The sequence below is a fragment of the Cricetulus griseus genome, chromosome 9 (assembly GCF_003668045.3).
Source record: "Cricetulus griseus strain 17A/GY chromosome 9, alternate assembly CriGri-PICRH-1.0, whole genome shotgun sequence".
Taxonomy (NCBI): domain Eukaryota; kingdom Metazoa; phylum Chordata; class Mammalia; order Rodentia; family Cricetidae; genus Cricetulus; species Cricetulus griseus.
In genome coordinates, this window is record NC_048602.1 from 27,444,621 (window position 1) to 27,514,457 (window position 69,837).

Here is a 69,837-nt window from a genome sequence, read left to right on the forward strand (position 1 = left end):
ACAGAGTTCAGGGGGCCTCTCCACCTGGAGGTAGATTCCATTTTTTATGGAACTGAGGTTTTAAACAAGAAAAGCCTTGGGGGAAAAAATTCTCCTCCAGTTGTTTGCTCCTGGCACAGGACTTGGGAAGTAGTTCAAATTGGAAAGTGAAAGACTTTTTTTTGTTTGTTTTGGTTTTTGGTTTTTTGAGACAGGGTTTTTCTGTGTAGCCCTGTGTTGTGGGATTTCGATCCATTTAGCCAATGACTTTTGGGTCAGCAAGCCCTAGGCCTTGGTCTTGTCTGCATATGTGACGCTTAAGAGCTAAAAGGGAGAGGGGCTGGAGAGAGATGGCTCTTCAGTTTAAGAGCCCTGACTGCTCTTCCAGAAGTTTGTTCAATTCCCAGCAAGCATGTGGTGGCTCACAATGAGATCTGGTGCCCTCTTCTGGCCTGAAGTATATATGCAGGCAGAGCTCTGTACATAATAAATGAATCTTTATTTAAAGAGCTAAAGGAGAGTCCTCTCTTTCTTTCTCTCTCTCTCTCTCTCTCTCTCTCTCTCTCTCTCTCTCTCTCCCTCCTCCCTCCTCCTCCCTCCCCTCCTCCCTCCCCCCCCCTCTCTCTCTCTCTCTCTCTCTCTCTCTGGACCATCGGAGCCAGAGCAAGGAGCTGTTTGTTGGTCCCTGGGCAGAACCGCAGGTCACAGCAGCTGGGTCGAATCAGCATGTAATCTGTTCTGTATCCGTGAGTATTTATCCCTATCTTATACCTAAATAAATTCTTGAGAACCTTTAACAGACTCTCATGGGTTCATGTAACAGCCCTGGCTGTCCTGTTGTAGACCAGGCTGGAGAGATCCGTCTGCCTCTGCCTCCCGAGTGCTGGGACTAAAGGCGTGCACCACACACGCCCGGCGGAAGGAAAATAATCTTACGGCTGGGGGTCATCACCACCTGAGGAACTGTATTCAAGAGTCACAGCATTAAGAAAGTTGAGAACCGCTGCTCTGGATTTACAATAAAATTGCTACACTGGGGCTGGAGAGATGGCTCAGAGGTTAAGAGCACCGACTGCTGCTCTTCCAGAGGTCCTGAGTTCAATTCCCAGCAACCACATGGTGGCTCACAGCCATCCGTTATGAGATCTGGTGCCCTCTTCTGGTGTGCAGATATACATGGAAGCAGAATGTTGTATATATAATAAATAAATAAAATCTTTAAAAAAAATTGCTACACTGTCTACACCCACTCCAAGGCAGACAGAAACATGGCAGGACCTACAGCAAGAAGGCTGGAGGGGAGGACGCCACCCTGTGGACACCACCGAGAAGCCCTCCAGGTATAGAGAACGGGGGAGGCGCATGGGCGGCGGGCAGGTCCAAATGGAAGATTAAAATCAGTGACTGTGACTGCAGGATGCTGGCTGCTCAGCTATAGCTCCGGCTGCTACTCCAGGCAGGAACAGGAGGGGGCGATGTGGAGTCACATTTCTCAGAGGCGTGCCAGCAGCCAGGTGGGGTAAGCAGAGGTGCTGAGGGCTGCCCCCATGGCCTGGTGGGGTGTGGTGGCTCTCGCCTGTAATCCCGACACAAAAAGCCACAGTTCCCGATTGCCCCCACGCAGAGGGACTGAGCGATGTCGTGCATCACCTCCGGCCGGTCCAGGAGACACACAAGCACACTGCCCCCAAGGGAGAGCGCTCTCTTCCTGCGGGGCCAGAAATTTCCCTGGGGCGGAAACACCTCGTGCCGCCTTCCTCCTGTCTCTAGACCCTGTCTTCTCAATAGAACCTCCTGGAAATGTTGTGTTCCCGGTGTCCAGTGTGGTCGACCTTAGATGCATGTGGCTAGTGAGTGCTAGCAAGTGGCTGGCTCGAGGAACTAAATCTAACTTTTCTCTCTCTCTCTCTCTCTCTCTCTGTGTTGTGTGTGTGTGTGTGTGTGTGTGTGTGTGTGTGTGTGTGTGTGTGTGTGTGTGTGTGTGTGTGTGTAGGGCCTCTCTGGGTAGCCCTGGCTGTCCAGGAACTCCCTCTGTCGACCAGGCTGGCCTGGAACTCACAGAGCTTCTCTTGTCTCTGCCTCTACCCACGGCATGTGTATGGAGGTCAGGGAACAGACAGCTCTGTGTGACTTGGTTTTCTTCTTTCAGGTTGCAGGGACCCGCCGAACCATCTCACTGCTCGCAACATACATTTCGATCACGGTGACCCTCCGTACCATCACGTCAGCCTTCTCGTGCCCTTTAAACGTTGTTAGTTACTTCTCTTTATGTTCTGTCTTTCTATAAGCAGCCAGTGCGGCTTACTATTTCAGTATCAAGACAGCCCCGAAGCTTCCACCCCCCCCCCCCAAGCTCAGTACAAAACTGGGTGGACTGGAGAGCCCGCCTCGCCCTCCCACTGGCCTCACTCCCTCAGACAGCCCTTCCCAGATTTCACAGTCCCCACAATGCACCTGGATGGCCAGCTCAGCCTCCTCCATCCCTCTGATGAGCTGGGCAGCCTGGGGCACCTCGCCCGCCGGCTGGTCATTTCTCTCCTGATTCCAGGTCACCTCCATCACCTCCCAGGGGCTCTGCTAGCCTCTCCCCACTCGGTTTCCATCCCTCCTCTGATTACAGCCTTATCTGGGGATGGATCTGTGGGGGCGGAGGCGGGAGGGCTGAGGACAGGGAGGACCCATCTAAGGCCACATCAAGTCACAGGCTGAGCACAGAAATGGGACGCCGGATTGAGTGGATGAATTCTTTTGAGAAAAACCAAACAAACGAACAAACAAAAACTAAGCATGGGCTGGCAAGATGGCTCAGAGGGTGAAGGTGCTCGCTGCATGCGTGATGATCGGAGTTTGATCCCCGAGACCCACATGGTGGAGAGAGGAACCCACCCCCTACACACACACACACACACACACACACACACACACACGCACGCACGCACGCACGCACGCACGCATACACACACACACACACAGGCACACACACACACACACACACAGGCACACGAACACAATAAGTGTTAAAAGAAAAAGTAAAGACAGGCAGTGGGCCGGGCGTTGGTGGCGCACACCTTTAATCCCAGCACTCGGGAAGCAGAGGCAGGCGGATCTCTGTGAGTTCGAGGCCAGCCTGGTCTCCAGAGCGAGTGCCAGGATAGGCTCCAAAGCCACAGAGAAACCCACCACAGATAAAATATCTCTGCTACTCACTGACTCCCCAGGTTCCCCAAACTTCAGTTTCCCCCATCCTAGTTTCTGGGGGAAGATAGTCGCTGGAGGGATTGCTCAACCAGAGGCCGCCTTGCTGTTTCCGGTAGCCTGCCAGGCTGAGTGGGAAGAGGCTGAAGGGGCTAGGGAGGATGCCTGGGAAGTCGTCTGTCACCCTGGAAGACTGGTCCAACCAGTGTGAGCGCTTCATCTCAGGAATGGGTGGAGACTCGAGGCTGGGAGACTGGAAGGAAATGCTGGGGCTCGGTGGCTTCACAGCCTGGCTGTGTCCTGTGTCCCACTGAACTGCACTCTCCAAAGAGCCAGACCCCACTCTGTGGCTCTCAGTGACTTTGACGTCTGTACAGGAAGCAAAATGGAGATCCGGCCCCGGACCCCAGGCTGCTTCCCAAAGGGCCTCCTGTTCTCAGGTAAGGAGGAAAAAACCTCTGAGGGCTGAAGGGCAAGGAGGGACAGGATAACATCTCCATCTGCACATCATCTATGGAATTTTCTAGAATGTCAGAACTATGGAGGCGGGAATTTGCTTCCCTGCTGTGCTCTGGGGAGGGAGGTGGGAACTAGAGCCCAGAGCCCAGACTGGGGTTGAGTCAGTCACACCTAGAATCCCAGCGTTTGTTAGCTAGAAAGACATCCTGAACTACATAGCCAGTTCAAGGCTAGCCTGGCCTACTTGAGACCTTGTCTCAAATGAAAGTCTAGGGAAGAGCCAGGTATGGTTCATATCTGTAATGGCAGAACTTTGGAGGCTGAGACAGGAGGGTCATAGGTTGGAGCTGGAATACATAGTGAGTTCTGGACTAACCTGGGCTATATAGTGCAACCTTGACTCAAAAAAAAAAAAAAGAAAGAAAGAAAGAAAAAATGAAAAAAAGAACAACAAAACCTAGGGAATTTTAGGCCTAGGATGTAATTGGCATGGTAGCTAATATAATAGATATGCCTTTAGATATTAGTTGAATGAGTGAATGCAGAGGGCCATGTGTTTAGGAACAGACCACATAGCATCTCAGGGCAACAAAGCAAAACAAAACAAAACAAAAAAAACCTTCTGCCAGTGGGGTGGCAGATCTGTGGCATCTGGACCTGTATTCCCATTACCGCACCCAGGGCAGACATCACTAATCAATCTTATCCTTGATTCCAATGGGCAGCCCTCAGAGTCCTTGCTTCCAGTTGAGAGTCTGGAGAGAGGACAGTTTTGTTTTCTCCACCTGAACTCAGGCCTCCTCCATACCTTCCCGCAGCCTTGATGCTGATTCTCTGGCTTCCCCAAGGCTCCCAGGCAGCCCTCCACATCCAGAAGATCCCAGAGCAGCCTCAAAAGAGCCAGGACCTTCTTCTGTCCCTTCATGGTGTCCCCAGCACCATCCAGGACTTTATCTGGTACCTGGGAGAAGAGGCTAACGGGGGCACGAGGCTATTCTCTTACATCCCTGGGCTACCGCGGCCCCAGAGGGATGGCAGCGCCATGGGACAGCGAGACATCGTTGGCTTCCCCAATGGTTCCATGCTGCTCCGAGGTGCCCAAGATTCAGACAGCGGCACCTACCAAGTGGCCGTCACCATCAACCCTTCCTGGACAATGAAGGCCAAGACTGAGGTCCAGGTGGCTGGTGAGTGAGAGCGCTGTGATGGGAGGCAGGCCATGTTCAAACACCATTTTCATTGCCCCCCCTTATTCATATGTACAATGTGTATTGATTGAGCACCTACTGTATACCAGACCATAGATCTCCTGGACCCCGTTTCATTAATTCTCTCCATATATTAATTTTTCCCACCTTTACTGGGCACCTTTTTAAAAAAAAAAAAAAAAAAAAAACCTGACCCTGATGAATTGCTCAATTTCCAAAACAAGACAAATGCTTATTGGTGTTGCTGTTCCAAGTGAAGGGCTAGGTGACAGGGTGGGGGACAATAGTGACATCTAACACCCCTTGGGAACCTTGCTGGCCAAGCATGATACTAAATATTTTCTGTAAATCAGGCTGACCATCAAGACTGGCTGATAGCTTGGGGTAGAAGGCTGTGTGTCTCAGAGAAGTGATACAGCCTCTCTGGTCTCACTAGACATTACTAGTGCTTGCTACTCTAAAGGACCACAGATGGTGCCAGATTTTGCCAAATGCCCCCAGAACCCCCAGAGCCACACCTGCGTGAGGACCATTACAATACACTAACTACTTAAAGAAGTCTCCTGGTGTGGTCACCCTTGTTATCTCCATTTTAGATAGGGCAACTGAGGCACAATGGGGTTATGATTTGCCTGGCTCAGAAAATCAAATAGACTAACAGGACACAGGAAGAGAGGTCTCACTGAAGAAGATGACACTTAGGTGTCACCCAGCACTGGGGAAGCTGAGGCAGGGGGGTGGAGAATTCTGAGCCAGCCTGGGGACAACAAAATGAGCTCCACTGGGACTGGGCAACCTAGCAGGATCTTGTCTCAAAAATGTCAATAAGGGGGTCAGTAAGATGGCTCCAGGGGTAAAAGCACTTGCTGCCGAGCCTGATAAACTGATTTTGTTCCCCGAGACCCCCATGGTAAAAGGAGAGAGCCACCCCCCCAAAAGTTCTCCTTTGAGCTCTACTTGCAAGTGCAATCAGACATATGAATAAATAAATAAACTAATGCAAAAAATAGAAAGATCAGCGTGATTCAGTCTGAGGGTTCACAGAAGGACCATGTGATCTTGGCGCTCTACCACTGAGCCACACCTTCAGCCCCTCACTGGGGGATTCTAGGCAGGGGCTCTACCACTGAGCCACACCCCAGCCCCTCACTGGGGGATTCTAGGCAGGGGCTCTACCACTGAGCCACACCCCCAGCCCCTCACTGGGGGATTCTAGGCAGGGGCTCTACCACTGAGCCACACCCCCCAGCCCCCCAGATACTGCTAATTCTATCCTTGTGTATATGCAGTTGTCACTGATGTGGCATCCTTTTGATTACAAGCCAGTCAGCGTTCCACATTCAAAGAAGAGCAATAAACGGGCCAGTGGTGGCTCACATCTTTAATCCCGCATTGGGAGGCAGAGGCAGGGAGATCTCTGTGAGTTCAAGGCCAGCCTGGTCTATAAAGCCAGCTCCTGGACAATCCAGAAACTGTCTCAGAAACAAAGAAACAAACAGAACTTGGATCCTCCAGCTTCTCAGAATAGCTAGTCTGTCATAGCTCAGAAAAGCGGGAAATGGGAGACAATGTTTCCATCTGGGCTTTGGAAACTAAGATGTTTCACTGTCTGGTTTGATAAACTCACTATGGTCAAGAGAAGTAACTTGTTACCAGAGGGTAACAGTTCAACCGGAGGCCACTGCTCCTGTTTGACCAACAGGAAGAGCTAGGGATTTGGAACACCTCAAACATCAGGCCTTAAGCCACCCCTGGGTTGAGCCAGCCTCAGGACTGAGGCAGGAGGATGGAAAGTCCGAAGCCAGTCTGAGCAATTTATCACAATCCTGCCTCAAAAATGCAGAAAAAGGGGAGAAAAGGAAGGGAAAAGTAGGGAGGAGGAAAAAAATGATGGGCTTTTTTTTTTTTTTTTTTTGAGACAGTGTTTCTCTTTGTAGCCTTGGCTGTCCTAGAACTCACTTTGTAGACCAGGCTGCCCTTGAACTCACAGAGATCTGCCTGCTTCTGGCTCCTGAGAGCTGGGATTAAAGGCGTGCGCCACTAACACGCAGCAAAATGATTGACTTTTTGAAAAATGATTCACAAGGCTCTCAGAGAGCTGGTCCACAGACAAGAGCCCTGACTGCTCTTCCAAAGGACCCACATTTGGTTCCCAGCACCCACATGGAGCCTCACAATCAGCTAGAGCTCCAGCCGCCTCTGCAGGCATGTAGCATGCACATGGTATGCAGACATACATGCAGGCAAAACACTAGTTCGGATACAGTAAAAATTTTAGAAACCAATTCACGTAGCCTGCACATGTGGCTCCAATGGCAGAATGTCCCTAGCACACACAAGGAGGCCTGAGTTAAATCCCCAGCAATATATAAACTGCACATGGTGTTCCACCCCTGTGATCCTGGGAATGGGCAAGTCTTGGAGGCAGAAAGATCCCTGGGATTTGCTGGGAGCCAGTCTAACCAGGGGGTGGACTCCAGGCTGAGTGAGAGACTCCAGGCTGAGTGAGAGACGCCATCCCCCAAAACAAGGTAGAAATCGAGGAAGACAGTTGACATCAACTTCTGGTCTTTAACTGCATGCACCCACATACAAACACATGCACACACACACACACACACACACACACACACACACACACACGCACGCACGCACGCACGCACGCACACATGCACACACACACACACACATACACACACATGCACATGTGTCTAAGAACAAATACAAAGATGGTCAAGGTCCTCCTTAGCTACATAGTAGGGTAGAGGCCAGCCTGGGCTACATGAGACCATATTTCAAAATAGTAACATTTAAGAATGATAATTTACGGGCTGGAGAGATGGTTCAGTGATTAAAAGCACTGCTTACTCTTCCAGAAGTTCTGAGTTCAATTCCCAGCAACCATATGGTGGCTCACAACCATCTGCAATGAGATCTGGTGCCCTCTACTGGCCTGCAGGCATACATGCAAGCAGAACACTGTATACATAGTAAATAAATAAATCTTTTTTTTAAAAAAATTATAATTTACAAAAAATGGGCTGAAAAGATTTAGTTCAGTGGTAGAGTCCCTGCCTAGAATCCCCCAGCGAGGGGCTGGGGGTGTGGCTCAGTGGTAGAGCCCCTGCCTAGAATCCCGCAGTGAGGGGCTGGGGGTGTGGCTCGGTGGTAGAGTGGGTTGCCTAGCATGCATAGCATGGCACTGTAAAGTAAATAATTAGGTGAGGACAGACAAAAGTCATCACCGATACAACCTTTCTCCCAGATACACGTGAATACTCAGTCACAGGACACCTGCCTGCCAATGCTGGGATCATGGCTGCTACCATCATTGGGAGCCTTGCTGTGGGGTCACTGCTTGTAGGTGGCATTGCCTACCTCCTGGTCACTCGAAGGCGGAAGGGCCGGAGCCCCAGGTACAGGTTCCCCACCTCTATGTCCTCCACCCCCTCTCCTTCCTCTCTAGGTGCCCTGTCTTCCCCAGGTGGGGTAAGGGTCAGATCAGATGGGAATCAGGGGGGTAGAGGCTCCAGGTTCTCGGGGTCCCCCACCCCATCATCTCAGGGTTCTTTTATTTCCCACCTCCAGGATTCCAGCTACAGAGCAGCCGGAACTGAGCACCAGTCCTGACTCTGGTAAGCCAGGAGCAAGAGGCTTTTTACCCAGCCTTTCTGTCCCACACGCAGTCAGAGCCCACTGGGACCCGTGGACTCACCCGAGGGGATCGTGGAGGGTTAAAGGCCCCTCCTAAACCTCCAGGGTCCCCGCTTCTAACAGGTGCCCTGCTCATAAACCTTCCATAGCTCCCCCAGTAGCCGGGACAAACCTCTGTCTCCCTAGCATGGCTCGCAGGTCGCTCACTATCTGCAGACAGTGGCCTCTCTTGCAAGGCTCCTGCAAGCATCCCTCTGGCCTCTGCCCGTTTTTCCCTTCTCACTGTCTCAGATGGCCCCCTCCTCCAGGTAGTCCTCACTACCTGGCTGTCCAGGCTGGTCAGGCACCTGCTTCTGTGTTCCCACAGCTTTCCCACCCCCCCCCCACACACACACCCGGTTCCCAGCCCTCTGGCTTGTCACTCTCAGGGGACTTCAAGTAATAGGAGGGCCCTGCCTGGATTGTCTGGGCCACGGCTGTGTGTCCAGCACACAGTTGGCTGGAGGTGGGGTATGCTTTACATGTTGGTTGAGTGACTAAGCCATGTGAACAAGTGGGCAGAACGGACCTACAACAGCCTTCTGTCATCGGGGACCCCTTCCTCTTCTACTTCAGGTGACAGCAACATCTACGAAGTGATGCCATCTCCAGTCTTCCTGGTGTCCCCCATCAGTGACACTGAGCCAGTCAACCTAGCCATGGTGAGTCCTGTCTGCTTAGAGCACCACAACTCTCCTTTTGTCTCTGAAGTCCACTGATTCTTTCTTCCTTTCCTCCCTTTGTGTGTGTGTGTGTGGCATTGAGACATGACAAACACACACGAGGAGGTGTGAGGACAACTTGTGGGTGCCAGTTGTCTCTGTCTACCATGTGGATGCCGGGAATCGAACTCAGATCATCAGGATTAGTGGCAAGCGCTTTGCCCCACTGAGCCATCTTGCCAGCCCCTCTCTCCAATTCTTGTGTGTCTTTTCAATGCAGAAAGAGCCCAACGACAGCCAACACGGGGTTCCATCCAAGCCCAGCCGGTGAAGCAATGAGCTTTCTGGGGTTACATACAGGGTGTGTGTGATTCTGGCAGCCACACCTTAGCACAGACGATGGCTCAAAAACGTCATACAGTTTTCAGGCAGAGACACCAAAGAATCATCCCAACACTTGGGCACTGGAGGCAGGAGAGTCAAGGGTTCAAAGTCAGCCCCCAAGCTTGGGGTCAGCCTGGGATAGACTGAGACGCTGTCTCAAAAAACAACAAAAGTTGGGGAGAGTTGACTGGAGAGATGGCTCAGCACTTGCTTGCTACTTTTGAAGACCCAAGTTTGGTTCCCAGTACCCACACTGGGCAGCTCACAACCAGCTGTAAGTCCAGCTGCAGCTGACCTGATGGCCTGTGCTGGCCCTCCGTGGGCAAACACATGCACATGGCACACACACACACACACACACACACACACACACACACACACACACACGAGCATAGACACAGACACAGACACATGCACACACAGAGTGAGAGAGAGACAGACACACAGACACATACACACATCACACACACACACACACACACACACACACACATATATACAGGCACACATGCAGGCACACAAACATACACAGACAGACAGACAGACACACAGAAACAAACACAGGCACACACAAAGACATATACACACAGACACATACCCAGAGACTCATACAGACACAGGACACAAATATACACACACACACACAGATACACACACATACACATACACACAAATGACACACACAGAGACACACACAGACACATGACACAAACACACAAATACACACACACACACACACACACACACACACACACACACACCAATAAAAATTAAAAGAAATCTTTAAAATAAATCAGGAAAGCCAGGCGGTGGTGGCACACGCCTTTAATCCCAGCATTTGGGAGGCAGAGGCAGGTGGGATCTCTGTGAGTTTGAGATCAGCCTGGTCTACAAGAGCAAGTTCAGGACAGCCTCAAAAAAAAAAAAAAAAAAAAAAAGCCACAGAGAAACCCTGTCTAGAAAAACCAAAAGCAACAACAACAAAAATCCGGAAAAGGGCTGTGCAGGCAGAGGCTTTTGCCCCACTGATGACCTGAGTTCTATCCCTGGAAACCACATAAATGCCAGAAAAAACTGACTCCACAAATGTGTGCTGTAACACACCCCACCATACAACTATATGTATTTTTCCCTTTTTTACAAGATAGGGTTTCTCTGTGTAGCTTTGGAGGCTGTCCTGGAACTCACTCTGTAGACCAGGCTGGCCTCGAACTCACAGAGATCCGCCTGCCTCTGCCTCCCGAGTGCTGGGATTAAAGGCGTGTGCCACCAACGCCCGGCTAGCTAAGACCAGTTTAAACCCCAGTGTGGGGGAGAAACTAAGCATTAATGGTGAGATTGGCCAGCACCTGAGCACCCCAAAACCCCTCATGTCAGACCCACTGCCTAAAGTGTGTTGAACTACAAAGGGTGAGTTCCTGGCCCTCAGGGGCCTCATAAGCAGAGGGCCAGTGGGGACTCTGAGGCCAGGCATACATGTCATAACATCAGGGCCTTTGGTTGGGGGGGGGACGGGCACCCCCTCACCTGTACCCCTCTCTTTCAGAGCCTGTCTCCACTGCCACCCCAGCAACCACAGCCCCAGAACCAACACTACCAGGTATGAATTGGGGAGCAGCAAGAACCCGGTGGAGCCACAGCAGGGAGGGTCAGATGGCCAGGGCTAGGGGCTCCTCCCTCCCCGCAAGAGAGCTCCCCAGCAAAACCTGTTTCGGCATCCTCGAGACTGACCCCTGAGCAAGCCCCTTACCTTCCTGGGCCTGAGCCTCCTCGGTAAAAATGATCCAAGGCTTCAAGTCTGTAGGGGGTAAACAAGGCCCAGAGTGGGAAGAGAGATTGCTCAGGGTCAGGCCTGAGCCTGAGCCTCACTGCGTGATGGGACCCATTTCTGACCGGCTGAGTCTCTCCGTTCCCTCCTGGGTGCCCCTGAGCCCTCAGTCTGGGTGTGATTCTCTGCTCTCCTGGGCTTCCTCTCTCCCTCCCTCCGCCTGTGTCTCTTCAGTAACCCCATCTCCGCCTCCTCCATCTCTTCATCTTCCAACCCCACCCCCCATCTCCACGTCCCGGTTTCTCTCGCTCCCAGTCCCTGTCTCAGTTTCCACACAGCTCATCTTCTCCCTCTCCCTGACCGACCCTGCCCCTGCCTGTCAATTTTTTGTCCCTCTCTCCTGCTCCCCGCAGCACCCCCTAACTCCGGGACTCACTCCCCGTTCAGTCTCCTGGTTCTCTGTCTGTCACAGTGCGCCTGCCCCCCCCACTCCCACCCGATCCCCTGCCCCTCCCCTGCCCCTCACAGTCCCTCTCCCCCTCCTCTTAGGACCTACTAAACCCCGACCCGGCCCCGTACTGCCAGCTGGTGCCAACTTCCTGACGGGCTTGGGGCCAGGCCTGCCCAGAAGACAGAACCTCTGCCCCGCCCTGCCCCAACCCTCAGGGCCTCACACCTGCAGAAAAGCCACACGTGACACCCACAGGCCAAAGCTGTGGGAGCTGGCAAGATGGGCTCGCCACAGACCCAGCATCCCGTGGGGCAGGTACCCCACGGCACGGGAGACTGACCCCCAATAATCTTCAGTCCCTGCCTCGTGGCACCCTGCGGGCCACCTGCCTAAGAAAGCAGGTTCTGGCTTCCCCAGGGCCGGGGGCTCCATTCAGGGGAGAAGGCCTTGGGTCTACCTCAAAGGTACCCCAGCTTCAAACCCCATCGCGGCTCAACCAGGTACCCGGGAGCCCTTTCCTTGGGGAGAAAACACTACCAGAACATTCCGGAGGAGTGGGTTCTCAATCTGTGGGTCGCAACCCATGGCGGGGAGGGGTGTGTGTGTGTGTGTATGGGTGTGTGTTAGTGTGTGTGTGTATTAGTGTGTGTGTGGGTGCGTGTATGATGAGTGTGTGTGTATGAATGTGTATGTATGGGTGTGTGTACGGGTGTGTGTGTATGGGCGTGTATGTGTTAGTGTGTGTGTATGGATGTGTGTATGAGTGTGTGTGTATAGGTGTGTGTGTGGTGTGTATGGGTGTATGTATGGGTGTGCGTTAGTGTGTGTGTACGGGTGTGTGTGTATGAGAGTGTGTATGAGAGTGTGTGTCTGTGTGTATAGGTGTGTGTGTGTATAGGTGTGTGTGTCTGTGTGTATGAGTGTGTGTGTGTGTGTGTGTGTTAGTGTGTGTGTATGGATGTGTGTATGAGTGTGTGTGTGTATAGGTGTGTGTGTGTGTGTATGGGTATATATATGGGTGTGCGTTAGTGTGTGTGTACGGGTGTGTGTGTATGAATGTGTGTATGAGAGTGTGTGTCTGTGTGTATAGGTGTGTGTGTGTATAGGTGTGTGTGTCTGTGTGTCTGTGTGTCTGTGTGTATGAGTGTGTGTGTGTGTTAGTGTGTGTGTATGGATGTGTGTATGAGTGTGTGTGTGTATAGGTGTGTGTGTGTGTGTGTGTATGGGTGTATGTATGGGTGTGCGTTAGTGTGTGTGTACGGGTGTGTGTGTATGGATGTGTGTATGAGAGTGTGTGTCTGTGTGTATAGGTGTGTGTGTCTGTGTGTCTGTGTGTATAGGTGTGTGTGTGTATAGGTGTGTGTGTCTGTGTGTCTGTGTGTATGAGTGTGTGTGTGTGTTAGTGTGTGTGTATGGATGTGTGTATGAGTGTGTGTGTGTATAGGTGTGTGTCTGTGTGTATAGGTGTGAGTGTGTGTGTATAGGTGTGTGTGTGTGCAAATCAGCCACCGGGAGGCCTGGGACTATACAGTGCCTGCCTAGATCCCACCCGTGACGGGCTAGGGGCGTGGCTAGTTAATATAAGAGACTTTCCTAGAATCCCCCCTGAGGTGCAGGGGGCGTGGCTCTTGCCAAGCTTGCCAGAGAGGCCCTGGTTCAATCACCCGAACCATGGGGGAGGGAAGGATCAGAAATCATCGGTCAGCGGAAGAGATGCCAAGCCCTGCACTTGGAAAGCGGAGAAGTCTCCAGAAGCTTGAAAGCTCAAGAAACCGTCGCGGCCCCCGCCCGTCCTGTGCACACACCCTCCCCCCCACCCCTGCCCGCCTCCAGAAGCACCCAGCCCTGTGGCCTCTGGGACCACACAGCAGTGACATCCACTTTGGACTCCCGAATCCACGATTTTTTTTTAAGATAATAAACTCGTGTTGTTTTAAGCTACTCACTTGATAGCGGTTTGTTCCGACAAACGGGCAAAGAGGATGCTGAAGGATCCCTGGGAGGGGAAGCTACGGCCCCAGATGATTGGCAGTATGCAAATGAGCCCCTGGAGGGGCTTCCCGGGCCTAGATCTCACGCAGCTGGGGCCTGGCTTAGACATCCACCTAGATCAACCGTGTGGCCTCAGGGCTAGAGGAGTCAGGGGATGCATAAATTATTTCTTTTTAATCTTATTTTTGAGACAAGGTCTCTGGCTTGCCTTGAGCTCACAGACATCCACCTGCCTCGGCCTCTTGGGTGCTGGGCTAAAGGCGTGTGCACCACACCTGGCCAAATTTATAATAATAAAAAAACGATTGGGGAGGGGCGTGGTTTTCCAGTTTGATCAAATGATCAAACTGTGCTCTTGCTCCCTCTTTTGGCCACATGTGGAATTGCACTTCCTCAACCCCTAATTAGGGTGCAAGGAATGGGACTTCTTGATTGACGAAATGTGGGCGGAAGCAGTGCTTTTCAGGCGTCTCATCACTCTCTCCCTATTCCTGTCACAGTGACCGGTCCTGCCAGTGGTTACCGAGTGAGCCCACATCGTTCTCCTCACCCTTGTCACACCTGCCTACCTGAATCAGGAGTGTAGCAGGAGCGAGAAATAAACCCTTAGTGAGCCTGAGTCATGCTGTGGGTAAAATGGGGCTGCTTATTACTGCAGCATAACCCAAATCACCCTGACCGCAGAGGAGGCGTCCTCATCATAAAAACTACATTTCCCAGATGCCCTTGCAACTAGGTCTGATCATATGATTAAGATCAAGGACAATCAAATACGGACAGAAGTTTTATAAACAGTTCACAGAGAGGTCGTCTTCCTTGACAAGAAGCAGGGCAAGTGAGAGATTTGGGTTTCTGGGGTGCTGTAGACAGTGTCTCCATGCCTTTTAATAGTAATCTGAATGAGAAAGACTCCTTTGCGTAAGCATTTATTTGAGGAATCTCTTATTCCCAGCTTCTTTTCTTCCCTCCCTCATCCCTCCCTCCCTCCCTCCCTCCCTCCCTCCCTCACTCCCTCTCTCCCCCTCTCTCAATCTCTGTCTCTTTCTTTCTCAGGACAGGGTTTCTCTGTGTACCCCTGGCTGTCTTGGAACTCACGCTGTAGACCAGGCTGGACTCGAACTCACAGAGATCTGCCTGCCTCTGCCTCTCTGGGATTTTCTGGGATTGAAGCGTGTGCCACCACTGCCCAGTACCCCAGATCTTTCTAAACTTTCTAAACGTTCAACCCCACCTCCAAGCAGCATTTTTTTCAGATAAGGTCTCTGAGCCTAACCATTCCACTTCCACGGGATGGTCTGGAAAATGAACTACAATATAGCAATCATACTTTCCCTTCAGAATGAGTAAGTTTATTAAGTATACAGTGAGGCAAAGTAAATTAATAAATAGCCAGGGAAAGGTACATAGTAAAACGTCATCAAATCAGATGCTCACACTGTCCCACCGTGGACATTAGGGCTACACAGAGTGAGCTCCTGGCTTCTCTTCCCACCGCAGGCCCTTTTATATCAGGAGATAAAGGCTGATACCCGGGGGCTGGAGAGATGGCTCAGGACTGGAGAGCCCATACTTCTTTTCCAGAGGACCTGAGTTCAGTTCCCAGCATCTACACCAGGCAACTCACACCTGCCTGTAACTACTGAAGTCACAGACACATTCACACAATAAAAAAATAAATAAGAATATTAACGCAGCCGGTTGGGGTAGCACATGCTGGTAGGATTTGCTGAAGGAGGAACAGGCAGGAGGATGCCAGGTTCAAGGCCAGCCTGGGCTACACATTTTAGCCAGGCGTTGGTGGCGCCTGCCTTTAATCCCAGCACTCAGGAGGCAGGGGCAGGCGGATCTCTGTGAGTTCGAGACCAGCCTGGTCTACAAGAGCGAGTTCCAGGACAGCCTCCAAAGCCACAGGGAAACCCTGTCTCGAAAACAAACAAACAAAAAGAATATTAATGCCTTGGAGATGGTTTGTCTTCTGGCTGCTCTAAAGTACATGATATTTTTACTCTTAGGCTATTTTTGCTGGTTTTGTTTTGTTTTGTTTTGTGTGTTTGTTTGTTTTGAGACAGGGTTTCTCTGTGTAGCCCTGGCTGTCCTGGAACTCACTTTGTAGACCAGGCTGGTCTTGAACTCACAGAGATACACCTGCCTCTGCCTCCCGAGTGCTGGGATTAAAGTCATGAGCCACCTACGCTTGGCTTTGCTGTTCTTTTTGCTCCCTGTCACTGAGTCGGGAGGGGTTGCCCTTCCCCCAGACAAGAGACCTTGGGGGACACTTTGAGACAAACATGCTGGGGTCTGAAGAGTGAGGCAGGCGATCCTGCCTCCAGAGAGACCCCAAACAGCGCATGACGATTTACCAATACAATGTGTACTACACTTGGTCACCTCATAGTCCCCTCCCCCCATCTGAGGCAGGGTTGTGGGTAGCCCAGGCTTGGCTCCAATACACCTGATATATACCTGAGAATGACCTTAAATGCAGGACCGTCCTGTCCCCACTTCCCCAATGCTAATATAACAGACTTGCAGCACCACACCTCTCTGGCCTCATTTCTGACAGCATGGTGACCCTTCCCCATTCATATTCCAAATGTGACAAAATTCAAAGCTCCCTGGGACTGGAGGGATGGTTCAGGAGTTAAGTATGCTTGCTGCTCTTGAAGAGGAACAGAGTTCAAGTCCCAGCGTAGGCAGCTTAAAACTGCCTGTGACTCTAGCTCCAGGGGACCTAGCGCCCTCTTCTGGCCTCCTCGGGTCCTACACCCATGTGCACAAACCCTTGTAGAGGAACACACACATAAAAATAAATCTTTAAAAATCAAAAGAACCAATGATAAAATCCTGCATAAATATTTTTGGGGATGGGCGTGACCACGGACCTCAGATTTTCAGAAGTCTTGGGACCACATTGTGACTGGAGACACCGAGGTGACAATGGCCCTGTGCTGTCCCTGGCTTGGAAGCTTGTAAGGTTTGTTATTTTCCCCTCCCACAAGTTTGTCTCAGATGAACAGGTGTGACAAGGGTCAGGAGAACTTGACATCATGTGGACATCTTCAGAAGCCAGGCTGACAGGGTTAGTCTTTGTAGCAGGAAAAAGCAAGGAGCGTGGACGTGGATTTTATTTCTAAATTCCAGAGCTGGAAGCACGTCTTCCACTCGCTTTTCATTGGTTGAAGTGAGTCACGTGGTACAGTCCTGTAAGGGCTACGGGCGTGCAATTCTACTCTGGCCAGAAGAACGAGCACGGGAGCACTGTACAAAGACAACATCTTGGGACTCAAACCCTGATCCAGGTCTTCTGACAGAAATATCTAAGCAAGCCTGCCCTGCTTCATTTATTTTTCCCAGACAAATGGGCGAGCCTCGAGAGTCGATAGATACGTAGAGAGCAACCTTGCAGGGGCTGGCTGTAGATTGAACAGGAAGAGTTAGATAGCGGGAGGGGTGAAGCATCCATTTGTGGATTCCGCAAGTATTTACTAAGCACCTACTGGGTACATCACTGTTTTAGGTCCCAGGAGATATCTATAACCAAAACATCGACCCGTCCCTTGAGGTCCCTTGCTGACCCCAAGACTTCTGGACAATCAAAGAGCTGCAGACAACAGAGGTGACGATGTTGGGAGCAGAAACAATGAAACAAATGTTTTTTTTTGTTGTTGTTTGTTTGGTTGGTTGTTTGGTTTTTGGTTTTTTGAGACAGGGTTTCTCTGTGTAGCTTTGGAGCCTATCCTGGCACTGGCTCTGGAGACCAGGCTGGCCTCGAACTCACAGAGATCCTCCTGCCTCTGCCTCCCGAGTGCTGGGATTAAAGGCATGTTCCACCAACGCCTGGCTCGAAACAAATGTCCTGACCCCTAAGAATGTGCTTAAATATTCACAAACTAAAAACAGGCCATCAAGATGGCTCAGCGGGTAAAGGGGTTTGCTGCCAGGCCTCATGGCTTGAGTTTTGATCATCCGTACCCACACACTGGAAGGAGGGAACTGACTCCCACAAGCTACTCTCTGAGCTTCGACACGCACACAATATTAAATACGTGTAATTAAAAAAAAAACACTACAAAGAAACGGGGGGGTAAGGAAGGAAGAGTGTGAAAAGCAGCCGTTCTTGGATCCGGGAACCTCACAGCTCCCACACAGTTCCACTCTGAGCCAGCAAGAGGCAGCAGAGGCCAACAAACAGGCTGCCTGGCATAAGCCGGTCCACCACCATCCCCACCACCCCTGCTTATGTTTGCTTCTGGGCATTCACCACCCATTCTGCTGCCTGGGACCCAAACACCCAATTTTGATCGGCCTCTGCCTGCAGCAGGCGTGCCTGTCACCTCCTAAACTTAAGCCTCCCGTGTCCTACAGCCCAACCTGGACCAGGCAGCTCCCCGTCAGCCTCTCCATGGTCTGTCTTTCCCTCCCAGCCTAGGACCACCCGTAGTCCCCGGCGCCTTTAAATACAAACTTCTCGGGCTATGTATTGAGGCCATCCCTTTAATCCCAGCACACAGGAGGCAGAAGGAGGTGGATCTCTATGAGTCCAAGGCCAGCCTGGGCTCCAGAGGGAGTTCCAGGACAGCAAAGACTACATAGAGAGGCCCAGTCTTGAAATAAACAAAGAACAAAAAGAAAAAAGAAAAGAAAATTCAAAATAAAAATAAGCGAATATAAATTTGCCACAGCCTGCAAGTTTGAATCCTGGGGGACTTTTGGTTTCCCCCTTGGTATTCTTTATCCGACTCTGTGACCCACAGGACTGAACTTCCTCCTGCACCCCAAAGCTTAACCTCTCCCTCCCTCTCTCTCTCTCTCTCTCTCTCTCTCTCTCTCTCTCTCTCTCTCTCGAAGAATGTAAACAAATAAAAAGGAAAAGGACACAGAATGTGACAGTTCTTGGCCCAAAGCAAGTGTCAGTGAGGATGAGATTCCAGGCAGTGAAGCCCAGCCCAGTTAGCTGGGTAGCTTTGGTTGGATCTACCCAGCATCAGGATCTTCCCACCAGGGGTCCCTGTCTCCCGCCTCTGCCACTCCCGGGACACCCCCAGTTTCTGAGAGATAGTGGCTCCTTGTAGGACAAATGAGGAAGTGGCCCTGGGGAAGGAAGTGGGCTGGGCTTTGACCCAGAGTGTGTATGATTCATGGGGAAAACCTGTTCCAAAGCCACCTCGTCTGTGGGCTAAAGGGCCAGTGCCCACTCGGCAGGGTCACAGGATCACCCGGCGCAGTCTGGTGAGCACAAGTGTAGACCCCTCCACCCACCCCACCCCTGTCTCAGCAGACCTCCATGAACTCCCGAGGGCGCCAGGGTGTGTGTGCAGGCTTCAGTGGGGACCCAGGGGTGACCTCATCCTGCCCCCGTGAGAGGTGATGAGCTAGGAGGGAGGTGGCCCTGGGCTGGAGACAGCGGCTCCACCATAGAGCGCCTGCGTAGACGCCACCTGCGCGGGCTCTGAGGCTGGGCCACCCTGGCCCTTTCACTGAGATGTTCCAGTTTCCTTTCCAGTGCTTTCAGAAAACACCCTGAGAAAAAGCAAGTTTGGGGAGAAAGTGCTTATCGGCTCAGGGCTCGAAAGTCCAGGGTGGCAGGGAAGTAAAGGCAGGAACTGAAAACAGCTGATCACATCACACCGCAGCCGGAAGAGAGAAATAAACCCACGGTTCATGCTCAGGAGTCTCTCATCTCTCTCTCTCTCTCTCTCTCTCTCTCTCTCTCTCTCTCTCTCTCTCTCTTTCCCTCCCTCCCTCCCTCCCTCCCTCCCTCTCTCTCTCTCTCCCTCTCTCTCTCTCTGTCTCTCTCTCTCTCTCGTGCAGCCCTAGCAGTCCTGGACCCCTATGTGGGCTAGGTTGGCCTAGAACTCAGAGATCCTCCTGCCTCTGCCCCAAAGTCTAGGGTCAAAGGCGGGCGCCACCATGGTCTGCTTTCTTTAATCTCATTCAGCCCAGAGCTCCAGACCAGGCAATGTTGCTCGCCTCCCTCACTTTCAGGCCGGCTCTTTCCAACACCCCCAGATACCCCCACCCCGATCAAGCTGCTCAGAGGCCAGCCCTCAACTTCAGCCTTCCTTGTCTGAAATGAGTCTCTAACATGTAGACGGACGCACTAAAATGATTCCGTGGCTTGGATTTGCCTTCAAACACCCGCCCCCCAGTTCCCAAGTCCCAAATCATGGGTTCCATCCTCTATAGCCAGTACATGCAAGAGGGGCTGAGTTCGAATCTCACAAACCAGTTAAAATCTGGGCTTGATCCTCCGCACCTATCACCCCAGTGCAGCGGGAGGCAGAGACAGGAGGGTTTGCTGGGACTGGCGGCTGCTGTCCTGGCTCTAGAGTCAGCGAGAGACCCTGTCTTGAGGGAATGGTAAAGATGTGAACCCTATGTCTCCCTCTGGGGGCAGGGTTGAAACGCACAAATGCACCTGAAAACACACACAGAATAACACAGAATAATTTAAAAAGGAGGAGGAGGAGGAGGAGGAGGAGGAGGAGGAGGAGGGAGGAGGAGGAGGAAAGAAAGAAAGAAAGAAAGAAAGAAAGAAAGAAAGAAAGAAAGAAAGAAAGAAAGAGGAAGGCAATAATATCTCAGTGTAGAAAGTGCTTGCTTTTCGAGGCATGAGGGCCCGAGTTCAGGTGCCTGGTATCAAGGTCAAAAAGCAAGCGTGGCTGCTTGTGCCTGTGACCCCAGCCAGCACTGAGGCAGACGGAGGGGGGAACCCCTGGAGCTCACAGGCCAGCTTTGTGGAAATGGTGGCTCCCAGGCTCAGTGAAGGACTCTGTCTTAGAGGTAAAGTGGGCTGGGCATAGTGGTGGCGCATGCCTTTAATGCCAGCACTCGGGAGGCAGAGGCAGGCTGATTGATCCCTGTGAGTTTGGGGCCAGCCTGGTCTATGCAGAGAGTTCCAGGACAGCCAGGGCTACATAGTGAGACCCTGTCTCAAAAAAAAAAAAAAAAAAAAAAGGAAGAGGAGAAAAGGAAAAGGAAAAAGTGGAGGTGGAGTTGGGTGTCAGAGAGCTTTACCTAGTGTACCGGAGTCCTTGGGTTCAAACCCTACTACCACAAAATTAACAACAGCCACGTGGGACTGGGGAGATGACTCGGGTTCCATTTCCAGCACCCACAAGGTGGCTCACAACCATCTGTAACTCCAGTCCTAGGGGACCTAAGAGTGTCCCTTTCAAGCAGTACACACGTGTGGTGCACATACATACTTGCAAGCTAAACACCATACACATCCGATAGCAAAAAGGATAATAATAATAATTAATAATAATAATAATAATGATGATGATGATGATGTATCCATCAATTGTGGGGGATACCTGATAGCCACCTCTGGCTTCAGGTGTGCCTGTACTCTTGGAAAGACACACACGCACGCGCACACACATGCACCCGTGCACAAACACATGCACGCGCACACACAAACTCACATGCACAGCACCAGTGTGTACACACACACACATGCTCGTACACATGCATGTATGTGCGCACACACACCCGTGCACACGCATGCACACACACAAACTCACACGCACACCAGTGTGTGCACACACAATATATACGTGCAGGTGTATGCACACACCCGTGCACACACACGTGCACGCACACAAAATCACATGCACAACTCCAGTGTGTACACACACACACATGCTCGTACACATGCACATGTATGCGCGCACACACCCCCGTGGACACACATGCACGCGCGCACACACACAAACTCACACGCACACCAGCGTGTGCACACACAATATGTACGTGCACGTGTATGCACATACACACCCGTGCACACACACCCGCGCACACAAACTCACACGCACAACACCAGTGTGTGCACACGCACACATACTCACGTACATAAGCACATGTATGCACACACACACACACACACACACACACACACACACCGCTGTACCTCTGATCATTATGTGCAGGCTTCTTCTTGCTGTGGCCCCTAGAGCAGCGGTGTCACGTGACAGCCATAGTCACATGACCACCTTTGGTCCGCCAAGTTGTACAGACAGCTGAGAGCACCCAGGAGGCTGCAGTAGGCCTTGTGCCAACACCATCATTTACAACATCACTGGTTTGCGTAACCGTGGAGTTGGTTCCATATCCAATCCCAGAGGGATACCCAGGACCCTCAGCTGGCGGAGGCAGTGGTGGGAGGGGACAGGAAATATGATTGGCTGTGAGCTGTGATGGGCACAGAAGCAGGAGGGATAACACTTCCTACTGTGATACCACCTTCTAGTCCGGATAAATGAGCTCAATTTCCACAATCAAGTACTTTTTAAGGTTTATTTTATTCACGTGTGTGTTTGCCACATGCGTTTGGATGCCCTAGGCAGGCCAGAAGAAGCCATCGGGGGCTGGAGAGATGGCTCAGAGGTTAAGAGGGCCGACTGCTCTTCCAGAGGTCCTGAGTTCAATTCCCAGCAACCACATGGTGGCTCACGACCATCTGTGATGTGATCTGGTGGCCTCTTCTGGCACGCACTGTATACATGATAAATAAATAAATAAATCTTTTTAAAGGAGGAGGAGGAGGAAGAAGAAGAAGAAGAACAAGAACAAGAAGAACGAGAACAAGAAGAAGCCATCAGATCCCCTGGAGCTGGAGTTACGATGGCTGTGAGCTGCCTGATGTCGGTGCTGGGAACTGAACTCAGGTCCTCTGGAAGAGTAGCAAGCGCTCTTGACTGCTGAGCCTCTCTCTCCAGCCACTTAATAAAGTCTTTTTAAGCTCGGGTGGTGGTATACAGCTGTAACCCCAGCAAGAGAGGAAATAGGGCTGAGGAAGGTGTCTGAATTTCAAACGAGTCTATGAGAACAACAAAAACCCTACACCACCAACCTGCCTCAGGACCTTTGCATATATGGTGCCACGCAATGGAAAACACACTTCTCCCTTGTACCACAGGCTCCTGTCACCTCAGTCCGGTCTCAGCTTACTTCCTAGGGCACCTGCTGACGTCCCCAGCCAGAAGAATGACCTGTGTTCTCCCTACCCTCCTGAGCCATTTTATCTTATGGCACTATTACTATAATCTTTCTCTGATAATACAGGGGATTTAAAAAAAATACTGCTCATGTCCCTCCAATAAGATTTAGCCACATAAGAGAACAGCTCTGTCTGCCGGCCATGTCCCCAACAGTTTGGCTTCGAGTCAGTGCTCAGTAAATATTTGTTAGGTGATTGAATGACTTGGAAACCCCCAAGCAAGGAGAGGAGCCGGAAGGTGGCAAAGGGGTGGGAATGAGAGGCCAAACACCTGCCAGTCTACATGAGATCAGGGGTGCGTGTGTGTGTGTGTGTGTGTGTGTGTGTGTGTGTGTGTGTGTGTGTGTGTGTGTGTGGTTTTTGTTTTGCTTTGTTTTGTTTTTGTTTTTGTTTTTTGTGGTTTTTTGGTTTTTCAACACAGGGTTTCCCTGTGGCTTTGGAACCTATCCTGGAACTCACTCTGTAGACCGGGGTTGTCTCGAACTCACAGAGATCCTCCTGCCTCTGCCTCTCAAGTGTTGGGATTAAAGGCATGCGCCACCACCGCCCGGCTGTGTGTATGTGTTTTAATGTGGATCGAATTTAAGAATAGTATGTGCTAACCAAGGGCTCTACCACTGAGCCACGCCGCCAGCCCCTCACTGGGGGATTCTAGGCAGGGGCTCTACCGCTGAGCCACGCCCCCAGCCCCTCACTGGGGGATCCTAGGCAGGGGCTCTACCACTGAGCCACACCCCCAGCCCCTCACGGGGGGATTCTAGGCAGGGGCTCTACCACTGAGATATTTTCCCATGCCTCTTTTTACTTTTTGCTTTGAGAAAGGGTTTCACTTAATCATCCAGGCTGGCCTGGAATATACAGTCTTTCTGCCCCAGTCTCCCAAATAACTGGGATGACAGGCCTGTGCCACCAGGGCTGACTGCTGGGTGCTGTTTGCAGGGTGAGGAAAGAAGGGAACTTGGGGTCCTTTGAGAAGTCTAACAGCCTTCCTGGCCCAGCCTGGGACCTGTGGGATCTTGCCTTTCAGACTGTCTTTGGGAGACACACCCACAGGTCGGGCTTACCAAATTTGGCCCCACCCTGTGTCCTTGGCTCCCCTAGACCACAAGGCAAAGGAGGAAGGGATTCTTCCGTTGCTTCAGGGGGACAAGGTTCCCCCAATAGAGCTTCCCAAGACAGAAAGTTTCCACAAGTATTGATAAGTTGGTAGTAGGCGGAGTCTTGGGGAGGAGCGAGATGGTTGGGCCACTTTCAGCTGTGATCTCCTCAGGGGACTGGTGAGGTGGTAGATGAGACCAGAGGAGGGGGGGAAGCCACACAAAACAAGGTCACAGAACTGTGTCCTCAAATGCCCCCTTCCCACAGGCGAGAGAGAGGAGAGAGAGAGAGAGAGAGAGAGAGAGAGAGAGAGAGAGAGAGTGAGAGAGAGAGAGAGAGAGAGATTGCTCTGTTTGAATGTACTTGTTATTTTTATATGGGTTTGAGGAATTAAGTTTTTGTTGGTTTTGGTGGTGGTGATTTTGCTTTTTAAACTTTTGTTACATTTTATCTCTTAGGGGAGGGTGCCTCTGCCCATGTCTTGGCACCGATGTGGAGGTCAAAGGGCAGCTCGTAGGAGCCAGTTCTCTCCTTTCGCTGTGTGGGGCCAATGGCAGCGCTGAGGTCATGGGGGATGGTGGCTAGTGCCTCTAACCAAGAAGCCAGCTCACTGGCCCTGTTTCTGGGTTTTGAGATTTGATTGTTTTTTTGTTTGTTTTGTTGTTGTTGTTGAAACAGAAACTTTCAGTGTGGCTCAGGCTGGCTTCGAACTAGCAGCAATCCTCCTGCTTCAGCCCCCCTCGTGTTGAAATTACAGGTGTGTACTCCTACATCAGGCTGCTCCGGCATCCTCTGGCAGTGGTCCTGTGCGTCATTTATCTCACCGGATTTGGTGGGGCGGGGCCAGAGGGCTGGATAGAAGGGACAGTAAACTTGTCACCATAATTGGCCCCGCTGTACCTGTAGTTCTAGCTCCTTTGGAAACTGAGGCAGGAAGACTGCCTTACATTCAAGGCCGGCCTGGGCTGTGTAGCAAGCTCCTGTCTCAAAAAGAAAACGGGCCAGGCATGGCAGCGCAAATCTTTTGTCTTTAATCCCAGACCTCCAGAGGCAGAGGCAGGTGGATTTCTGTGAGTTGCAAGCTTGTCTGGTCCACACAGCCTGGCTACATAGTGAGACCCCATCTAAAGAAGAGACGTGGATGGAGGCAGATCAAGGGCAACCTGCAGTACCCAGTGGGTTCCAGGAGGCTTTATTTCAAAAACAAAACTTGAAAGAAAAATCTCCTTCTAATATAACATCTGTTTGTGTCAACTCTTCAGCCAGAAGCTGAACCTCGAAGCTGTTCTGTTTGAGGCTGGGACCGCAGTGTCCTGGGCAATGCTCGCATACGGTGGGTGCTCCGATGTGTCATGTGGAGAATGACCAATGTACCCCTCTACCCCCTGCACCTTACTGCTCAGCCTGAAGCGGCCCGGGTGCGCCAGCTCTAACCTCAGAAGAGTCAGAGGGAGTGGAGGTCATGACCGCCCCCAGCTCAGGTCACAGGGCGGCCTCAGTCCTGGGCACAGCAATCGAACAAGCAAAGGCAGCTTTTGTTTAGACTCAAAGGGCTTCCACAGGGGCTGGGGTCGCTCCGCTGGTGGAATGCTTGGCCAGTGTAAAAGCCACCTTATAATCCCAGCACTCAGGAGACAAAGTCAAGGTCATGCCTCAGCTACATAGTGAGTTCAAGGCCACCCTGGGCTACATAGACAGCATCTCAAAAAAAAAAAAAAAAAAAAGAGTTTCATATTAGAGGAATGCCAGGGAGGGAGGAGGGAGCAGGGAGGACAGCAGACAGAGAGGGGGTTCATGTGATACCTTGAGGACTAGAAACCATGACAAGGGTTAGGGACAAAAGGTAACTCTGCCCAGAAACCTGGACCTCCCTGGAGACTCCCAGCTGGCGTCACACCTGGTGTCAACTTCCAGAAGCAGGACACAGTGCAGGGGGGTGGGGGGAGACACAACTCTGAGGAGGGCAAGCAGGGGTCATCCAGGGAGGGCTTGGGGGAGATGGAGACATACAAGAGTTGGGAAGCTCCGATGCCATCTGTAGAGTGCAAGGAAGAGACAAAAACCAGGGCGGAGGGTTCAAGGAAGAAAGGAAAGGGGGGGGCAGGACAGGACCATGACAGACGGGGGAAAGCTCGTGGGGGGAGGGGGAGGGGGACGGGGCAGAACGATGGCAGCCGGGGGTCGGGGAGTGTTCCATGAGGCTGGTTCAATGGGCACACCGAGTCTCACGGGCCATCGCCTTGAGGGTTCCGTATTCTGCAGAGGACACTGGGGAGCCATGGCAGCCTCTGTGCTGACCCAGGTCCTCCTTCCAAGTCTCAGGGGACAGTAGCATCTTCCCAGACAAGAGCAACGACAGGGGCTAGTCTGGGAAGATACAAAGGTCAATTTAGGACAAGGTGGGTGACAGGCGCCTGGGACACTGGGGGACCATTCTGAATAACAATTGGGGTTCAGTCCCAGTACGGTGGTGACAGGGTGGAAGCAGGGCCAGACAGAGAGAGCAGGGTGAGATAAGGTCACAGCTGAAGGGGGGCAAGAAACCTGCCCTCCTCCCCAGGCCTCCTCCCTCTCTATACAGCCCCGCCTTGTTGAGGGCAACCCAGGACAGCAGGATACTCAGGAGAGAACCAGGACAGGAGAGATGCAGGTATGGCCCCGTGCCCAGAAGCAGGCTGCAGGGCCTCAGAGGAGCTGGCACCCACAGCCGTCAAGGTGACATGTTGTAACACGCTTGAAACATGCTGCCCAAACCTCCACGGTTTCTGCTTTGGACCTCGTCTCTCCACCTCCATGCAAGGTGCAGCCCATCTTTTTGGATTTGCTTTCCCAGTGAGGTGAGGGGGTTTTGTTTTTGTTTTTGTAGCTAGGGTCTCACTATGTACCTTAGGCTGGCCTGGATCATTCACAGTGATCCTCCTGCATCAGACAACCCAGAGCAGAGGTGACTGGAGTCCACCATCCAACTCTAAGCATTTCTGTTGTTCTGAGACAGGCTGGCCCCGAACTCACTAGGCAGCTGAGGATGACCTCACACTTTCGACCCTCCTGCCTCCTGCCTCCTGAGTGCTGGGATGGCAGGCGTGTTCCGCCACACCTGGGTTATTCAGTGCCGGGGATCGAACCCAAGGCTTCATGCTGGCACTCTACCAACCGAGCCACATTCCCCGACTCGTTCTACATTTGCCTCGTGGACCCTCACCAAGGGCGGAGATTTATCTGAGCATTTGGCAAACAGTAGGCACTCATTCAGGATTTGTGGAAGAAAGGAACTCAAGTCTTTTTTTAATGTCTTTTTTTTTTTTTTTTTTTTTTTTTTGGTTTTTCGAGACAGGGTTTCTCTCTGTAGCTTTGGAGCCTATCCTGGCACTCGCTCTGGAGACCAGGCTGGCCTCAAACTCACAGAGATCCGCCTGCCTCTGCCTCCCGAGTGTTGGTATTAAAGGTGTGCAATGCCACCAACGCCCGGCTGATGTCTTTTTTTTAAGATTTATTTTATTATGTATACAGTGTTCTGCCTGCGTGTATGCCTGCAGGCCAGAAGAGGGCACCAGATCTCATTATAGATGGCTGTGAGCCACCGTGTGGTTTCTGGGAATTGAACTCTGGACCTCTGGAAGAGCAGCCAGTGCTCTTAACCTCTGAGTCTCCAGCCCCCAGGAACTTATGTCTTACAGGACACTTACTGTATGTCAGTCATTTGCATGCTTCTGTTACAGCCCCCTCGTTATTTGGAGGGGACACTGGCTCCAAGAGCCCCTAGAGACACTAAAATTTACAGTTGCTGGAGGCATTCCTATAAATGGCAGAGAGTTTAAAACATCCTCCACCCACTGTGCCTCCAGTCACTTCTAGATTGTTATGAAAATTATATACAAATGAATATGCTGGAGGGATGGGTCACTGGTTAGGAGCACTGGCTGCTCTTCCAAAGGACCCAGGTTCAATTCCCAGCACCCACATAGCAACTGACATGTCTGTAACTCCTGTCCTGGGGGATCTGCTGCCCTCTTCTGGCTTCCATGGGCACTGCACAGACATGCATGCAGACAAAAGAGCTATGCACACACACAGTTTTGTTTTGGTTTTTGGTTTTTTGAGACTGGGTTTCTCTGTATTGCTTTGGAGGGTGTCCTGGAACTCACTCCGTGGACCAGGCTGGCCTCGATGACTCAGTGGTAAGGACACTTGCCACCTAGCCTGAGGATGGCCTGAGTTCCGTTCCTGGAGCCCACAGGATGAAAGGAGAAAACTGACTCCTCCAATAAGTGATCCTCTGGCCTCACAAGCTGGCTGTGGCAGGAGCATCTCATGACCTACCCTCAACAATAAATAAATAAAATATGAAAAAGACAAAAAAAACTGGGTATAGTGGTGCAGAACTTTAATCCCATCACTCAGGAGGCAGAGGCAGTCAGATTTCCATGAATTCCAAGCCAGCCTGGTCTACAGAGTGAGTTCCAGGACAGCCAAGGCTACACAGAGAAACCCTGTCATGAAATATCAATAACAACAACAACAAAAAGACGAGAAAATAAAATCTGAGTCAGATATGGTTGTTCACATCTGTAACCCCAGCCCTCAGGAGTCTAAAGCAGGAGGCTCATGAGTTCAAGGCTTGTCTGAGCTACTGAATGAGTTACGGACCGTCCTGAACTGTACTGTGAGACCTGTGCCGTAAGAGAAAGAGGGGCCCAGCTGTTAAGTGGGTGGGCTGTTCTTTCAGACCACCCGAGTTCACTTCCCAGCACCCACCCTGGGAGGTTACAACTCATAACTCCAGGGGCTCCAACACCCCTGGCCTTCACAGACACCTGCATTTATGTGCAGAGAGACTCACACAGACAAACACAACACATACATGTAATTAAGAAATAAAGCCAGGCATGGTGGCTCTCCTCTTTAATCCTGGCACCCAGGAGGCAGAGGCAGGTGGCTCTCTGTGACTTCGAGGTCACCCTGGTCTACAGAGCAAGTTCCAGGACAGTTAGGGCTATGCAGAGAAACCCTGTCTAGAAAGAACCAAAAGGGGGTGGGGGATACCAGCAAGGTGGCTCCGTGGTGGGTAAACCCACTTGCTGCCAAGTCTGACAAGCTGAGTTTGATCCCCGGAAGACAGGTGATAGAAACAGAGGAGACCTCACAAAGTTGTCCCCTGGTGTCCACATAAGTGTGATACCACAAGCCACCCACTCACAGAATAACAGTAAAAACAAAGAGGGGAAGGGAGGAGACACAAAGGAAGAGGAGAGAAAAAGAAAAGGAAAAAGAGCAGGGGGAGCGCAGAGCTTGGCTCCACCCCACACACCCCATAAATCAGGTATGGTAGCAAACTCCTATCGTGCCAACACTCACAATGTAGCTGTGGGAAGATCAGGTGTTCAAGGCCACCCTTGACTACATAATAAATTCAAATCTAGCCTGGGCTACACGGAACCCTGTTTCAAAAAAAAGTCCTTTTTTTCCCCCATTTGATTTTTTTGAGACAGGGTCTCGTTGTGGCCTGGGCTACCCTCTTAATCACTACATAGCTGAGGATAGCTTTGAACTTTGGATTTTCTCCTGGCTCTACCTTCCAGGCAAATGAGAGTCTTAAGGACACCCAATGCACAGAGTTGTTGTGCCATCCACTGAGGTGACGCTGGTCACTTTCTAAAGCCACCGAGGCTGGAGGAGCAGAAGGCTCTGTCCTGGGCCCCTCCGTGACCCTGGACTGTGCAGCAGTGAAGCCATAGCCATGGTGGTCAAAAGGTGCCCCAGAATCTTCTTGTGTCCCTCCTCCCTCCCCGGTGACCTGGTTCTCCTCTTGGGTACCAAATCTGGGCCTTTGGCACAAAGTGGATTAGGCAGCTGCCCCAGGAGGCCTGGCCAGGTCATGGCCTCTGGCCGGTGCTCGCCACACCCATCCCCATGCCCAAACAGGGCCCCAGATCATCTGTGACTCGATCCCTCCAAATTCCGGTGATCTGCCCCGGTTCCAAATTGCCGAACGATCCCAGGACCAGTGGCAGACCGAGCCAAGCTTCTACCAGGAAGGGTCTGTGAGACAGGAACGCCATCACCACCAACCATCTCGGACATCCACCTGGGGTGAAGGATGGCATTGGCCTGGTGCAGCTGGCTCTTCCTCAGTGGTGAGCAAGAAGGGTCCCCCTCAGCCCACTCCCTGCACCTCCAAGGGCCTAAAGACAGACAGAGGAACTCCTGCCCAGGGGAGGGTAGGTGTGAGCCCTAGTCCAGCACACACTGTGTAGGCAGAGCAACTTTGCTTCACTCTGGGGCAGTTTGCTCTTGAGAGGGAGGCCTGTAGGGCAGGCTGGAGACTGCCAGTGAGAGATGGCGGCAGTGGGGCTCCAGGTCCCACAGCCAGAGCAAAGCAAGCTGACTAGTGGCAGGGTTTCCAGACTCTCATCGTTTGGGTTTTTAAGGTTAAGGTGTTTTTGAGGTAAGGTCTCCTATAGCCCAGGTTGGCCTCAAACTTACTTTGTAGTTGAAGATGACCTTGAACTTCTGATCTGCCTGCTTCCACCTCCCTAGTGTTGTGATTACAGGTATGTGCCATCAGGCTAAGTTTATGTGTTGGGGATTGACCCCAGGACTTCAAGCTGGCTAAGCAAACCCTCTACAAACTGAGCTAGAGCCCCAGCAACTTGACATTGTCTTTCGTTTTTGAGACAGGGTCTCCCTGTTGCCCTAAACTTGCTATGTAGACCAGGCTGGCCTTGAACTCACAGAGACCCGCCTGCCTCTGCCTCCCGAGTGCTGAGATGAAAGGTGTGTGTCACCAGGCCCTGCACTAGTGAGGTTTTTGTTGTTGTTGAGACAGGGCCTGACTATATAGCCCAGGCTGGCCTCAAACTTGAGACAGTCCTCATGCCTCAGCTTCCTGAGTGTGACCACCGTGCCTGGTTTTTGCTGCTCCCCTCTCAGCCTCAGTTTGCTTAGCTGTGAATGGGCCTAGCTGACAGGATCACTCTAAGGTCCTTTAAAGGCAGGGCTGATTTACATCTATTGCTTACCTACTTTGAATCCTTTTCACTTGCCAGCACCACCATCCCCCCGCCCCCAGGGATGCTCACTTGTGGCTGGACTTCCTAGAGAGGAAAACCAGGCCTCGAAGAGGTGACTTGCTAGCCAGGGTCTCACAACACAACGTGGCGGAGCTTTGCCCCAAGCCCAGAACCATCCACTTTCTTCCAACGAGGAAGGGACTGGAAACCAAGCCAGGCCAGGCCTCCAAGTGTGGGTTTTGTGAGAAACTCCAGAGCCACCTTGCCAGCCAAGCACAGATGAGAAGGAAGGAGCAGGGCCCAGCCCTACTGGTTGGGGCTTGTCTGTTTGTGGAGAAGGGGTGGTGGAGGCTGGGGTGTGGTCCAGAGGGTAGAGGGCTTGCCTAACTCTAGTCAGGCGCTAGGTTTGATCCCCAGCCCAGCATAAACTGGGTGTGGTACCTGTCCAGAGTCCCAGCACTCAGGAGGTGAAGGCAGGGAGATGAGGAGTTCAAGGCCATCCCCTGCTGTATGTCAAGTTGAGGCCTGATGGAAAGGAAAGGAAGGAGAAAGGGATGGAGAGGACTCTACATATCCCTGCTCTCTATGTGGCGGCCCTGGTACATGCAGAGGGAGTGTCCCCAGATTGGGTGAAAGACTTGGGCAAGTCCTGATGTTAGCCCCAGGGGACAGACTCAGCTGGCTACATGAGCCGAGGGGCCTGTTTGAGTCTCAGCCTGGTGCCTCTCACAGGAAGCCTCCTGCATCCCTTTTCGCTCTGCAGAGCCACTGGTGCAGGCAGACTCCATGAATGCTCAGGTGTTAGAGCCTGGTTTGCTGGTACATGCCTGCAACCCCAGCACTTAGGAGACTGAGGCCGGAAGATCAAGACTTCCAGACATGCCTTCTCCATCACATAGGAAAGTTCAGACTCCACTCCCTGCTCAAAATTAGGTGGCTGAGATGTTGAGGGCAAGAGAGCTACAGGTTGGAGCCGGGAGTCAGTAGCAGGGTATTTGCCTAGAATCCCCCAGTGAGGGGCTGGGGGTGCGGCTCAGTGGTAGAGCCCCTGCCTAGAATCCCCCAGTGAGGGGCTGGGGGCGTGGCTCAGTGGTAGAGCCCCTGCCTAGAATCCCCCAGTGAGGGGCATAGAGGAGGTCCAGGGTTTTATCCCAGGGGGAAGTGTGACTATAGGAGGCACAAATCTTATTTGTGTCTGATCTTGTAGACACTGGGGGTGTCACCTCTGAGCCTGTCAACTCCAGTCAAATGAGGTGACAAGCCACTCCTACCCTGTCTCTTCTTTCTCAGTCTGGATGCTGGGCACTGCAGCTGAGATCTCCATCACCCCTGAGCCTGCCCAACCTGCAGAGGGGGACAATATCACACTGGTGGTCCATGGGCTTTCCGGGGAACTGCTTGCCTACAATTGGTATGCAGGGCCTACGCTCAGCCTGACCTTCCTGGTGGCCAGTTACATTGTCAGCACTGGTGATGAGACCCCCGGACCGGCTCACACAGGGCGGGAAGCTGTGCGCCCCGATGGCAGCCTTGCTATCCATGGTGCCCTGCCTGGGCACACAGGCACCTATATCATCCAGACCCTTAACAGGCAGTTTCAGACCGAGGTGGGCTACGGACACATGCAGGTCTATGGTGAGCCACCCCTTGCAACACATCTGGGACTTTCCACCCTTTTCCTCACCCCTCCTTTGAAGACAGAAGCAAAAAAAAAATTATTCTTTAAAATTGCATTTAGTGTGTGTGTGTGTGTGTGTGTGTGTGTGTGTAGGTCAGAGGACAACCTTGGAGAGTCAGTTCTTTCCTTCCACCATGTGGAACCCAGGGATCAAACTCAGGTCGCCAGCTTTGGTGGCAAGCGCTTTTACCCACCGAGCCATCTTGCCAGCCCCCTTCAAACAGGGTGTGAGGGGGACGCCTAAAATAACGCTAAAAATGCTCACCTTCTCCATTCTGGCTTCCAGGATGATATCTGTCTTCTTTGTCACTGTAGCTGGGGGTACAGAAACACAGCTTGGGGGTGCTTCTTGCCCCGGGGACAGGAGGTGGCCCTCCCCTCCCCCCTCTGTCTCTCGCTCCCCCCCCATAGAGATCCTGACCCCTCCCACGGTGATGGCCAACGACACCGCACTGGTGGAGCGCAGGGACACCCTTCGTCTGGCGTGCAGCAGCCCCAGCCCCGCTGAGGTCCGCTGGTTCTTCAACGGTGACGCTCTACCTGTTCCTGTGCGCTTGGGCCTGTCCCCGGATGGCAGGACGCTGACCCGGCATGGCATCCGCAGGGAGGAGGCGGGCGCCTACCAGTGCGAGGTGTGGAACCCAGTCAGCGTCAGCCGCAGTGAGCCCCTGAACCTGACCGTATACTGTGAGTCCGGTATCCATATCTCACAGATGGGGTGGAGGGGTGGGGGGAAACTGAGGCTGAGAGAAGAACCCCACAGTCACCCAGCAAGCAGGCTGAGGAAGGAGCAAGGGTCCCTCTTAAAATATACTTTCTGGCCCCTTCATAAGTACAGATTGAGGCTGATAATGTCAGGTCGGGGTAGGCAAGTGAAGGAATGAATATACGCCTACTGTATCAAGGTCTCCAGAAGGGGAGGGAAAGTCACCATCTCAGTTAGGTAACAAGATTTGTGTCCTAAAAAAAATAAAAATAAAAAAGCGTGGCCAGGGAATCAGGAATACAGCTGAGCTAGCTGGCAGGATGCTTGTGTGGAGTGCACCAGGCCCTGGGTTCCAGCTGGAGAACTGTAAACTACTCACGTTAGTGTAGATCTATGATCCTAGCCCTTGGGGAAGTGGAGGCCGGATCCTGAGTTCCGGTCCTTACCTGCTGCATGTTGAGTGTACTTGAGGCCTTGTCAGAAGAGGAAAAAGAAAAAGCTCCCTACATAAAATGATAACACGGCCCCAGGGATGTTTGGATTCAAAAGGGTAGGGGATGACATCACCAGGACTCAGGGCTCAGAGGGGACATCACAAAAGCTCATCACAGAAGCACGTAGTAGTCCCTGGGGCAGCAGCAGGGTGGCATGGAATCCTGAGAAAACGAACCACTGAGGTGCTTGGTGGTGGTGAAACAGCGCTTCAGTCCAGGAGGCAGAGGCAGGAGATAGCTATGAGTTCAAGACCAGCTACATAATGAGACTCTGGCTTTAAAAACAAACAAACAGGGCTGGAGAGATGGCTCAGCGGTTAAGAGCACTGACTGTTCTTCCAGAGGTCCTGAGTTCAATTCCCGGCAACTACCTGGTGGCTCACAGCCATCTGTAATGAGATCTGGTGCCCTCTGCTGGCGCACAGGCATACATGCAGGCAGAAGACTGTATACATGATAAATAAATAAAATCTTAAACAACAACAAAAAAGAATTATTAGATTAAAAAAATTGAAAAAACAAACAAACAAAAAACAGGCTGGAGTCCTGGAGGTCTACAACCAGAGGAATCTAGATGCCAGAAACTTTAGAAGCAGAGTCGAGGCTCCAGAGTCTAGCTGGCAAAGCCTAGAAACACCACCCTCTGAAACGGAATCCTAGAACCAAGTTATAAACCTGGTTCTCAACTTGTGGGTCGAGACCCTATTGGGTCAAACGACCCTTCTACAGGAGCCACCTAAGAGCATCAGAAAGCACAGTTATTTACATTATCATTTATAACAGTAGCAAAATTACAGTTACAAAGTAGCAATGAAAGTAATCTTAGGTTGGGGTCACCACAACATGGGAACTTTTTTGTTTTTGTTTTTGTTTTTTTGTTTGTTTGTTTGTTTTGGTTTTTCGAGACAGGGTTTTTCTCTGTGGCTTTGGAGGCTGTCCTGGAACTAGCTCTTGTAGACCAGGCTGGTCTCGAACTCACTGAGATCCGCCTGCCTCTGCCTCCCGAGTGCAGGGATTAAAGGCTTGCGCTACCAACGCCCGACGGGAACTGTATTAAAGATCTCAGCATTAGGAAGGCTGAGAACCACTGCTCTTAGATACAGGGATTTCTAGGGTCTGAGAATTCTAAAACATAGATTTTTTGTTTTGTTTTGTTTTGCTTTGCTTTCTTTCTTTTTCTTTCTTTTTTTTTTTTTTCTTGTTTTTCAAGACAGGGTTTCTCTGCATAACTGGCTCTGTAGACCAGGCTGGTCTTGAACTCACAGAGATCCGCCTGCCTCTACCTCCCTCCACTGGGACTAAAGGCGAGTGTCACCTCCACCCAATTCCACACATTCCTTTTTAACAGATGAAAATAAAAACAAAAACAAAAAAACACGGAGTTCTGAGCCTTAGAGAGTGTCAAGATTACAGAGTGTTAGTGACCGAGACGCGACTGATCAAGAAAGGCTCAAGTTCTTTCTCCCCTGTGTTCAGCCCCACCAGCCACAGGGACCCAACCCTGCTAGACAAGAAGTCCTTGGGTGCGTGCCTCATGCCAGCACCCCTGACCTCCTGTGTCTCTCCCTCCTGCCCTATAGACGGCCCTGAACGTGTGGCTATCCTTCAAGATTCCACCACCCGAACGGGCTGCACCATTAAAGTGGATTTCAACACATCCCTCACCCTGTGGTGTGTGTCCTGGTCCTGCCCTGAGCCAGAGTACGTGTGGGCCTTCAACGGGAAGGCCTTGCCGAACGGCCAGGATCACCTGAACATCACCAGCATGGCTGCGGCCCACGAGGGCACGTACACATGTATTGCTAAGAACTCCAAGACTCTGCTGTCTGGCTCTGCCTCCGTGGTGGTCAAGCTGTCCGGTGAGTAGGCCCTAGCCTGAGGACCACCTGCTCTCTACAGAGGCCCACGCAGCTGACTGGCCACCGTTTCCCCAGGGCATAAGTGGATCCCCAGCACATTCATTGGCCACTTGTGACAAGGTGGCAGGCATATCGGATTGCCCCCCTCTTGTCTAGGTGCAAAAAGAGACAGGCAAATCCTGTCACCTAGAAAGTCTTTGGTGGCTCATATCCTCTACCTTGAGGTTAGACTGAGTGACAAGTGAGCCCCGTGTCCCCTTCTTTCGGGGTGGCAGAGTGGGACACCAGGGTCCATGTCCTTCCAAGTAATCATCTCAGTTGGTAGAAATGGTACCAGTGCTGCTAAGAGCCCTGCCCAACCCAAGACACACAGACCTGAGCCGTGCACTCTCCCACACACCACAGCTGGAAAACCACAGGCAGCCATGGGCTAATGGAGAAATCCAGGTGGCTTTGAACATCTATAATCATAGTGTTTTCGAGGTGAAGGCTGGAGGATCAAGAGTTTGAGGCCATCACTGGCTACACAGACAGTTCAAAGTCAGCCTGGGCTATGTGAGACTTTGTCTTAAAAAAAAAAAAGGCATTATTAATTCTACCTGGGTTTTTTCTCAAGTGGCCATTGTCCCTTGGGGACAGTGGGACTCGTCCTTCCCCTCCTCCCTCCCTTCTTCCTCCACTAACAGGCTAGGTCTCATGCAAAGGGTGGGGATGGACCCCTCTTTCACGCAGAGCAAAGATGGCAGCTCCAAAGGTAAGTGTGGTAAGTGTGTCTCCCATTTTACCCATGAGGGTCCTTGGCTGGAGACAGGGTGGACCAGATGACCTCGGGGCCAACGTGGGGGGTGTCCAAGGTCTGCAGGTATGTGCCAGGTGTACCTAATGTAACACCCCCAAAACTGTCTCCTCCCAGGCTGCCAGAGATCCTGTGGCAGGTGCTGGGAGAGAGAGAGAGAGCAGAGACACAACACTGTCACTCCACCCAGGAAACAAACTGATCTGATGGAGGAGGCACAGTCTTTCTCTGATCTCAGAGGGATCAGGGAAGCTGCCAACCAAAGAGAAGAGGCAATGCCTCACTTTCCCTGGGCTCTCAGGCACTGATGGAGGAGACATAAAACCCTCTAGTCAAAGGGAGGAGGCATAGCCTGGTCATTGGAAGACATGGCACTACTTTACTTTAAAATTCCTAGTCTGATGGGGGAGACACAGGTCGTCCCACTTTGGGAATAATGCAAATCTGATGGGGGAGTATGACCCCCCACTTTCAATGGAAATTTTCTGATACAATTGAGATGATCGTTCCCAACTCTAGAGGTCTCTAACTTGATTAGATAGATGTTCTACTCCGATAACCCACAATTTCTCGGTCTGATGGAGGAGACGGAGGCTCCCGCCTTGGAAGGAATCTTAAACCAATGGAATAGGCTTCCCAGCTTCTAGGGTCCTGAACTTGATTTAAAAAAAAAAAATCTAGAATTTCCCAATCTGATGGAGGAGACACAATCCACACCTTGTGAGAATTTTTAATGCAATACAGGATATGCACAGCTTCTTCCCTCTAGGGTCTTCCAGTCTGATGGAGGAGTTGCCACCCCCATATTCTTGGGTCTGCTGCTCTCACAGAAAAGACACACTGTGGGAACAGAAATCCAATGGGGGAGACATAGCCACATTTTCTGGGTTTCCCAACCTGACAGGGGAGGCATGGTCCCTAGAGTTTGGAAGTTTCCACCATGACAGAGGAGACATGGCCAGACTCTCTGGGGTCTCCCAGTTTATAGGAGGGACAACCTGCTCCATCGCCCAAGGCTGAAATCTAGAGAGGGGAGAAGTACCCCTGGCAAACACCGCTGAGAAAGAAAGTCTATATGCTCACCCAAGAAGTCGCCTCCATCCAGCACCTCAGAGGGAGCACTGTCCCCAAAGGAGCTGGCCAAGGGAGGAGGAGGGCTCCACTCCACACCCAGGGCAGGCCTGGCTGACAGTGGTGGTGGCTCTCTCTCCAGCCGCAGCTGTGGCCATGATGATTGTGCCTGTACCGACTAAACCAATGGAGGGCCAGGACGTGACCCTGACCGTCCAGGGTTACCCCAAGGACCTGCTAGTCTACGCCTGGTACCGTGGACCCGCCTCAGAGCCCAACCGACTGCTCAGCCAGCTGCCGTCGGGGAACTGGATCGCCGGCCCAGCACACACTGGCCGGGAGGTGGGCTTCGCCAATTGCTCACTGATGGTGCAAAAGCTGAATCTCACAGACGCTGGACGCTACACACTCAAGACTGTCACACTCCAGGGCAAGACTGACACGCTGGAGGTGGAGCTACAGGTGGCCCGTGAGTGAGCTGCTTGGGGGGGGGGGGGGACACAGTCCCAAAGGTGGCCTTCTCCTCCCTCACAAGCCTGAGGGATATAGGCATGTGCCTCTCCCATCTGACCTGAGTGTCCCCATGTGTCACTTGTCTCTCAAACAGTGACATACACCAAGGGTAGAGAGGCCTCCATCAGACAGAGGCCTCCTTGCTCATATAAGGTATATGCCAGATGGAAGGCTGTAAACAGGGGTGTCGTGTGAGGGTGGGGTTCTTTTCTCCTCAGGTGAGTGGATACTAAACCTCGGGGATCCAGCCTCTTCCAACACACTGGGGAGTTGGGGTGAATGCAGGTATTTTCCACCCCCATGAGATAGGACATGAGGGCAAGAAGGTTCCACCTTCTGACAGGAGAGACCCCCCCAACCTGAAATGCATGACTTGCACTAGGTTCCAGGCTGCTAGGTATGTCTCCACCATCAGACAGGATTCTCTGTTGGGAAAGGCTGCTCCCACACCAGGCTGGGGGCTCCCACAGTAGAGAACCATGCCTCTTTCTTTAGACTCAGAGCTGTCTCCTCCATCAGACTAGGAGCTCCCAGAGTCAGGAACCATGCCTCCTCCATCAGACTGGGACCTCCCAGAGTCAGGAACCATGTCTCCTCCATCAGACTGGGAGCTCCCAGAGTCAGGAACCATGCCTCCTCCATCAGACTGGGAGCTCCCAGAGTCAGGAACCAAGTCTCCTCCATCAGACTGGGAGCTCCCAGAGTCAGGAACCATGTCTCCTCCATCAGACTGGGAGCTCCCAGAGTCAGGAACAGTGCCTCCTCCATCAGACTGGGAGCTCCCAGAGTCAGGAACCATGTCTCCTCCATCAGACTGGGACCTCCCAGAGTCAGGAACCAAGTCTCCTCCATCAGACTGGGAGCTCCCAGAGTCAGGAACCATGCCTCCTCCATCAGACTGGGAGCTCCCAGAGTCAGGAACAGTGCCTCCTCCATCAGACTGGGAGCTCCCAGAGTCAGGAACCATGTCTCCTCCATCAGACTGGGACCTCCCAGAGTCAGGAACCAAGACTCCTCCATCAGACTGGGAGCTCCCAGAGTCAGGAACCATGTCTCCTCCATCAGACTGGGAGCTCCCAGAGTCAGGAACCATGCCTCCTCCATCAGAGAGCTCCCAGAGTCAGGAACCAAGTCTCCTCCATCAGACTGGGAGCTCCCAGAGTCAGGAACCATGCCTCCTCCATCAGACTGGGAGCTCCCAGAGTCAGGAACAGTGCCTCCTCCATCAGACTGGGAGCTCCCAGAGTCAGGAACCATGTCTCCTCCATCAGACTGGGAGCTCCCAGAGTCAGGAACCAAGACTCCTCCATCAGACTGGGAGCTCCCAGAAGCAAAGGCCATATTTCCTCCATCAGAACCAGGGACCTTTTTTTTTTTCCTCCATCAGATTGGGAACTCCCAGAAGCAGGGCCACGTCTCCTCCATCAGAGACAGGGACCCCGTGTCTTCCATCAGACTAGGAGTTGCCAGTCAGGAACCATGCTCTCACAAACAAAGGCCATGTCTCCTCCATCAGACTAGGAATTCCCACACATCTTCAAGGCCGTATTACTAGGGCAGGTGCGCTGGGCAGGTGCTCCCATCAGATGGAGATCAACAGTCTGTAGTCTTGCCTGTCACATCAGACTAGACACTCAGACACCCAGGTCCTGAGCCAGGACCACCGGCTGGCTGGGTTCGCGCAGGCGCACTCCCGAGCCCGGGAATTCCTTTGCAGCTTCCTTTGTCACAGTCCAGCTGGAGGACCAGTCTACCTTCCTGCACCACCAGACCCCAGACCGTGGCACAGGCTGAGCGGGGCGGGTGGGGGCCGCGGGCGGCGCGGTGGGCGGGGCCGCGGGCGGGTCCTCCTGCTGACTGACAACCTCCTTGTCCCCGCCCCGGTCCTCCCTCGCAGCCCTGGAGTAGTCTCCACCGCAGCAGCAGCAGCAGCAGCAGCAGCCGCAGCGCAGGCCGCTGAGACCCGGAGAGGAACACGCAGCATCTCCCCGCATCCATCCGCAAGCCCAGGACCGCTCACCTGCAGCGCGGATGCAGGAGGGCTCACCTGCAGCGCGGATGCAGGAGGGCTCACTCGCAGCGCGGATGCAGGAGGGCTCACCCGCAGCGCGGATGCAGGAGGGCTCACCCGCAGCGCGAATGCAGGACGGCTCACCTGCAGCGCGGATGCAGGAGGGCTCACCCGCAGCGCGGATGCAGGAGGGCTCACCCGCAGCGCGAATGCAGGCCGCGGTCCTGCCACCCTGCCTCCTTGTAGACTTAGCGCCCAGCTGCAGGAGAGCTGCCCAGTCCATAAACCTCCGGATGAACGCACGTGGTTGTCAGCCTCTCCTTCCACCGCCGCCAGCCGGGTCAAGTGCAGCTAGCGCCTCTTGCTAAAGTTCCCACACCAGAGCATGCCCAGGATGGGCGCGTGTGCACCTAGGGGTGATGACCCACGACCCCTGCTCCGATGCAGGGTCTGGCGCTTTGACACGGGTCTGCAGCTCACATGGGGGCGGGGTACAAAGAGTCAGAAAGTGTGGAGTAGGGGAAGACCCTCGTCCCCCGGGTAACCTCCTGCCCTCACCTCTGCTCTAAGGTTAAGACTACTTCCCCTCAGAGGACAGTGTTTCTCAAGGGACTATCCAGCACCTTCTAGACCGCAGCCATTAAATCAAGAATGCAACGATCGTGAGGGTGCCAGCAGAGCTGGAGGCAGGGGGATGAGGAGTTCAAGGCACGGCCAGTCTACACAATGAGGTCCAAGACCAGCCTGGCTTTCACGAGACCATATCTCAAAACATTTAAAAAAGGGCAAGAGAGAGAAAGAGGGTTGACATTTTAGGAGTAGATTATATGGGTATAGAATTACTTATCTCACACATTTTTAAAAAGTCTGTCTTCTTACTTCGTCTTAGGGCTTCTAGTTTCTAAGTCACTTCAAGGGCCCAGATAGCTGTAGGCTTGCTTCCTGGTTGCAAGGGACTCTGGGAAATGCAGTCTTTCCCTTGGGTGCGTTGATGCCTCCAAATGATGTCATCATTGATCAGAAAGAATGATTCCCAGGTGGGAAGCAGGCAGCCTCTGCTATGCTGGGTTGAAAATTCCTCCCCAGCCGCACAAAATGACCTCTTTCACCTACAGCCAAGAGGGTGAGAGGCAAGGCCAATCACCCGGTTCCAGAAAGCCTGGGGATCCAGGGATGCCAGCTGAGGCTGTGTGGACTGGGAACTGGATAAGAGGTGGATGCTTAATTAGGCCAACAGGAGGAAAGGGAGAGGGAGGGAGAGGGAAAAGGAGAGGGAGGGGGAGGGGGAGACCTCTAAAGTTTCTAGGTCAAGCTAGATTCTGTATTCTTGGTACAGGGAGGCTCAGGTGTCCCTATGACCAAGTCTTGCAACCCTTTGGACATCTCTAGACGCCATCTCAAGCCAGTACAGTGTCCTTCATTTACAGTCCATGAAAGAAGCGACAAACACCATGAGATAGGCTTTGTGATGAGGGGAACTTAGCTCTGGGTTTCAAACCTCAAAAAGAATAATAATGAGAATAACATGGTTAGTTTTGTTTTTTTTTCACTGCTGAGGAATGAACCTAAGATCTTGTGAAGACTAGGAAAGCTCTCTACCACTGAGCCACACCCCCAGCCCCTCACTGGGGGGTTCTAGGCAGGGGCTCTACCACTGAGCCACACCCCCAGCCCCTCACTGGGGGATTCTAGGCAGGGGCTCTACCACTGAGCCACACCCCCAGCCCCTCACTGGGGGATTCTAGGCAGGGGCTCCACCACTGAGCCACACCCCCAGCCCCTCACTGGGGGATTCTAGGCAGGGGCTCTACCACTGAGCCACGCCCCCAGCCCCTCACTGGGGGATTCTAAGCAGGGACTCTAACACTGGGAGCTACACCCTCAGCCTTAGACAAATGTGTTTGTTTTCCATCTGCCTGTGGCTAAAGGCAAACACCTTATTCTGGGTTATGAGCATATTGACAATAGTTGTTGGGGGGAGTTTCCTCTTGTACATTTGTAGCTTCTTCAGCCTTAGGAGATAAGCGCTATGATGGTGCCTATTTTACAGATGAAGAAATACAAAGAGCCCATTTCTCCAACAGAGCAGAGTTTCAACGTTTGTTTTCCATTCTATGGTTCTGTGCTGCCTCAGGAGGACCTGGAAACACTGACCTTCGCCCTCTCCCGGCAGCTGTGGGAACTACAAAAGCAGGAGCAAGGTTTACAATACTTCCAACCCTTGGTTTCCTCACTTGTGACAGACAGAATTGACAGCAGCTATACATAAGAGATGTTATAGGAAATGGTGAGGTAAAAGGACAAAAGTAGCCTGGCCAGGTGTCATAAAAGACCCAAAATGCCAGAACTTGGGAGTTAAGGTGGTAGGGTCAAAAGTTTTATGCTATCTTGGTCTACATGGTAAGAACCTGCTTCAAGGAAAACAAATGAAATGGTGGGCTGCTTGGGGGCGTGGCTCAGTGGTAGAGCCCCTGTCTAGAATCCCCCAGTGAGGGGCTGGGGGTGTGGCTCAGTGGTAGAGCCCCTGTCTAGAGTCCCCCAGTGAGGGGCTGGGGGCGTGGCTCTTGCCCAGGATAAGTCCCTGGATTCCATCCCCTGTGTGTGTGTGAGGGGGGAACAACAACAAAAATAATGTGTTTCTTGGGTGCATCTTCCCACGTGCATAGGTCTGCCTCATTTTGTGCAGTACTTAGTAGAGTTGTCATGAAAATCACTCATTCTGCCTTACAAGACAATAGCAAACTAAGCCAGTGAAAGCTCTTAGAACCACGGTATTATTCCCAACAGCTTCTGGGACCTGTGATTTCAATGACGATTCTGACTCCACCCTCCAAGCTCCACTTTAAAAGGGGCTCCGCTTCCCAAAGCTCCTAAATGTTTATTTAAAATGCATACATCGGGGCTGGAGAGATGGCTCAGTGGTTAAGAGCCCTGGCTGCTCATCCAGAAGACCCGGGTTCAATTCCCAGCACCCACATGGCAGCTCACAACCGTACCTCCAAGATCTGACACCCTCACACAGACATACACGCAGGCAAAACACCAGTGCACATAAAATAAAAATAAGCAAATTATTCTTTAAAAATACAGACATCATAGCTAGATGGAATGGGGTGATCTCAACTCTCAAGATGTGAGGCAGGGGGGTTGCTCCGAGTTTGAGGTCAGCCACAGCTACATAGCAAGAACCTGTATCAGAGAAACAGAAAGAGGAGCTGGAGATATACCGTGTTGGTGGGGTGATAGCCTAGCAGACATGAAGCCCTGGGGTCGATCCCCAGAACCGCATGAACCAAGTGAGGTGACACTGGAGGTGGGGACGGAGGGTCAGGGGTTCAAGGTCATCCGCAGCTATGTATCAAGATCCAAGCCAGCCTGAGGGACCCTGTGTTTGGCCGGGCACATTGGCGCACACCTTTAATCCAAGAACCTGGGAGGGAGAGGCAGGTGGATCTCTCTGAGTTCAAGGCCAGCCTGGTCTACTTAGGAGGGTTCCAGGACAGCCAGGGCTACACAGTGAGATCTGTCTAAACCAAGGTGGGGGGGAGCGGGGAGCCGCGGGGAGCGGGGGAGCGGGGGAGCGGCTCAATTGTCTGGATTGCAGCCCAAAGAGGAGTAGGATCACACAGCAGGGGCTCAGGCTGAGACCTCTATCCAGAAAGGTCACTGGTTCCCCACTACCACCGAAGCCACCAAGCCCAGGTGGCCCTTGGGGCCCTCAGATTCCACCAGCCCAGAAGGAGAGATGGAAATCACCTCCAAGACACCTCTACCTCTTTCAGTCCCATCCCCAGATGCCTTTTCTGAAGTAGCTGCCACAGAAGGGCCAGACAAGGAATGACCTCCAGGCTACACACAGAATGGCCCAGATGCCTGTGGAGGCTGACCAAGAAAAGGAAGGAAGCCTGACCCCATTTTTTCTCGATGGACTCTATGCCAATGTGGGGAGAGAATAGGATGAGAAAGACCCTTGAGGTAGGAGGCTGCCACTGTCCACCTTTCAGAACCAAGGCATCTGGTCCATGCGTCCCATTCTGACACACAGTGCCCAGAGAGGGAGTCCTGGCCTCAGGAGGACTGAGCAGCAGCAGCAGCTATCAATCACTGGTGAGAGTTCTCAGTCCCCGCCCCCTCCCCAGCACGTGGGAGGCGGGAGGTAGGGAGGCCTGCTCTTTCCTCTCAGGAGGAGATCAAAGCCCCTAGGGCTATGGGTTCTTCTCTCTCTTCCATTGACAGCCGGAGGCTTCTTTGGGTTTCGGTTGGTTTGGTTTGTGCTCGGGAGGCAGGGTTTTGCTACATAGCCCAGGCTGACCTGGAAGCCAAGGGCCTCCTTCCTCAGTCTCTTGAATGCTGGCAGAACAGGGGCACCCAACCACACCCACCCACACCCAGCCGCACCCAGCTGCAGAATTCTTCCCAAGGCGTAAATGCTCCCCCACTTTACATCCTCCATAACCTCTCATCCCACACCCTCCTCTATGTTCCAGAAACCCAGAGGAGTAAAAATACACACACACACACACACACACACACACACACACACACAAGAATCGTGGTGGGGGGTGAAGCAGGTGGCCAGAAGGCTCATAGGTAAATACACTTGCTGTCAAGCCTGATGTCCTGACTTCCATTCTGGGGTTCCACGTGATGGAAGGAGAGAAATGACTCACAAAGTTGCCCTCTGACTTCTGCATACCTGCTGTGACATAGCTCGTACACGTGTGTGTACCTGTGAGTGCACGGGCACACACACACACACACACACACACACACACACACACACACACAAATCAATAAATAAATAAAATTCAAGAACTGAGCTAGGGATGCAGCTCAGCTTGTACAGTGCCTCCCCCTTATGCCCAAAGCCAGCACCACAAAACAAAACAAAAACAAAAACAAAAAACAGGCAGGCTGTGCACAGCTGTTGTTCCCGTGAAGGCAGGTTCCATGCCAACCTGTGCTATAGAGTGACACCCTAAAGAGAAAAAAAAAGTCTCCTTGGCTCAGCACCATGGTGCACACCTGCAATCCCAGCACCCCAGAGAAGAAGCAGGGATAAATACAAAACCATCCTCAGCTACAAAGTAAGTCTGAAGGCAGCCTGGGCTACCAAAGATCCTTTCTCCAAAAAAGCAAGAATCAACAGAGTGGCCAAGAGTGCCGGAGGTGGGTCTTTGTCCACAGCCAAAGACGGACAAAGACGGAGGTCACACCGTGAAGCCTCCTATCTGCGCTTATAGGCTGCCATCTTGCTTTGGCCTTACAGGAGTCTCTTTTCTGGAATGGACACAGGGGCTAAGGAAGATGGGTGGCAGCCAAGCTCTGATAAATGTCCTAATCCCATCAAGTCAGGGCCCCACTTTCATTATTATTTGTTAATTAATATGTAATCCTGGCTGTCCTGGACTCACTCTGTAGACCAGGCTGGCCTCGAACTCAGAGATCTGTCTGCCTCTGTCTCCCGAGTGCTGAGATTAAAGGCGTGTGTCACAATGTAGGCAGAACCCCACTTTTATGACCACACTTGACCTCAATGGTACCCTTTCAGGCTCTGTTTCTAAGCACAGTGTCTTTTTTGGGTGGGGGCCGGGGTTCGAGACAATGTTTCTCTGTGGCTTTGGAGGCTGTCCTGGAACTAGCTCTTGTAGACCAGGCTGGGCCTCGAACTCACAGAGATCCACCTACCTCTGCCTCCCAAGTGCTGGGATTAAAAATGTGCGCCACCACCGCCTGGCCTAAGCACAGTGTCTTTAAGGACTTTGGCACGTAGTGGTGAGAAGTGAATGTTGTCCTCACCCGTATCTCCCAGCTTCAAGGACAGTGGCGGGCAAACAGTTGGTCCTTGCCAGACACTTGATAAATGGGCCAGTGGATAAGTGAGTGAGCACCTTGGACCCTGTTTTGTCGGCCATGCAATCTGCATAGAGTCTAGGTTTAGGAGTGTGTATTGAAGAAGGCAACAGGGTCTCCAACCTCAGCAGCCCAAAGAGGAAGCAGAGAATAGGAAACTCTGTAGACATGTCCCAGAAGCTGGAAACAAAGAAACCCATGGGTATGGAATTTAGATAGAAGATGAGAAGCAGATTCCCAGAGAGGAACGTTCAACGCGTGCACTACAGGATGGGGGCGAGACTCAGTGGTAGAGCCCCTGCCTAGAATCCCCCAGTGAGGGGCTGGGGGCGTGGCTCAGTGGTAGAGCCCCTGCCTAGAACCCCCCAGTGAGGGGCTGGGGGGCGTGGCTCAGTGGTAGAGCCCCTGCCTAGAATCCCCCAGTGAGGGGCTGGGGGCGTGGCTCAGTGGTAGAGCCCCTGCCTAGAATCCCCCAGTGAGGGGCTGGGGGCGTGGCTCAGTGGTAGAGCCCCTGCCTAGAATCCCCCAGTGAGGGGCTGGGGGCGTGGCTCAGTGGTAGAGCCCCTGCCTAGAATCCCCCAGTGAGGGGCTGGGGGCGTGGCTCAGTGGTAGAGCCCCTGCCTAGAATCCCCCAGTGAGGGGCTGGGGGCGTGGCTCAGTGGTAGAGCCCCTGCCTAGAATCCCCCAGTGAGGGGCTGGGGGCGTGGCTCAGTGGTAGAGCCCCTGCCTAGAATCCCCCAGTGAGGGGCTGGGGGCGTGGCTCAGTGGTAGAGCCCCTGCCTAGAATCCCCCAGTGAGGGGCTGGGGGCGTGGCTCAGTGGTAGAGCCCCTGCCTAGAATCCCCCAGTGAGGGGCTGGGGGCGTGGCTCAGTGGTAGAGCCCCTGCCTAGAATCCCCCAGTGAGGGGCTGGGGGCGTGGCTCAGTGGTAGAGCCCCTGCCTAGAACCCCCCAGTGAGGGGCTGGGGGCGTGGCTCAGTGATAGAGCCCCTGCCTAGGATTCATGAGGCCCTGGGTTCAATCTCCAGCACTGCAGTACAATGAATAAATTAAAAATAGGACTGGTAAGGTGGTTCAGCTGATAAATTCACTAGCAGCAAAAGCCAGAGGAACTGAGTCGAATCCCTGGAACCTACATAATAGGAGAGAACTGAATCCTGAAAGATTTCCTCTGACCTCCCCGTGGGCGTTTTGGCATGCGAGGCAACACACACACTAATAACACACCAGTAAAATGAGGTGTGCATGAGTTCTGCTATAACATATAACCACACACTTGGTGGCTTAAAATAAGTCTCCTAAAGCTAAAATGAAGGTGTTCCCAGAGCTGCCCTCTGGAGGCTCCAGAGAAGAGTGGGTTCCTCCTCTCATCCCGTTCCTGGAGGCTGCCAGTGGTCCTCAGACCTGGGACCTCTAAGATCACAAGATAGCAAGGAAGCGTATCCCCGACGTAGGGTAGGCAAAGGGTAGGATGCTCACAGGAGGAGAAAGCAAGGAGGCAAAATAGGAGTGAGCGCCAGGACATTGGCCAATCGCCTGACGAAGGTGGCAGCTGTGGAGAGCTCAGGGCAGAGGACGCACGCGTTAACTTGGATGCCACCAGCGCGCCTCCGGCCGCCTATGAAAGCAGGCCTCACTGTCAGGGAAGAAAAGAGGCAGGGGCATGCCAAGCTTTGGGGCTCAGCAGCTGTCAGACAAAGCAGGAAGGGAGGGTACAGAGAATACTGTGAGAGAACACGTCGTTTGGGCCAGCCCTGCCCGGACCCTGAGACACAGGGGCTCCGGAGGGAAGCGGGTGACAACTGTGGGCTGTGGTTTTTCACCCATCTGCAAAGAAGCCTCGGCCTCTCCCCGACTTCCCACCCCACAGAGCTGTCTTTTTTTGTTCCCCCATCATTCGTTTATGATGGGAAAGGCTGGATTTCCCCTAACCCAGCAGACACCTCTTCCCTTTGCCTAGCCCGACCCTCCCACCTCGGGAAGCCCCGTGTGGCCTCCCAGAATGTCCCAGAAGGATGAAACTGCTGGTACCTTCTGTTACCCATTCATCCAGCCAGACGAGTCTCCAAAAGAGGAAGGAGGTCACCCGCAGTCACCCAGCATGTGGTCAGCCTGGGACATCGCGACTTCGTCTCCCTCCTGCTCCCCCCAACACCCCAAGGGACTGTATTTCATGTGAGGAACAGGTCTGTAGAAGAGGTTCTGCAAGCAAGGGGGTCTGGATTCAAACCGAAGTCTCCGAAGGATGGCTGGCTCCCTGTAAGCTTAGAGGCGAAGGGGACGGACGGACAGAGCCTGGCTCTCTCCCTATATCTGTTGGGGAGAAAGACATGTCCCCAGACAATCATGGCCCAGCAGATAGGAGAGTCCAGGAGGCTGGAGGAGCCGAGAAGAACCGGGGGGTGGCTTCCTGGAAGGAGGGGAAGCAGCCCCCTGAGGACTAGAGAGAGTGGGTCAGCCCAAATATACCCTAGAGATGAAACAGTGTATAAAGACACAGGCTTAGCGGGAAGCCTGAGGCCCTTTAAGTATGTCCATTGCTCTCTCGGGGTTAAACAGTGTGCCCCAGTAAACAGTTCGGCACAACATATATCCACTCGTTCATTCAATAAACACTTCCCGGAATGTGGGCATACGTGGAGACACAGTGGCGACTACCCCGGCCCCAGTGGATCGCGACCTGGACCTAGGAGTCAAGGAGCCGAGCAGAAGGAATGGGGGGGGGGGCGGGCAGGAAGGATGCTCCTGGCAGGGGGAGCAGCCTATGCAAAGGAGGTCGCTTCCCAGAGTGGCACGCGATTCCTCTGCAGCTCGGGATGCTCGTGCTCAGAGATGCTCAGATGGCCCATTGGCAACTCCTTCCTGAGACACTGGGAGCCGCAGAATAGCGAACACAGGAGAGAAGAGTGGCCTTGTGCTTCGGAAGCAAGCCTCCTCGATGCCCCGGGGAGATGAACACAGAGAAGCCACAGAACCACAGCAGCAGGGGTGGTTAGCATTTGCACCCGGGTCCCAGGGACCTTTCTCTGGCGCAGAGCTCTGAGCCTTTCTTGGTTCCCCGGCTGCGGGTGGCAGGCTGCCTGCTAGCAACCTCCAGGTGGCGCCAGTGAGCCGACGCCGAGCATCTCCAGCAGCAATGGAGGGTGGGACTCTGAGGTCCTCCTGTGGCCCGCCCATGCTCCCTGACCCCAGTTAGAGGAGCCCCGATTAGATTCCTGATCGCTCCCTTCTGCCTGGGGAACCTCTCTGTCCCATCAGAGTGTAGGATGCCCACGGTGTCACCACCAGACCTCCCCACACTCCTGTGAAACAGTCCAGGCCTGGGGTTGGGTTGTCGGTGTGGGGTAGGGTGGGGGGGAGTCGCAGGGGGGCTGCCTGCTCTTCTCACATCCAGACTAGGAAGCACGCCTGTTTCATTATAGAGAGGGAAACTGAGGCACGGGACAGCGAAGCCCCAGCCACTCCACGGAGCTGCAAATGAAGCCTCAGGCGCCTCTGTGCCCACTTGCCCCCCTCCCCGTCTGCACCTGCCCCCCAACCCCACGCCCTGGGTAACTCCCCTGGCACGAGGACCAGGGGAATTTCTGCCCCGACGGCCTCTGGGCCACTCTCCTGCCCTTCCCGGCGCCAGCCCCAGCCTGGGGTTAAAGTCCAGAGCCCAGCCCGGGCCTCCCACCGGATAGGAAGGGAGACGAGCCCCCACTTCCTGTGGGGACTCCCCTGCTGCCAGAGGGCTCACACCCATCCTTGGAGGCAGCACCGGGCCCTCCAGAGAATTCTTTTCCCGTTACTGGTTCTGTGGTCTAAACCTGGAGCTCCAATGCTCCCCCTCCCCCGACCTCAGTTTCCTCCCACAGTGAGCCTCAGGGTGCAGGGGGGTGAGACTTCAGTGTGAATGGGGGGGTCCCAAGAACTGCTGTGTGAGACCCAGAACCAGCTAGCCCATTGCTCCTTTGTTTTGTTTGTTTTGGTGGAGATGTGTGTGTGTGTGTGTGTGTGTGTGTGTGTGTGTGTGTGTGTGTGTCTGTGTGTGTGTGTTGTGTGTGTGTGTGTCTGTCTGTGTGTGTGTGTCTGTGTGTGTGTCTGTGTGTGTGTGTGTCTGTGTGTGTGTGTCTGTGTGTGTGTGTGTCTGTGTGTCTGTGTGTGTGTCTGTGTGTGTGTGTCTGTGTGTCTGTGTGTGTGTGTGTGTCTGTGTGTCTGTGTGTGTGTGTGTGTGTGTCTGTGTGTGTGTGTGTGTGTGTGTGTCTGTGTGTGTGTGTCTGTGTGTCTGTGTGTGTGTGTGTGTCTGTGTGTGTGTGTGTCTGTGTGTGTGTGTGTGTCTGTGTGTGTGTGTGTGTCTGTGTGTGTGTCTGTGTGTGTGTGTGTGTCTGTGTGTGTCTGTGTCTGTGTCTGTGTGTGTGTGTCTGTGTGTCTGTGTGTGTCTGTGTGTCTGTGTGTGTGTGTGTCTGTATCTGTGTCTGTGTGTCTGTGTGTCTGTGTGTGTGTGTCTGTGTCTGTGTGTCTGTGTCTGTGTGTGTCTGTGTCTGTGTCTGTGTGTCTGTGTGTGTGTGTCTGTGTGTCTGTGTCTGTGTGTGTCTGTGTCTGTGTCTGTGTGTGTGTGTGTGTGTGTCTGTGTGTCTGTGTGTGTGTGTGTGTGTCTGTGTGTCTGTGTGTGTGTGTCTGTGTGTGTGTGTCTGTGTGTGTGTGTCTGTCTGTGTGTGTGTGTCTGTGTGTCTGTGTGTGTGTGTGTGTGTCTGTGTGTGTGTGTCTGTGTGTGTGTGTCTGTGTGTCTGTGTGTCTGTGTGTGTGTGTGTGTGTGTGTGTGTCTGTGTGTCTGTGTGTGTGTGTGTGTGTCCTCCTTCAGTGAGACTGTCTCACTATGCAGCCCCGGCTGGCCTGGAACTCACAGAGATCCCCCTGCCTCTGCCTTCTAACCTTAGTTGTGTTGCAGTACTGGGGCTTGGGTCCAGGGCCTCTGGCTTATCCCGAAAGGACCCCCGTATCCAGCCCCTCACTGGTGGATTCTAGAAAAGCCCCAAACCTCCAAACTACATTCTCACCCACCCCCTAGTCCAGTATCCGGGATAGTTAGGAGACTGAGGCAGAAGAGCAAGGATCAAGGCCAGCCAGAGCAAGCTGGGGAGCCTGTCACAGAATAAACAGTGAACACTGTGGAGATGACTCAGTGGGTAAAGGGCGTTCTGTACAAACATTCAGACCCGAGATCAGATCCCCAGCGCCTACAGAAAGACAGGGCATGGCAATGTACACAAGTAACACTATGGTGCTGGCGTAGACACACAGGAAGGCATCCCCGGGGCCAACTGGCCAGCCAGACTGGCAGAAAGGACTCCAGGCTTAGCAAGAGTTTCAAATATATAAGGTGGAAGCCAGGAGTGTTGGCAGAAGCCTTTGATCCCAGTACTCAAAAACAGCAGGCTGATGAATCTCTGTGAGTTCAAGGCCAGCCTGGTCTATATAGCCAGTTCCAGGAAAGCTGAAGCTGGGAAGAAATATGAACCAAAGTGCAAAGTCATGAGGGGACTTGGGGGGACATGAAGGGACATGGGGGGACACGAGGGGCTTCTTTATTTCTCTTCCCATGGCCCTTTAGCCTTCCCCCTTTTTTTGAGGGGTGTTTCGAGACAGGGTTTCTCTGCATAGTCCTGGTGTTGTAATTTAAAAATTGATGTGACAGAGAAAGATGCCACGTGACAGAGCTCACGTGGAGGGTTTTTTTTTTTTTAATTAGGGAAAGGAGATGAGGAAAGGGATGAGGGGTTGGGGGAGACCGGCCTCTGGAGACAGGAGCAGCAGAAGAGAAGAGAGAGAGAGACAGAGAGACAGAGACAGAGAGAGATTGGGGTGGGCAGGGCCCTTCTAAAAGGGACCCTAGTGAATGTGCACAGGTGGTGCTCCTAGTGGCAGCAGCTGAGGGTGAATTCTGTCAGAACCCCAGGGAAGGCCAGCACAGATGCCTGAATACTAACCCCTGGGTGTTCTAGAACTCACTCTGTAGACCAGGCTGGCTTCGAACTCACTGAGATCCGCCTGCCTCTGCCTCCCCGATGCTGGGATTAAAGGTGTGTGCCACTGCATTCCAGTTTGTTGATGTTTGAGTTTAGTTTGTTTGGTTTTACTTTATTGTTATTTTTTTTAAGAGACAGTTTCGTGTAGTCCACACTGGCCTCAAACTTACTTCATCATCAAGGATAACCTTGAACCTATGGACATCCTGCTTCTCCAGTGTTGACCCTGGAAGTGTGCACCGCCATACTGTTTCTTGGGGTTGCTGGGGATTGGACTCCATGTGTTATATATCTAAGTGAGAACTCCACCAGTAAACTATACTCCAGCCCGATTTTGGCTTTCTGAATTCAAACTCACTATGTAGCCAAGGCTAGCCTTGGATTCCTAATCCTACTGCCTTCACCTCTCAGCTTCTAGGGTCACTGCGTTGCCTTACTCTGTGAAGCTCAAATTTACTTGTATTATTTATTTGTTTATTTTAAAAGATTTTATTTATTTATTATGTACACAACATTCTGCTTCCATGTCTATCTGCACACCAGAAGAGGGCGCCAGATCTCATAACGGATGGCTGTGAGCTACCATGTGGTTGCTGGGAATTGAACTCAGGACCTCTGGAAGAGCAGTCGGTGCTCTTAACCTCTGAGCCATCTCTCCAGCCCCCATATTATTTATTTTCACTTGTCAGTTTTTATTAGTTTTTCTTTCACAGGGTCTGGAGTTTGAAGCGTCACACAAACACACACCACACTGAGCCCCGGCCCTGGAGCTGATGTGTCAAATATCAGCCATTACCGTCAGGACTGTATGAACTTTCAATCCATCTTCAGCCTCTCTGAACTTTGGCCAACGAGAGAGGGTAATGCTGACACCTCAAGTGTCCCTGTAAATCCGCCCAGGATATATGTCCAAACCAAACAGAGGAGCCGCATGAGCTTTAAGGGTGGAACTGGTCACAAAGCCAGAGTAGGTGCCAATGATGTCTGTGTTGCAGGGTGGGGCCTGTGCCCAGCACTACCAGGCCCCGACTGCTTCCTTTCAACCTGATACTCCTTTGGTGACCTGGGAAAGTGAGTGCAGCCATCCCTGGGTCATACGTGGGGCTTGTGTGTGCCATCAGGCCACACTTAAGAGTATTAGTCTGTAAACCAAGCATGGTGGCACATGCCTTTAATCCTAGCACCTGTCAGGTGTCAGGTGGGTCTCTCTGTGAGTTCCAGGTCAGCCTGGTCTACAGTGAGTTCCAGGACAGAGCCCAGACAGAGATACATGGTAAGATCCTATCTAAAAATAAATAAATAAATGAAATGAAATGAAATAAAAAATTCCCAGAACTCAGGAGACGGAGGCAGGCAGATCTCTGTGTGTCCCAGGTCAGCTTTGTCTACAGAGCAAGTTCCAGGGAACTCAGAGAAACCCTGTCTCTAAAAAAACAAACAAACAAAAAGAACATTGTGTGTGGGGAATTTTTTGACAGTTTATTTAATGGGTGGAAGAGGTCAGAAGATAGCTTGGGGGAGTCTATTCTCTCCTATCATATCAGTTCCAGGAACTGAACTCAGATCCTTAGCCTTGGTGGCCGTCATCGTTATTAACCCAACCATCTCACAGGCCTAGTTAAAAGCACTAAAAAGGCTTGTTTAATAGTCTGACAGCCGTAGTCTACATCTCTGGTGTTTGGTTTTATTTTTCTATTTGCTTTGTTTTATTTTGGGGAGGGAGGTGTTTCAAGACTGGGGTTCTCGGTGTAACCGTGGACGTCTTGGAACTCTCTATGTGGTCCAGGCTGGCCTTGAACTCAGAGATCCTCCTGCCTCTGACTCCCAAGTACTAGAATTAAAGGCATGCACCACCACCCAGCATTGTTTGGCTTTGTTGGAGAAAGGGTCTAATGTAGCCAAGGCTGGTTTCAAACTAAGTATGTAGCCAAGGATGACCTTGAACTCCTGATCCTCCAACCACCTCAAGAGTTGAGATCACAAACTAGCGTTGCCACATTCAGTTCACCGGGTGCTGGGGGTAGAATCCAGGGCTTTGTGCATGCGAGGCAAACACTCTACTGACCGAGCCAATGGCCATGGCTTTGAAGCTAAAGAGAATGGGTTAGGCAATGGAGAGAGACCTCAGCTAAGGGAGCACTCACAGGGAGGAGGTGCCTGGTGCCCGGGACTTTCTCCTGCTGTCTATCCAGGCCAGGGCAGCTATCTTGGAATCCATCCGTGTGGCCAGGGAAGCCAAGGCAGACAGGGGCCAGGAGGGCGGGGCCAGGAATGGGGAGGACAGGACACTGCGGGGAGAATGGAATTGAGAGTGACTACCACAGGCACGGGAGGGACATGGACCGGAAGTCCTCCCTGTCCCCTCACTTCGCAATCCCGGTGTCCACTGAGGAGGCCAGACCTACGCCGTTTCCTTGTTTCTCAAGATCAAGATCATGGTGAGTCTGATGTTCACACACAAGAAACCTGGATCTTTCCTTCCTTTTTGAGATTTTCTTTCTGATTTTTCAACGCTAGGAAAGAAACCTGGGGCCTCCATTACACTAAGAATGAAGCCACGCCCCCAGCCCCTCACTGGGGGATTCTAGGCAGGGGCTCTACCGCTGAGCCACGCCCCCAGCCCTTCACTGGGGGATTCTAGGCAGGGGCTCTACCACTGAGCCACACCCCAGCCCCCTCACTGGGGGATTCTAGCAGGGGCTCTACCGCTGAGCCACGCCCCCAGCCCCTCACTGGGGGATTCTAGGCAGGGGCTCTACCACTGAGCCACACCCCAGCCCCTCACTGGGGGATTCTAGGCAGGGGCTCTACCACTGAGCCACACCCCCAGCCCCTCACTGGGGGATTCTAGGCAGGGCTCTACCACTGAGCCACCCCAGCCCCTCACTGGGGGATTCTAGGCAGGGCTCTACCACTGAGCCACACCCCAGCCCCTCACTGGGGGATTCTAGGCAGGGGCTCTACCACTGAGCCACACCCCAGCCCCTCACTGGGGGATTCTAGGCAGGGCTCTACCACTGAGCCACACCCCCAGCCCCTCACTGGGGGATTCTAGCAGGGGCTCTACCACTGAGCCACACCCCAGCCCCTCACTGGGATTCTAGGCAGGGGCTCTACCACTGAGCCACACCCCCAGCCCCTCACTGGGGGATTCTAGGCAGGGGCTCCACCACTGAGCCACGCCCCCAGCCCCTCACTGGGGGATTCTAGGCAGGGGCTCTACCACAGAGCCACGCCCCCAGTCCCTCACTGGGGGATTCTAGGCAGGGGCTCCACCACTGAACCACGCCCCAGCCCCTCACTGTCCTCTCTAGGCAGGAGCTCTCTTCATTAATTCTAATTTAGAATAGGATCTTTCTCGGTAGCCCAGGCAGGCCTTAACCTTTTTTTTTGGTACTCCTCTCTCAGCCTTTGGGTTCACTGCGATAACAGGCTTGTACCACTGCACCTGGCCAAGCCTAATACTTTTTGTTTAAGATAAGATTTAGTGTCTTAGTTTGTGTACTTGTGTCTCTGGGTATGGATTTGTGCATGTGAGCTGGGTGTCAGCAGAAGCCAGAAGAAGGTATTAGACCCCCTGGAACGGAAGTTACAGTTGTGTACTGCCTGAAATGGGCGCTGGAAATCCAACTCTGGTCCTATGCATAAGACATTCTCTTTTGTTTTTTGTTTGTTTATCTGTTTTTTTTTTTTTTTAAGACAGGGTTTCTCTGTGCAGCTTTGGAGCCCATTCTGGCAGTCGCTCTGGAGACCAGGCTGGCCTTGAACTCACAGAGATCCGCCTGCTCTGCCTCCCGAGTGCTGGGATTAAAGGAGTGCACCACCAATGCCCGACACATAAGACATTCTTAAGACAAAGAATTCTAGAATCCCAGACTTCTAGTTAAATGGATTACGACATCCTGGGTCTCTGCTTTCTTTTAGGTGTTAAGGGTTGGCCTCAGATACTTAGAGAGGGACTCAGAGAAAGAGTACTGGGGTGGAGAATCCTCTTCACCATAGTTCCCTTGAGTGCGAGGATTGTATCCTCCCCCACAGTTGTTATTTAGAACAAAATAGGATGAAGACAAATGAATGAATTCCAGAATGCAGGGTTCATAGGGAGGCATAGGGATTGCAAGGGAGGTATAGTGCAGATGGGAAGCTTGACTCAGCGATAGAGCCCCTGCCTAGAATCCCCCAGTGAGGGGCTGGGGGCGTGGCTCAGTGGTGGAGCCCCTGCCTAGAATCCCCCAGTGAGGGGCTGGGGGCGTGGCTCAGTGGTAGAGCCCCTGCCTAGAATCCCCCAGTGAGGGGCTGGGGGCGTGGCTCAGTGGTAGAGCCCCTGCCTAGAATCCCCCAGTGAGGGGCTGGGGGCGTGGCTCAGTGGTAGAGCCCCTGCCTAGGATCCCCCAGTGAGGGGCTGGGGGCGTGGCTCAGTGGTAGAGCCCCTACCTATTATGCCCAAGGTTTTAAATTCACTCCCCATTGCCTAGCTTCCTGTTGGCTTTGGTTTAAGAGGACATACTGGAAAAGGTGTTCAATGCCCTCAGTGATCTAGGAAATGCTCCTTATACCTGTGGGAAAATTCTGACACAAATACTCATACACTAATACTAAGATGACTCACAGACCTGAAGGATCCAGAGCTAGCAAGGATGTGAAGCAATTAGAAGTCCCAGCAGACACTGGAGATCAAAGTAGAGACTGACTCCGCCCCATGAGAACACCGGCAGATAGTCAGTCGCTTGACAGCGTGGCGCCCAGCAAGTTCACCGGTGACAGTGATGATCTAAGTGCAGTCTCCAAGGCTCACGTGGTGGGGGAAGAGACCAAGTCCTCCACAAAGTCTGTTGACCTCCACATGAGGGCCATAGACGACACATTCCCACGGACACACACACACGTACGCTCAAGTAAAAAAATATCCTTTAAAACCTGTAAGGGGTGGGAGGGAGAACTTTGGTTGGAATGTAAAATGATTTTTTTTAAATTAATAAAACAAAAACAAAGCCTGTGTGAACTCCAGGAAACAAACACAGCCCTGGTCAAAAGCCAGGAACTAGGCTAGGCAGTGGTGGGGCACACTTTTAATCCCAGGACTCAGGAGGCAGAGGCAGGAGGATATCCGTGAGTTTGAAGCCAGCCTGGTCTACAGAGCGAGTTCCGGGATAGCCAGGGGTACACAGAGAAATTGTATCTCAAAAAAACAAATAAACCAAATAAACAAACAAACAAAAAGCCAGGAACTAGAAATGAACCATACTTCCACCAGCAAAAAAAAAAAGATTAATAATGATTAGCATGTCCGTATAAGGGACTACTACACGGCAGTGAAAAAGGATTGATTATTCTCTGATAATAGAAGATGAGGAACCTGGGGCCTGGACAGATGACTCAGTGGTTAGGAGCAAAAAGCAGGTTGCCTGGTGGGTGGGAAGAGACTGTGGGACCTCACCAAATTAATAAAACAAACAAATGGGCAACCCCGATTCTAAACTGGCTGTGAAATGGTTATGTTGCATTAAAAATATTTGTCTTTTTAATAATTTGGGGGCTTTGTTGTTTGCTTTGGTTGCTCGAGACAGGGTTTGTCTGTGTAGCCCAGGCTGGCCTGGAACTCACAGAGATCTGCCTGCCACTGCCTCCCGAGCGCCACCACCGCCTGGCTTCTAAAATATTTTTTAATTCAAAAATTGTTTTCACATCACGCTTTGGTCATATTGTTTCTCCTCCCCCCAAACGCTCTCAGATCTTCTCTCCACCCAAATTCACCTTTCCTTTATCTCTCAAAACAAAGCCCAACAAGACAAAAATAAAAAATAAAAAACTTTAAAACAAAACACACAGACAAAAAAAAAAATTTAAAAAATGGAGCCCGTTTGTGTTGACCAGCTACTCCCGGTCATGGAGTCTTCTTGGAATATGGTTGCCACACCCAGAGGAGAAAACGGAGTTAGGAATAAGATTCTGTGCGCTGGGATTTTGTCTGGTTTAAACGGGTGCATGCCTCGTGTGAGCTGTCACAGCCCTGATGTGTCTGGAAGAAGCTACGTCCTTGAAGCCATCCTCTGGCTCTTAAATTCCTTCCGCCTCTCCTTCCGCATCGATCCTGAGCCGAGGGTCGGGTCGGATGAAGACTTCCCATCAGCTCTCTGAGGCATCGCACTGATCCACACATGGATCAGTTGTGGGTGGGTCTCTGTGTGTTCACACCTAACGCAAGCAGAAGCTTCCTTGGTGAGGGCTGTAGCTCGGATCCCAGCCAAGAGTGGTCCATGTGTGTTGTGATATCTTTCCATTCAGATGCGATAGCTGAGCTGTCTGTCACCCTTTTTCTCTCTCAGTGCTTAGGTCATCACACAGGTTAAAGCGCCTCGCTGGTGAATTCTTGGATTTTTTGGTTTTTGGTTTTGGTTTGTTTTTTTTTTTAAGATTTTATTTATTTATTATGTATACAGTCTTCTGCCTGCATGCCAGCAGAGGACACCTGATCTCATTCAAGGTGGCTGTGAGCCACCATGTGGTTGCCGGGAATTGAACTCAGGGTCTCTGGAAGAGCAGTCAGTGCTCTTGACCTCTGAGCCATCTCTCCATCCCTTGGTTTGGTTTTTTGAGACAGGGTTTCTCTGTGTAGCTTTGGCCTGTCCTGGAACTAGCTCTATAGACCAGGCTGGCCTCAAACTCACGGAGATCCGCCTGCCTCTGCCTCCCGAGTGCTGGGATTCAAGGCGTGCGCCACCACTGCCTGGCTTACTAGTGAATTCTGAGCAAGCATTCTATCACTAAGCCACGCCCCCAGCCCCTCACTGGGGGATTCTAGGCAGGGGCTCTACCACTGAGCCACGCCCCCAGCCCCTCACTGGGGGATTCTAGGCAGGGGCTCTACCACTGAGCCACACCCCAGCCCCTCACTGGGGGATTCTAGGCAGGGGCTCTACCACTGAGCCACGCCCCCAGCCCCTCACTGGGGGATTCTAGGCAGGGGCTCCACCACTGAGCCACACCCCCAGCCCCTCACTGGGGGATTCTAGGCAGGGGCTCTACCACTGAGCCACACCCCCAGCCCCTCACTGTGGAATTCTAGGCAGGGGTTCTATTACTGAACTACATCTCTGAACAGGATTTTTTTCTTCGAATCTTCTATCATTCCGAATGTCCATTCTCAGCCTTCTGGAATATTCAGGAGACAAGGTCTTTGGGAACATATCCGCATCTGGAGCCCACAAAAATGATAATTTGGGATCAGAGACACCTAAAAAGATTTAATTTTTCCCAGAAGTGACCCACGTGAGCACAGGGAAGGAAGCGATAAGATCAAGATTGACAGATGTACAAAAGCAGAGGCCACCAGCCGTCAGCCGCCCCCTCCTGCAAGGTGGGACAATAACCAAGGTCGTGAGATCCCCCTTCTCCATCCCCCCCCCCCGCAGTCAGCTTAAAGCCAAGCCCTGCAGAGACAGCATGGATATCGTCAACAACGCCCCATCTGGTGGTGTCTCCTGGGATGAGTCAGCCTGGGGCCGCTTGGCTGAGAGGCCGCTGAACAAACAGCTGATGCCCACTAGAGACCTGATTCCACAGAAACGAGCACATTCAGCCACGCCAGCCGGGTCACAAGACCACCGAACTATGTTGGAGGGCCGGACAGACCCCACAGCCCCGCCTCGGAGAGAGGAGACACTGAGCCTGCGTTGCCCGCCCCCGGGTGCCAGTGAGGAAGAGTTCTGTGTGACCGTGGGTTTCCCAGAAGCCTGGGGAACTTTGGCTTTGTACTTTGGGGCCCTGTGGGGAAGGTGGAGACAGTGGCATGGGACTTCTAGGGAAACGGCCGACGACGAGGACTAGGAAATACCTGTGTCTTCCTCTGGTAAAATCTCCCAAGGGGGCTCTGTGTGGTCAGTGAGATGGCTCAACAGGTAAAGGGGCTTGCCTTTGAGCCCAAGAGCCTAAATCACAACTGTGGGCCCCACAGGTTGTCTTCTGACCTTCACGTTTGCTCCGAGCACACACAGACACATCCAGACCCTAAGATAGATAGATAGATAGATAGATAGATAGATAGATAGATAGATAGATAGGTAAATAAATTGTTAAAAAACAAATTTAAGAAAGGGGGGAGGTTCCTTGGGACTGGAGGGTTGGCTCGGCAGTTGAGAGCACTTGTTGCTCCTGAAGAGGACCCAGGTTCAAGTCCCAGCACCCACATGATAGCTCACAACCACCCACAACTCCTGTTCCAGGGGATCTGGTACCCTCTTCTGGCCTCTCAGGGCTCTCTCTGCACACATGTGGTGCACATCTGGACATGCCGGCAAACACACACCCATAAAATAAAATAAAAAAACTAGAAGGATGGAACGGGGGCTCCTAGTCTAATGATGGAGGCTTGCCCCACTCCAAAAATGGCTAGACTGAGGGCAGACACCTTTCCTCAAGTCCAGGCTTAAGAAGTAGCCACTGGGCTGCGGTGGGGAGAGGTTGCTTGGCACCACGGAGCCAAGGAGCCAAGGGTTCTCTCCCCGGCACCTGCATAAATTGGCTGTGGTGGCCCGTGCCTGTTATCCCAGCTCTAGGGGTATGAAGGCCGAAAGATCAGAGGTTCAAGGGCATCCTCAGATCTTTGCCCAGTTCTGGGAATAAAACTTTGTCATACTCTCCCAGAGGCTGTCTCTCATGGAGGAGTGAGACTGAACAACTCAGTTCTAATCAGAGGAAGGAATTGAGGACAGCGAACAGGGAGGCGTGCTCACTCTCTTCCACATCGGATCTTACACTCGCCTGCTTGTTTCCTGGGCAAACATGGAAAGTGCTCTCTCTCTCTCTCTCTCTCTCTCTCTCTCTCTCTCTCTCTCTCTCTCTTTCCTTCTCCCCTACCTCCTTTTTCTTTTTCAAAAAGTCTCACTTTGGCGGGGCAGTGGTGGTGCATGCCTTTAATGCCAGCACTGGGGAGGCAGAGGCAGGCAGAACTCTATGAGTTCGAGACCAGCCTGGTCTTCCAAGAGAGTTCCAGGACAGACTCCAAACCCACATGTGTGTGTGTGTGTGAGAGAGAGAGAGTGAGAGAGAGACAGAGACAGAGACAGAGACAGAGACAGAGACAGAGACAAACAGAGAGACTTGTGCCTCATAAGTATGGAAGTCAGGGGACAATCTGGGGCGTATATTTTTTGTTCGAGATCAAACCAACTGAGGTCTCAGGTTTGTAGCAAGTGCTTTTATCCACCGAGCCATCTTGCTGGCCTGGAGCTGGCCTGGAGCTGGCTCTGCGGCCAAAGCTGACCTGGATCCTCTGGCCTCCACCAGGCCATTTGCTGGGATTAAGGCTTGCGCCACCTTGCCTGGTTTGTGTGGCTCTGAGGACAGAACCCAGGGATTCTTACACACTAGGCCAGCACTCCACCAATTGAGCCCCAGCCCTCGTCCCAGAGCTTCCTGTCTTGTGCTCTCTGAGATGAACCAGACTGGGGGCTTCCCCTCCCACCTTTGTGGTGAATCCTAGAAGCATGGACCTTCTATGAGAGCATCCCATGATTCCCAGCCTGGGACTTCCCTTGTTCAACCCCACCCCAGTCTCCCTGGGGGCACAGCCCTGCTTACCTATGGCCCACAGGTGCCGTGACACCAGCTGGCTACCGACTGTCCCTGAAAGTGGAGCGTGCCAGGCTCCTGGGGGCTTTCCATTGCCAATCTCTTGCCTTACCCAGAAAGGAGGAGTCATCCCAGCGTCCAGACGAACTGGGAGGGGCAGGGCAGGGTTCTGCCTAGGCCACGCTGCCAGACAGCGTGACATGTGACACCAGAGCTGTGGATCGTCCCATAGAAGGATGAAGATGCTCTCTGGAGGCGCCGTTCCACCAGACAGCTATGCCAGAGGCGTAACTGCTGAGTCATTAAATCTCCCAGATGTCACATGGAGTCCTCACTGTCATCATGCTAGTATGCAATGACTCAGGGGGAAACTGAGGCCCAAAGTGAACAGACTCCCAGAAGGCAGAGCCCTGTTTCCAAAGGCCACATGGCACCTGAAGTCTTGGTACTTTTATGAAGCTGGACAGACAAAAGACAGATGAGGTACAGCACCAGTGGGCAGGCTCAGCCGGTAAAGGTGTTCTGTCAAGACTGAAGACCCGAGTTCAATCCCCAGGACCCGTAAGTAAGGAAGAACTGACTCCCAAAGCCATCTATCTACTCACTTGGACATGTGTACTGGGATATGTGGATACCCGTACACCCAAGCAAAAGAAATCAATGCCATTAACTGGGCAGTGGTGGCACACGCCTTTAATCCCAGCACTCGGGAGGCAGAGGCAGGTGGATCTCTGTGAGTCTAAGACCAGCCTGGTCTACAAGAGCAAGTTCCCGGGCAGGCTCCAAAGTTACATAGAGAAATCCTGTCTCCAAAAACCAAAAGAAGAAGAGGAGGAGGAGGAGGAGGAGGAAGAGGAAGAAGAAGAAGAAGAAGAAGAAGAAGAAGAAGAAGAAGAAGAAGAAGAAAAAGAAGAAGAAGAAGAAGAAGAAGAAGAAGAAGAAGAAGAAGAAGAAGAAGAAGAGCCACCCCTCTAGGAGTGGGAAGTCACACACCTCTCTCCACCAGGCACAGACTACAGGCTATAAAGACTGTACCCTGAGCTAGCCTAGGTGAGCGTTGAAGGCACTGTCACTATAGGTTTTCATGGACATACATGCCAAGAAAGGCCACAAGTTCTTGTGTGTGTGTGTGTGTGTGTGTGTGTGTGTGTGTGTGTGTGTGTGTGTGTGTGTTGTTTTGGGTTTTAGAGACAGCATCTCTCTGGGTAGCCCTGGCTGTCCTGGAACTCACTCTGTACACCAGGCTGGCCTTGAACTCACAGAGATCCACCTGCCTCTGCCTCCTGAGTGCTGGATTAAAGGAGTGAGCCACCACTGCCCGGCTCTGTTTTTTTGTTGTCTGGTGCTAAGAATCAAAACCACGGTCTTGCTGAGCAAGATGGTGTACCCCTTTAATCCCAGCACTCAAGAAGCCAGCAAGGGTGGGTCTCTTTGAGTTTGAGGCCAGCCTAGTTTACATAGCCAGAACTCTATCAAAATAAAGCTTTTGAAAACAATCCATATGCCAGACAAGCAGTCTACCACTGAGCCATGCCCCCAGCCCCTCACTGGGGGATTCTAGGCAGGGGCTCTACCACTGAGCCACACCCCAGCCCCTCACTGGGGTCATTCTAGGCAGGGACTCTACCACTGAGCCACACCTCAAGAGCTTTTTGAGGTTTCTGAGTTTTGACTGTCTGTTTTCCCTTTTTGAGATGGGTCTTTCTGTTGTAGCTCCTGCTTCTGCCTGCCAAGTGCTGGGATAATGGGAGTTTCCCACCACAACCTGGCACTTTTGACTGGAACTTATACTGTCCCAGGCCTGTCCTGAGAGAGGCTGAACTCTTTGGACCCTCATAACCATCTGATAAGACATGTGTATTACCCCAATGTGTAAAGGAAGAAGAAGCTGAGGTTCAGAGGAGACGAGTCATTTACCCAGATGTGAAGCCAGTAGGTCTGTTTTTTTGTTTTGTTTTGTTGTGTTTTGTTTTGCCCCCAAGCTAACCTCAAACTCCTGACCCTCCTGCCTCAGCCTCCAAGAGCTCGGATGACAGGTGTGCACCACCATGCCTGGCTCAACCTGACAGATACAGTGTCTCATTTCCAGTTGCAGACCTGATGGTCCACATTCATTATTACATGGCCTGCCTGCTCCGTTTGATCTACGCCCAACCTCCTGAGACACCCAGCCACCCACCGAGGGGCAGGTGCCTATCTCCCCACACCCTGATCCTGTTCCTCCGGGCTGATCAAAGTGGTTGGGGGAGGGGCGCATGGGGTGTCACTCTCCCAGGCAGCAGAGAGAACAAACCAGATGTCGCAACGCCTTGACTCAGCTCCTTCGTGCAGACCCAGGAGAGAGAGAGAGAAGATAAAGCTTTGGCTGAGCCCCAAACGGGCTGATTCTGCCCAGTGCCTGGCAGCTGCCAAAGCCCCAGGGGAGGAGCCAGGAGGTCCAGACCTTGCTCCAGGAAGCTGGCCTGCATTCACCCCTGGGGGCAGGGCATCCTAGTGGACCCAGGTCGGATGTCTAGCCAAGAACCCAGAGAGAAGGCTCCTAGCTATCTCTTTATCCAGGCTCTTGCTTGTCATGTGTCTGAAGTCTAACTCCATTCCTTCTTGTTGCTATGGTCCACCCCTGTCCACCTACTCGCCCCTCCCTGTTTCAAGCTGCAAGGAGTGGAATGTGCTGTCAGGTCCCTGCAGGTGACCCCAAACCCATAACTTCTCCCTTCCATGCCTCAGTTTCTCCATCCAAACCATTCCTTCTCAGAGGGTGGGGGCTGAGAATTAAAGCTGGTTTGTATCCTCTGGGGCTGAGGGCTACCTGACCAACTCAGCAGGCTGGAGATGGTACCAGGGCCATGGGAACCCCTGCTTAAAGCCCGACTCCTTTCAGTTCCTTGTGGTGTGAGCTGGGGAAGCAACTTCAACAGGGAATCTACTGTATTTTCATTTCATCTTGAGATGGGGTCCCCTGTAGCCCAGGATGGCCTGGGACTTGACAAGGTAGTTGAGGATGACCTTGAATTTCTGACACACACACACACACACACACACACACACACACACACACGGCCTCTGCCTTGGGAGTATTGGGATTGCAGGCCTATGTCACCTTGACAGGTTGATATGGCCCTGGGAAAGCACTGTGCCAACACAGCTATAACCCCAGGTTGTAGAACTAGCAGGTGAATTTCCTCACCAAGCGTGGCTGAGATTAAGTGGGCTGACTCTAATGCAACCTTGACCAGAATAAAGAAGCCCTTTCTGCCTCATGTGCATAAAAGGTGGCAAGAAAGCCTGGCAGCTCAGGTAAGAGTTAAGGCAAGTGGGGATGTAGCTCAGTGGTAGAGCTCCTGCTTTGCACGCATGAGGTCCCAGGTTCAATTCCCGGCGTCCCCCATCCCATTTTAATTGTTCCTGCCGGGCATTGGTGGCGCACGCCTTTAATCCCAGCACTCGGGAGGCAGAGGCAGGGGGATCTCTGCGAGTTCGAGGCCAGCCTGGACTCCAGAGCAAGTGCCAGGAGAGTTTCCAAAGCAAGCAGTGTGGCCAGGCAGGACAACACACACAGGCAATCCCAGCACTTAGGAAACTGATGTATTGTTTGGGTCCAGCCTGGACTACATAGCAAGTCCCGGCTACAACTGCATAGCAATTTACATCAGAAGAACAGCAAAGCAATTGGAGGGTCAGCTAGCAGTTAAGAGCACTGTCTGCTCTTGCAACGAACCTGGCTTCAGTTCCCAGCACCCACATGGCAGCTCACAGCCATCTGTCACTCCAGTGATCTGATGCCCTCTTCTGACCTGCACACCCAATATGTACGTGGTACACAGACACACATGTAGGCAAAGCACTCATACACACAAACACAAAACAAATACATCCACAAACTAAAATTAAAAACAAACAAACAGGGCTGGAGAGACGGCTCAGAGGTTAAGAGCACCGGCTGCTCTTCCAGAGGTCCTGAGTTCAATTCCCAGCAACCACATGGTGGCTCACAACCATCCGTTATGAGATCTGGTGCCTCCTTCTGGTGTGCAGATAGACATGGAAGCAGAATGTTGTGTACATAATAAATAAATAAAATCTTTAAAACAAACAAACAAACAAAGTAGCCAGCAATGGTGGCGCACACCTTTAATCTCAGCACTATGGAGGCAGAGGCAGGGGGATCTCTGTGAGTTCGAGGCCAACCTGGTCTACAGACAGAGTTCCAGGACAGGCTCCAAAGCTACACAGAGAAACCCTGTCAAAAACAAACAAACAAAAAACAAAACAGCATGGTGGCCCATGGCTCGTGTCTGAAATCTCAGCACTCAGGAGATTCAGCAGAAGGAGAGGCTGAGGCCAGCCTGAGCTACATAGGAAGTCCCTGACTCAAACAAATTGACAGATGGAGGAGATGCCAACAGACATGGAGAAAGAGCTATCAACAAAGTGTTTGCATGGTGGCGCACACCTTTAATCCCAGAGCTCAGGGGGCAGAGGCAGGCAGATTTCTGTGAGTTTGAGGCCAGCCTGGTCTACACAGAGTAAAGTGCTTGCTCTGCCAAGCACAGGACCTGAGTTCAATTAAAACAACAAACAAACAAACAAACAAAAAAACCCACACATTAAAAACACTCGTTGTGGTGTGGCACCAGCTGTAATTCCCACACTAGGAAATTGGTGCTGGGTGGCCTCTGCTCTGCTAACCCAGCCCAATCAGGGAGTCATAGGGCAGTGAGAGACTGTGTCAAAAATGAAAACGGTGGATGCCACTGACACCAAAGAACAGCCCCCGAGGTGGAGGCATATAAACACCCAAATGTACACGTACACTTTTAAAGGTGTGTGTGTGGGGGGGGGAACCGGGGGACAACACAGGTGCTTTCTTGAACTGGTCCACTTAGCAAATGAGAGGACCGAGGCTGAATCAGGTCAACTCTGGAAGTCACACACTAAAGTGCAGATGGTAGGATTTGCACCCAGGCCTCAGAAACAAAGTGGGACAAAGCTGAGAAACTGAGAGCGAATGAGGTGAACTCCACTCTGCCTCCCCCTCTGGAAGGGGGATCAAGGCCCATGTCCCCTTTGTTTCTCCCTGGAGACCCCCTTCTCCTCCCTGGGAGAAATTAGGGATGAAGCAGGAGGAAGAAGATTCAGAGACAAAGAGCTGTTCATATGAGGGAAAGTGGTTAGACAGCGAGCAGGACTTCCCAGTCCTCTCTGGGAAGTTTTTGGGACTCATCCAGGGGCCGCCCCTGCCAGTGGGTGGGGCCCTCCAAAGCTGCAGTCTTAGAGGAGAGACCCTAGTCCTCCCCGCCTGGGGTTTGAAAAGCCAGGGGGGAAACAGGGGGGTGGCCATCCTGGTTCCGCATCCTCCGTTCCCGACACTGAAGGGGAGGCTGCTGTGGGAGCTGGGGCTTTCCTAAGCCGCTGAACATTCTGGGAAATCCGAGACAGCTGCAGGGCGGGGCTCATTCCAGGACTCCCTCCCTTTCCCTCCCCTCTGTTTCCACGGGGTCCCCAGGCGCTGGACCTCCCCCCTTCCCCCAAGGGTGGTCCTCAAACTGCTCCTTTGAGCCAGCAAGACAGCTCAGTGCGGAAAGGGGCTTGCTGCCAAGCCTGAGGACTCAAGTTTGATTCCTGGGACCCAATGGTGGGAGGGGACTCCTGTCGTCCTTTGCACTCGTGCACCTGTGGGCACACAGGGTAAGTTAGTGAATGTGCACCCGGGATTCGTAAACACACAAAGGCCTCCTTCCTTACGCCAGGCTCCCACCTTTAGAGCCTCTGATCTCCTCCCTCAGAACTGACCTCCACTGTCTATTCCTTCCAAATACACCCTCACCTCCTCCCTCAGACCCTCACCTCCTCCCTGAGACCCTCACCTCCTCCCTCAGGCCCTCACCTCCTCCCTCAGGCCCTCACCTCCTCCCTCAGGCCCTCACCTCCTCCCTCAGGCCCTCACCTCCTCCCTCAGACCCTCACCTCCTCCCTCAGGCCCTCACCTCCTCCCTCAGGCCCTCACCTCCTCCCTCAGGCCCTCACCTCCTCCCTCAGGCCCTCACCTCCTCCCTCAGGCCCTCACCTCCTCCCTCAGACCCTCACCTCCTCCCTCAGGCCCTCACCTCCTCCCTCAGACCCTCACCTCCTCCCTCAGGCCCTCACCTCCTCCCTCAGGCCCTCACCTCCTCCCTCAGACCCTCACCTCCTCCCTCAGGCCCTCACCTCCTCCCTCAGGCCCTCACCTCCTCCCTCAGGCCCTCACCTCCTCCCTCAGGCCCTCACCTCCTCCCTCAGACCCTCACCTCCTCCCTCAGACCCTCACCTCCTCCCTCAGGCCCTCACCTCCTCCCTCAGGCCCTCACCTCCTCCCTCAGGCCCTCACCTCCTCCCTCAGGCCCTCACCTCCTCCCTCAGACCCTCACCTCCTCCCTCAGACCCTCACCTCCTCCCTCAGACCCTCACCTCCTCCCTCAGACCCTCACCTCCTCCCTCAGGCCCTCACCTCCTCCCTCAGGCCCTCACCTCCTCCCTCAGACCCTCACCTCCTCCCTCAGGCCCTCACCTCCTCCCTCAGGCCCTCACCTCCTCCCTCAGGCCCTCACCTCCTCCCTCAGGCCCTCACCTCCTCCCTCAGGCCCTCACCTCCTCCCTCAGGCCCTCACCTCCTCCCTCAGACCCTCACCTCCTCCCTCAGGCCCTCACCTCCTCCCTCAGGCCCTCACCTCCTCCCTCAGGCCCTCACCTCCTCCCTCAGGCCCTCACCTCCTCCCTCAGGCCCTCACCTCCTCCCTCAGGCCCTCACCTCCTCCCTCAGACCCTCACCTCCTCCCTCAGACCCTCACCTCCTCCCTCAGGCCCTCACCTCCTCCCTCAGGCCCTCACCTCCTCCCTCAGGCCCTCACCTCCTCCCTCAGACCCTCACCTCCTCCCTCAGACCCTCACCTCCTCCCTCAGGCCCTCACCTCCTCCCTCAGGCCCTCACCTCCTCCCTCAGGACCTCACTTCCTCCCTCAGACCCTCACCTCCTCCCTCAGATCCTGTCTTTCTCCCTCAGATCCTTCTCCCCAGGCCCTTTTGTCCCCCCTTCCATCTTCACACACACCAACACCAAACACCGCCTCTCCCAGCACCCCGCTGCACCCCTGAGCCTGCTACACACACTTTGTGCCACCTGCTCCAGTCCTGTGAGGGCCAAGTCACCACCCTACCTGTCCCAAGTCAAACCCCCAAGCCCTGATCCCAGCTTCCAAATAATGGTCAGAGCTCCCCAACTCTCTTTTGGGTTTGGGGGACCCAGAGGAGTGGGCTATCAGATGCCAAGTCAGCCCCCCAGCCTTCCCAAGGTGATTCCCATTCTCACCTTGCTGCGTCGTCTCCCCAACGCCCCCCAAGCTGGCAGGCAGGAGTGACATTGCCTTGCTATCCAGAACAATCTGAGTTTCAAAAGGACATTGGCTTCTTTCAGTTCACACAGGGAGAAGGTCATTGGGGACAGGAACACAGGGCCCTGGCATGCCAGGAAAGAGCTCTACCACCGAGCTGCACCCCCAGCACTATTGTTGGGGCATATCCGTAACGTTTATTTATTTCATGTGTGTTGTGTGTGCACACAAGGCAGGACGTGCGTGCAGGTTGAAGGACAACTTGTAGGGTCAGCTCTCTCCTTCAACCACAGGGGTTCTGAATATTGAACTCAAATCCTTCAGCTTGGTGTCTAGCACCTGTATCTGATAAGGCATCTCCCTGGCCGTTTGCTCGTTTTTTGGGGGGAAATCATGTAGCCCAGGCTGGCCTCAGGCCTTCTCTGTAGGTAGCTGATGCTGGCCTTTGAAACCCTGGCCACCTCTATGGCACTGGGGTACTGAGTGTGCACCATACCCACCTAGCACTTTCGTTTTTGCTTTATTGGCTCATTTTGTTGAGATAGTTTCCACAGGTTACCCAGGTTGGCCTTCAACTCACTCTGTAGCCCAGGCTAACCCAAACCTTTCTCTCCTTTTGCCTCGACTGCTAAACAACCTGGAATTACAGGCAAACACAATTCCCCTGGTGGCTTGGAGGTGAGATTTGAACCCAGGTCTGGTCTTCTCTCCTGATTCACCTTAATGGCACACTGTGGGTTGGGAGGAGAAGGGCAAGCCAGAAAGAAACAAAAACGGTAGGAAGAGGTAGGTCACCTGGCACCTCGAATCCCACAGACCAGGTTAACCATCCACTTGGGTGGGGCCCCAGCCGGCCAAAGTCCCTTCATAGGCTCCACGCCCACGTTCATGGTCCCAGGACAACGGAGGACTCAGAGACAAAAAAAAAAAAAAAAAAGTGGGGGGAGGGACAGAAAAATGGAGATGTAGGCTCACACCTGTAATCTCAGCACTCTGGAGGCTCAGGTAGG

The 69,837-nt window shown here is 52.7% G+C and overlaps 2 protein-coding genes and 1 non-coding gene across 3 annotated transcripts; all 3 read left to right on the top strand.

Moving 5' to 3' along the window:
- Positions 1-3,206: 3,206 nt before the first annotated feature.
- On the top strand, positions 3,207-12,031 carry Ceacam19 (CEA cell adhesion molecule 19). Its single transcript, XM_035449483.1, has 7 exons — positions 3,207-3,614; positions 4,452-4,820; positions 8,107-8,257; positions 8,430-8,476; positions 9,111-9,205; positions 11,127-11,180; positions 11,898-12,031. Exons 1-7 carry the CDS (start codon positions 3,560-3,562, stop codon positions 11,949-11,951), a joined length of 825 nt encoding a protein of 274 aa, XP_035305374.1. The 5' UTR covers positions 3,207-3,559; the 3' UTR covers positions 11,952-12,031.
- A 12,000-nt stretch (positions 12,032-24,031) lies between these two features.
- On the top strand, positions 24,032-37,984 carry Ceacam16 (CEA cell adhesion molecule 16, tectorial membrane component). Its single transcript, XM_027430984.1, has 8 exons — positions 24,032-24,072; positions 25,156-25,226; positions 29,816-30,111; positions 31,636-31,714; positions 32,194-32,538; positions 32,993-33,268; positions 35,362-35,640; positions 37,650-37,984. Exons 1-8 carry the CDS (start codon positions 24,032-24,034, stop codon positions 37,982-37,984), a joined length of 1,722 nt encoding a protein of 573 aa, XP_027286785.1.
- Positions 37,985-64,775: 26,791 nt separating this feature from the next.
- Positions 64,776-64,847, top strand: Trnaa-ugc. Its single transcript has one exon. It is a non-coding gene; the product is annotated as a tRNA-Ala (tRNA).
- The last annotated feature ends 4,990 nt before the right edge of the window (positions 64,848-69,837 follow it).

Coding starts and splice junctions, on each gene's coding strand:
- Ceacam19 (XM_035449483.1), top strand. CDS start 3,560: ATGGAGATCCGGCCCCGGACCCCAGGCTGCTTCCCAAAGGGCCTCCTG. Junction 8,258..8,429: donor CGGAAGGGCCGGAGCCCCAG/GTACAGGTTCCC, acceptor TCCCACCTCCAG/GATTCCAGCTACAGAGCAGC. Junction 9,206..11,126: donor ACCTAGCCATGGTGAGTCCT/GTCTGCTTAGAG, acceptor CCTCTCTTTCAG/AGCCTGTCTCCACTGCCACC.
- Ceacam16 (XM_027430984.1), top strand. CDS start 24,032: ATGGTTGGGCCACTTTCAGCTGTGATCTCCTCAGGGGACTG. Junction 24,073..25,155: donor GTGATCTCCTCAGGGGACTG/GTGAGGTGGTAG, acceptor TCAACTCTTCAG/CCAGAAGCTGAACCTCGAAG. Junction 25,227..29,815: donor CTGGGCAATGCTCGCATACG/GTGGGTGCTCCG, acceptor ATGCCCAAACAG/GGCCCCAGATCATCTGTGAC.